At 37.1% G+C, this 70,585-nt stretch overlaps 8 protein-coding genes across 9 annotated transcripts; 5 read left to right on the top strand and 3 right to left on the bottom strand.

Annotated features, from left to right (window-relative positions):
* Window positions 1-2,831: 2,831 nt before the first annotated feature.
* On the top strand, window positions 2,832-19,320 carry LOC134818197 (nuclear pore complex protein Nup107-like). The gene is made up of 15 exons (XM_063827638.1): window positions 2,832-3,217; window positions 3,340-3,504; window positions 12,781-12,976; window positions 13,147-13,258; window positions 13,435-13,627; window positions 13,847-13,971; window positions 14,083-14,238; window positions 14,455-14,669; window positions 16,699-16,854; window positions 17,106-17,374; window positions 17,539-17,690; window positions 17,887-17,999; window positions 18,124-18,268; window positions 18,561-18,661; window positions 18,948-19,320. Exons 1-15 carry the CDS (start codon window positions 2,850-2,852, stop codon window positions 19,047-19,049), a joined length of 2,568 nt encoding a protein of 855 aa, XP_063683708.1. The 5' UTR covers window positions 2,832-2,849; the 3' UTR covers window positions 19,050-19,320.
* Window positions 8,766-11,818, top strand: LOC134817988 (metabotropic glutamate receptor 4-like). The gene is made up of 2 exons (XM_063827392.1): window positions 8,766-9,064; window positions 9,216-11,818. The coding sequence occupies exons 1-2, from the start codon at window positions 8,766-8,768 to the stop codon at window positions 11,491-11,493; spliced, it is 2,577 nt and encodes an 858-aa protein (XP_063683462.1). The 3' UTR covers window positions 11,494-11,818.
* Window positions 19,321-19,670: 350 nt separating the features above from the next.
* On the top strand, window positions 19,671-23,427 carry LOC134817895 (mRNA-capping enzyme-like). The gene is made up of 6 exons (XM_063827263.1): window positions 19,671-19,908; window positions 20,153-20,424; window positions 20,609-20,737; window positions 20,875-21,012; window positions 21,544-21,655; window positions 21,793-23,427. Exons 1-6 carry the CDS (start codon window positions 19,676-19,678, stop codon window positions 22,754-22,756), a joined length of 1,848 nt encoding a protein of 615 aa, XP_063683333.1. The 5' UTR covers window positions 19,671-19,675; the 3' UTR covers window positions 22,757-23,427.
* Window positions 23,428-23,992: 565 nt separating this feature from the next.
* LOC134818148 (histone-lysine N-methyltransferase SETMAR-like) lies at window positions 23,993-24,715 on the top strand. The gene has a single exon (XM_063827581.1). The coding sequence runs from the start codon at window positions 23,993-23,995 to the stop codon at window positions 24,713-24,715; it is 723 nt and encodes a 240-aa protein (XP_063683651.1).
* Window positions 24,608-31,319, top strand: LOC134817828 (116 kDa U5 small nuclear ribonucleoprotein component-like). The gene is made up of 14 exons (XM_063827167.1): window positions 24,608-25,258; window positions 25,366-25,473; window positions 25,686-25,830; window positions 26,193-26,353; window positions 26,714-26,852; window positions 27,019-27,175; window positions 27,299-27,958; window positions 28,065-28,558; window positions 28,785-28,939; window positions 29,240-29,350; window positions 29,459-29,593; window positions 29,784-29,960; window positions 30,174-30,315; window positions 30,702-31,319. Exons 1-14 carry the CDS (start codon window positions 25,061-25,063, stop codon window positions 30,794-30,796), a joined length of 2,877 nt encoding a protein of 958 aa, XP_063683237.1. The 5' UTR covers window positions 24,608-25,060; the 3' UTR covers window positions 30,797-31,319.
* A 24,016-nt stretch (window positions 31,320-55,335) lies between these two features.
* LOC134817792 (AP-3 complex subunit sigma-1-like) lies at window positions 55,336-59,155 on the bottom strand. 2 transcript variants are annotated; one of them, XM_063827118.1, is made up of 6 exons: window positions 59,002-59,155; window positions 58,714-58,832; window positions 58,412-58,501; window positions 58,109-58,202; window positions 57,962-57,982; window positions 55,427-56,407 (listed from the first exon to the last, which is right to left on the bottom strand). In XM_063827118.1, the coding sequence occupies exons 1-6, from the start codon at window positions 59,153-59,155 to the stop codon at window positions 56,289-56,291; spliced, it is 597 nt and encodes a 198-aa protein (XP_063683188.1). In that variant the 3' UTR covers window positions 55,427-56,288. The 2 variants fall into 2 exon arrangements, with proteins under 2 accessions (XP_063683189.1, XP_063683188.1); XM_063827119.1 differs by lacking the exon at window positions 57,962-57,982 and having other exon boundaries at window positions 55,336-56,407.
* A 195-nt stretch (window positions 59,156-59,350) lies between these two features.
* On the bottom strand, window positions 59,351-60,818 carry LOC134818527 (optic atrophy 3 protein homolog). Its single transcript, XM_063828138.1, has 5 exons — window positions 60,586-60,818; window positions 60,359-60,417; window positions 60,132-60,251; window positions 59,782-59,902; window positions 59,351-59,644 (listed from the first exon to the last, which is right to left on the bottom strand). Exons 1-4 carry the CDS (start codon window positions 60,719-60,721, stop codon window positions 59,822-59,824), a joined length of 396 nt encoding a protein of 131 aa, XP_063684208.1. The 5' UTR covers window positions 60,722-60,818; the 3' UTR covers window positions 59,351-59,644; window positions 59,782-59,821.
* Window positions 60,819-61,129: 311 nt separating this feature from the next.
* On the bottom strand, window positions 61,130-66,105 carry LOC134818150 (arginine--tRNA ligase, cytoplasmic-like). The gene is made up of 13 exons (XM_063827583.1): window positions 66,016-66,105; window positions 65,746-65,869; window positions 65,453-65,575; window positions 65,233-65,348; window positions 64,874-64,969; window positions 64,411-64,603; window positions 63,975-64,073; window positions 62,899-63,079; window positions 62,537-62,672; window positions 62,206-62,402; window positions 61,843-62,009; window positions 61,525-61,640; window positions 61,130-61,291 (listed from the first exon to the last, which is right to left on the bottom strand). The coding sequence occupies exons 1-13, from the start codon at window positions 66,036-66,038 to the stop codon at window positions 61,174-61,176; spliced, it is 1,689 nt and encodes a 562-aa protein (XP_063683653.1). The 5' UTR covers window positions 66,039-66,105; the 3' UTR covers window positions 61,130-61,173.
* Window positions 66,106-70,585: the final 4,480 nt, after the last annotated feature.

A 70,585-nucleotide genomic window follows, 5' to 3' on the forward strand; every position in this document is an offset into this window, starting at 1 on the left:
ATATTCAATTCCTCTGGTAACCAAACCCCTTCTGGCCTACTTCTGAACATATGAAGATTCGAAAACCAAGTCTACCTAAATCTGAACTTTCTGACTGCGTTGGAGAATGGAGAACAATCGAGAAATGATAACCAGTCCCAGGATATAATCAAAGTTCAATTTGGAATCTTTTTGTATTTCTTTATGCTGTGTGTAAGTTTGGTGTGAAGCATTATTTTCTTTTCTAAAGCTAACAGTGTTAAACTAAATTTATATCAGTTAAAGATGATATATTTTAACAGGTAAAATTAATATAATTGACGATTAAGTGATATAAGAATGTGTTCAGGACTCTGAAAGTGTCACACTCCTATAGTAATGGTATGAAAAGGTTAACTTTAGTCAAGGTCTCATGTCTCTACGACCTTCACTTTTGGCGCAGTGAATCCTGCGCTTCAGCGCAATGCGCAAACTCCTGCAGGAACTTCCCGACATTGTAGAGACCTGAGACCTCGACTAAAGTTAACCATTTTTTACTGTTTATATCAGAGGAGCACACATTCAGAACTCCTTCCATACTCCTTCATGACTAAATTGACGATTTAGACAATTTTACCTGTATAAGAAACGCTATAAAAATGGGCGTGGCATGTGCGGACCATATCCGGAACACTAGAGTCGAAAAAAATTTTTTGGTCGTTCCTGACCCTATAGAGCAACTAATAAGATATGATTTCTAATTATTTGAACAACTTTTGGTAAAATGAACCACTCTAATTTATATCTTTTAAAGAAATGAAAAAATAGATTAACAATTTTTGCAACTATTTAAAACCCATTTAATTCAGTACCTCTGGACAGTTCTAAACGACCATATAACATCTTCTGACAATTTAACAATTTACTTAAACTTTCACAATGATTAAAAGAACCAATTTTAAAGTTGCCATAGTAAAGCCTTTAGGTCCAAAAATATACCTATTATGCTCACTTAAAAACAACTCTAAATCAGTAGGCTGTCACTCTATTAATGCACCACACCGCTTCCTCCACTGCACTAAAAGTTATACAATAAATTCTACAATCCTAATTTTGTATCGTGATGGAGACCGGTGTCCATACAAAACATTTACTAGGTTGCCGTTTGGTGTGAGCAATAGCGAATAGCACGCACACTCCTTTGCCCCGTCAACATATATCTAATCTATTTAAAGAGTGACAACCATACTACACATTGAATTAGGATTCCTTTAAATATCAAATTGATTTATTGTAAACTTGTTTACTCTGTAATAAATGGCATAAAATTGAATTTTTGTTTAACTGAATTTTTGTTTCCCTGACTGACAATGATCAGACACACAAACTTTGATAACACAAACGAAATAATACTTTACTATCAAGACGAATTATGAATAACCTCAAGCAGTTTCACAATGCTAAACACCTCAGTACAATTTCGATCTTGATTAAAGATCTGTGCGCATTCCTGGCATTATTCTCACGAATTATATTTTTTTGTACTTTACAACCCCGTACAAATGCTGCAAATCCTTAATCAGTAATTATAATTTCTTGTTATAGATCACGATATTATATATTTTGATAATTGAAAGTTTTCGTTATCTTTAAAGTAACTAAATTATCTAAATATAAATTGATAAAAAGTGTAATTAATAAAATATGTTCAAGTGTGTTTATAATTATGGTACATTGTTATTTATTATATTTATATTTTAGGCTGTAACCTTATTAGTTCAATGGAATAAACCTAGCATACCTTGGTTGCAGTATCGCTTCACTTATAGGTGCATATAATAGGGCCCGATGTAATTGTTATAAAGCAATGAAAGGCATTAGTTTGGTCAAATCAAACAGAACATATGCTATCAGACTTTCAACTGACTAAGGCAGGGTTAAAACAGTTTCGACGCTAGCAACGATCCCCTTTTACATAGTTCCACTAAAATGATTATTTAAGATTAAACATGTATAGTGATAGGTAAATAAAGTCAAAAATGTAATAAAACGGTAGGGATAAAGTATACTGAAACTAAGTAAACGTAGTCGACACGTCATAAAACGAAATGTACCCAAATTAAACTGAAAGATCTTATGACCAGTTTACTGGTCAACTGGTGTTTCGGTGTGCCTAATTTTGTTTACACTCGGTCACTTGTCAAGGTATGTAAGGTCATTCGGCGAAATTCTCTTTGAAATAAAATGATGTATTTGTGTAACATTTTGAAAGTTTATTGATTAAAAAAATCAATTAAAAAATTATACATAATATAGCTGGTTGTGAATTCGAAAATTCTATTAACTAACTATACGACGCGATGGTCTCAATGACATCAGACAAGAAAATGTAAAGTCTCCCTCTGGCATTAAACGTGTATTCAATAAATATGCTGAAAAGATTGCTGAAATACAAGCTGTTAATAAAAAACTCATGTGTATTATATATGTCCGCTGCTGCCAACTAAATGTATTGATTTGAATAGGAGAGTTAATTTCTTTAATTATCTTCTTCAAACCCAACTTCTCCTTCAATAGTAAACAGCACACACACTCCTTTGCCCCATCAACCTATATCTAATCTATTCAAAGATTGACAACCATACTACACATTGAATTAGGATTCCTTTAAATTAAATATCAAATTGATTTATTGTAGACTTGTTTATTCTGTAATTTATTCACTAATAAATGGCATAAAATTGAAATTTTTGTTTAACTGAATTTTTTTGTTTAACTGAAACTATGTCTTCATCATATTATTTTAATTAGATCTTAATTGTGTTTAGCTGTGTCAATTTTAATTCTATCCTATAACTTTCCTCTACTTTATGTGCAGGTGTTGCAACAAAATGGCTGAATACTCCTGTACACCACTCCAAGAAAAACCTTCCCTCAAATATGCCGACAGATTGCATGACATAAAACGAGCAATTTGTACATTAGATGAGTCTCTTACTCCTTCTAAAAGGATTGGGAACAAATCAATAGGCCTGTCCCCAATGTTTGGTACACCATTAAAAAACAGACAAAGTTTTGACTCCATAGCTCTTCTTGATCATCAAAACGTTTTAACACCTTCACGATCAGCTTTGGGAACTACTGGTATGGAGCTTAGTCAGATATCAATTTCGGAATCTGTGCTCCAACATCCAGAAGTTGCTGCTACTGTTAATAAAATAACCTCTGCTAATTCATTAATAAAAGGATTCTCCAAAGTGTAAGTATTAGGTAGCTTTCACGAGTTACTTCATCTTAATTTCGGACATATTTGACCTCATCCATCACTTTTTGTCCCTTTCCAACCCCACTCAAACATAACCACCTTCCCTAACATTTCAGATACAAAGAAATTTCGACAGAAGATGTTTTGTCAGTTGTAAGCAGTTACACAGTCCAGTGCGAGGAGTTATACCAGCACTCTAAAAACATGTTACCCTCTGTAAAGCACTCCAAAAGATTATCTCAACAGCTCAAAGATGCTTGTTCAGAGATAGCTAACGAAAGGTTTGTTCTAATATACTGTATATGAGAGGCTGCAAGAAACCATCTAAAATTTCTTTGCTCAACTGTAACGTTAAAAATGTCCAAACTGAGTAGGAGGAACATCCTTTGGGTGGGTCCGCACTCCGCAGTGCACACCCACCCGCACCTACACGGTGGAGACATGCCTGCTGAGGCAGTTCAACCCAAAAAATAGTGTTGGATTTACGTTCCATTCGTTCCGTGGAACAATATTGGAATGAAGTCAATTTTTGGACCAGATCTTCTTAAAACTTTGCAGATAGTAAGATGGATAGGGGGGAATGCAACGTCAATTAATGTCAGTATTCCATAAAAACCCCAAACTGACATTGACATTAATTGACATTAATTGACATTAATTGACATTAATTGACATTAATTGACATTAATTGACATTAATATGTCTTGAAATTTGAGATTATCATTATTCGATAAATATTCAAGATATTCACGTCTATGTAAGTTAGACCGGTTCAAAATAACAAAATGTCCTTAAATAATTATGAGTATGTTCTTATCTGTTGATCCTTAGGTTCAAAGACCACCAAAAAAAATTTCAGCTTCCAACTCTTCCATCTTCGGTCCCCACCGGCCACGCCCATATTTTATTGGTTTCTTATACAGGTAAAATATCTAAAATCGGCTTTTTTTAGTATGAAGGAGTAATGTTAGCTGTTTAAGATTCGTTATTCAAATATAAATGTCATGAAGGCATTTCGTTTAATGTGGGTTTTAAGTTCTGATGATGTTGAGAACCACGCCCTTGGATGACCACGCCCATTTAAGAAAATTAAATTTCGGAAAACCGTATTATTTTAGTTTTATTGTTTAATGATCTGAATTTTTTTCACATTTCACATTTCCATATGTGATAGTAGTGAATAAGTTGATGATATAAACGTTCTAAAGTGCTAAAAATATGGTAGAACTACATAATCTCTGGTCAAAAAATATCGTGTTAATTAATGTCAGTATTCCAAAATTTTGCAAAACTGACATTGACATTAATTGACATTAATTGACATTAATTGACATTAATTGACATTAATTGACATTAATTGACGTTGCATTCCCCCCGATGGATATAAGACTGATGTCTATGTAAGTTAGGAAAATGTCTGTTATTTTACAATGTTGAGACTTGAGTTAATGACAATTTAATTTCGACAACCATGTGAAAACCATAATTTAGGGGAGATTGGATAGTAGCTGTAATTTATTAGTAATGAAGGTGAGACAAGAAAACGAGCATGTTCATTCAGAAGTTGTTATCTCAAAATATTATAGTTTTATTGAGTAATCATGCTGGTGCTGCTAGTTCTCTAGTTGGTCTTCGAAAACTGGTCGTGGTTGGTCTGGTCGTGGTCTTTCTTGGGATGGTCCTAGTAGTGCATTGAAGACTTCTCGCTCCTCCAACTGTGTCACCTTTTCGCTTGCCTCCTTCGCGTCGATCGCATTGACCAGTACCACAAATTTCTCGTTGCTGAAAAACAGTTCTGGTTACATGCAGGGAAGCAACAGTTAGTCATAACGATAGTGATCGGAATTAACTGTAAATAAGGCATGCTGACAATTATCATTCATCTAAAAATTTACCGGGCAGTTAGAAGAGTAGTACAGGAAACAAGAATAGTCAGACTTAGAATAGCAGTCAGCATATTGGTTCATGATCAACAAAACAAGAGAAGTTTTTTAAAGAGGAATTCAAAATGGTCGTATACGAACTGATATCTTGTTACAGAGACCATAAACTTAATACATAGCCAATAATACTGTCTAAACTACGTACCATATTGGGACCTTTCCAGCTCTATAATTATAGAGCGCCACCATCGAGTAGTTCTAAAACTTATAAAATGGGCAGTAAAAAGAAATCGGGGAATGGAGAAATCGTACAGACCTCATGGAAGATTGAATTGTGGAAAGTGCCCAATTGGATAAGAAACATCGTTCATGTTAATTAGAATAAACTGCACAGCACTTTACTCAAAGTGGAACAATTCTTCAACAAATATAGTCTATAATCAATAATGGAACAATAGTTCACCACTAAATGTTAATAACATTTAGTGCCATATGAATATTGTGTAATAACATTATGTTATTACACAATATGGCACAAAAATGGTACAGGAAATTGTTGTGCTGGTTTCATGTTAAGGAAACTGTAGGCTGTAGCTTTAGGTAGGACCCTAACTTAAACTTTTAACTTTTAACTTTCAAGGTTATGACAATATTCTGACTTATACAGCTCTAAAAAACCAAGTGTGCGATGTTTAATATTTTAGAACGTGAAGTTACGAGAATATTCTCACCTCTACTCCATCGTGTATCCCCTTATAACTATTGGTACTAGTGAATAACTCTTTATTAATATTAATAGGGTAACAAGACTGGGCCTGATGAACCGCATGAATTCATCTATTTCTAGCATTAATTCAAATTGTGCCCGACTGTCGGGCATTCTTATTAACATAAGCTAATTCCTGAGCGTATGTCTCTATTGAAAAATTCATGACATCGGTACGGGTGCTCATATTTATGACTTTATGAATTAGGGATTAGGGATCCTCTAAAGTTTGGCAAGTCCGATAGTTTCACTGTATCCTAATATCAATTTTAATAATCGAACCTGATGCTATGTGTAAAATATCATCATACGTTAAGGTCACTTCCAGTAACTGATTGATTTCTACCACCAACCTTTAATATCGTCCTAATTAACTCAATTCAAAATGCATCTCATTTGGTTGGGTCGATTAAGGGGTACCTCTATACCATTCGTTGTCGCTTCCTCTTTGTCTCATTCTTGTCTCATCCTAATAGACAACTTTGAAATTGATGTATAATCATAGCACAGCTTATACTGGACACGTAATTGCATTATGGGTCCCTGTATGGGTCCCTGTAACAGCTGCAACGGGCTACTAGTAATTATCAGTTTAACTATTCATTATTACTGATTGTTTCCTGCTTTAATATTGCTCCCCAGAATCTCCCCTTTTAAACTAGAATACAGCAGAATTGGGTGGACCTATTATTTGTTAATCCTAATTTATACCCTGAAATATTCTGCAGTTTCAGTTCAGTAACATTGACCGCGTCTAGGAATGTATTGATCAATTGAGATCTCCCTCGCGCATGGTGAATACTCAGAAATGTCTCCAAAATTACCCTAAAAGACTTTAAAAGGCAGATTGTCTGGTGCTATAAGTTTGAGCCATATGTGAAAAATAGACGGTATAAACCATTTCACGACTATTACCCATACGTTAGATTTTAAATGTTACCGAAAAATTAGCCATTACAGTTTGATTCGCTGTAAGTTACCTTTCTATAAACGACCCTTGTCCTGTATCACCCTACCCCTCTCTTATCTTATCCCTTGTTCCTTCCTATTTGTTTCATTTCTATCACACTCCTAATCTACTACTTTAACTTTATTCACAAAATTTTTAAGTATCTATAATTACATGCTGATACGTATACTTGTGATCATTTATCCCTGGAACTGTTGGTACCAACCATTGTCAGAACTGTAACTCGTTGTTATTATAATTAGGGCAGTAGGACTTGACCGGATGAATAATCAATATATTTAGTATAATTCCAGATGGGCGATTGTCGGGCATTTTTATAAAGCTAATTCCCGGAAACTCTATACAAGTGACATTGGCAATGGTTGTATAAGTGCTAATTTTATGAATGAGGGAGCATTTAATAATTTAATAATTTAATAATTTACATAATCAAACCTGATTGTAAGACCGTTTATCTGTTCTATTTGATACTTTACATGAGCAGTTCCCTCGGGCCTTCATAAGATTTGTCACAACACAATTGTCACATACGCCTCTCTCCATTCTCAGATGCAAGCTTTCGTCTGTAGTGAAATAGTTGATTCTGGTAATTGATAACGCTAATAGTACTTGACTAGTATTACAAAATACAACTGGTACTTTACTAGCTCAGTATTGATCGTATTCTTGGAAGTTGGAGTAGCCTCATCTTTATGAGGTTCGAGTGTTTAGAAGTATAACTCTGTGTTTCAAACGAAATCGTAGGCATAACTTAATTTAGATATTTCCTTGTTCCTACTTCATGCTATTCATATGATGTCGTAAGGACGTTTATGATGGTACATGCAAAGGTCATGCATGAATATTCATTGTTCATTGCTGAATGTCTCAAGTTGAGTAGTGGAGATAAGATCTCTAGTTTAAAGTGTGTGCTCACTTGAGGGACACAAGCCCAGGATGCATTGCCTAATTTTATCTTCTGAGGTGCCTGCTATCTCTATTATGATATCTGATAGGGTAATGTGTAAATTAGTTAACCTACTTTATTCCAATGAGGCTTGTTTAAATGGGCAGCTTCTTTGTCAAGGACGTGTTATCCCGTCATACAGACGCTAACCACCCATTAGCTGTTACTTTCCTGAGTGGTAAATAACGAGGAAGAACATGGTATCAGGTATGCCGGATGCCTGTATGGCTAACACAAACGATTGTCTTGGAGTTAGAGAGCCGATTTAGTGTAAGCAAGCAACATGTTGTTGCACACAAAGTATGGGGCTTTATTTTGCGTTGCCTCAGTGAGTGGGTACATGTAATAATCAGCTGTAGCCTGTACTTGGTCAGCTCTGGCGAGGGAGCCGAGCATTCATTATTCGATTAAAGATATACTTAAGTTCTAAACAATAGATAGCTAATAAATTCAATATATTATATACAAAGTTTCTGTGTAATCTTTCTCGTTAATTTTAAGTAAAACTGTTGTGATCTCAAATATCAATTGTCTCGACAATTTATTCTAAGCATAAACTGATCTAAGATCTTTACGTATATTGTATGCTGGACCACTATTCTGTAAATAACATAATGATCACCCGTTTGTTTGTCGCGGCCTAAGTTTTTCAGACTAGTATGTTCTAATTACAGTTTCTATCATTAGTTATAATTATATTAGTTATTGTAGGTTTGAATAAACTTCTTTCTTTCATTTTTGACCATCCATTTCATATTGTTTCATTATTAATTGTATCATTATACTATTACGAGGTTTTAATAACATTCTTTCATTTTTGGTATCCCTTTTATATTGGATAGGTTAAATCAAATAAACAATAAAATAAATTGTACACAACTGCTCCGTCCCTTTTTAAAAGTTTAATATTGATCAATTATTCCTCTGCTTTATCTCAATACCGCAAACACAATAAAAAATTCCCAGGAGGTTTTAGAATGTTGATGGACACCCTTAGAGCGTTCCTTCTTGTTTCATTTCACTTAACTGCTCTTTCGCAAGCATCAAGCATAACGTGCAATACTGATGATATCGATGCTCCCCTTGCTTTTCAAGATGGAGATTACCTGATGGCTGGAATCTTCAACATTGGTACTATGAAGGAACGTCAACAGATATCTCCAACAGGAGAGATTGTAAATGTAGAATATTGTTCCAGAGAAGGTTCTTCCTTGTATGGAATTCAAAAGGCTCTGATGCTTCGAGAAGTAGTGGAGAAACACTCCAAGAAGTTTAAGTAAGTTAGAGTAATTGTTGAAAGTTTTGCAAATTCGAATTGGTAGATTTATGTATTTTGCTCCGTGAAAATATGCTAAACTGCTGCGTTATTTTTATATTTGGTATCGTTAATCATGCTGAAGCCGTTGTAACATATCTTCGTTTTACAGAGAGTTGGGTTTTAAAGTTGGGTACATTGTCTACGACTCGTGCAGAAGTTTCGAAGTTACGACCAGGATATCTGTCCTGATATCAACCAATGAAAAGGTGATCGGAGTATCAGGCGTAGATAGCAAGGATTACATGAAACGGTCTGCCGATATAACTGCTTCAATGGGCATTCCTACCTTCATCTACATGTTTAACGATGCTAAGATGATGGACGAGGACCAATATAAGACTCTCTTTTCCATGATTGAGACAGAAGAGACTGAGGCAAAGATCACTATAAACTTCCTTAAAGAAATGGGATACAAGTATGTTGATATTTGGTATCACAAATTCTCCGAAGAAATGGCCTCATACATCTATGAAGACTATGTGCAGAAAGTTGGATGTGGCCATTTTGCTGAAGTCACGTCCACTACTGACATACCGAGAATCCAGGAGGCCTTTAACAAAACCGGTGGTAATCCCTCTGAAGTACAGCTGATCTTAGCAAATAGCATTGCCACCACACAGAAAATATTGACTCACATGATCTCGGAGCTAGGTTTTACTAAGAAGATATACGTTCTTGGTTTTTCCAACGGACGAAAGAAATATTTAGATGACTGGGTGCCGATCGTCCAATCTGACAAATACAGCTCCATTGTAGTACCCCTCGCTCCTCTCTTGAACATAGACTTGGGAATGAGAAGAATCCATCTAACTTCAAGTTGGACCAGGTCCAAGGATAAAATGGATGAACTGTACAAGAATGTCCAACTACGAGACTGCCCCGTGACAGAATCGAATGGTGTCAGTATATTAGCTTGTAAGTGGACTAGCTGGTTACAGTACGTTGTCGGTGGCACTGAAGCAATCCTCCAGTCACTTTATCGTACTTTATATGATGATCAAGATCCTAGCAATTGCCCAACCAAATTAAGAATGAAGGTGTTCAATTCCATTGTAGACGAAAACCAAACAATCGTGGTCACCATGAATGAAGATCTCGACTTAAACGTTACTTTCCAAAACAAGGCTGTCAATATAGACTACGACTTTGGGGTCTACCAAGCTGAAACAGAAAGTTATAATATAGTCGGTAAAATTCATGAGAACAAAATAGAGATAACAAATCCTGGAGCTCTAGAGAAACTTCATTATCAGCAGACTTGCTCCTCGAAATGCAATCCCGGACAGTTCAGACTATATACCGAAGGTATCGCCTACCTGCCTTGTTGTTGGTCATGCAAGCAATGTAGCAATCACTCTATAACTGTTGGATACAATGAGAACAGCTGCAGCAGTTGCGGTCCGGAGGAAACCTCTAACAATAATCGAACTGCATGCCTCACCACCATGCTCCATTACATCACTCCGTCATCTACCATATTTATTTGTGCAGCTCCTGTTATCTGCATGTGTGCACTCGCTGTTATAGTGATATTTATTGTCATTTTCAGGAATGAAGAGAGGCCCATCATAAAGGCTTCTGACCCTGGTTATCTGTACATGTTACTGTTTGGCCTACTCATGGGAATGGGCGCGAGTTTTCTTCCTCTGTTGAAACCAACTCTTTGGACCTGCTCGCTGGAATACATCCTCATCTTGATCTGCACCACCATTTTAACTACCAATCTTCTCTGGAAATGCATAAAAATCTACGGAATATTTGCAGCTGCCAATAGTTTTAGAAAGCCTGTGTGTGAGGGTTTCTTTAAAACGGCGGGGCAAACTTGGCTCAACATTGGAACCTTGGCTGTTGTAGCGGTACTGGTCTTGATTGATTTTCTAACCGGAAACGGTTTGGGCTGGAGATCCTACGAATCCCAAACAACGTATCACTCACAGCGTTACCTGGTATGTCAGGGAAGGAGTGATAAGTCCATGGTGTTTACCATGCTTCCTCTAGCTGTACCTACACTCTTCTTCGTTACCACCCTCGTTCTAGCCTTCAAGATGAGGCGATTCCCCCATAACTTCAGAGAAACCCTGAACATCTTTGGAGCTACCCTTATTGTCATGCTGTGCTGCATCATGTTCCTCAGCGGGTATAACCTTTCTCACCTCTACCTTCGTGCTTTCCTGCGATCCATCGTCGTCTTGGTAACCTGCTTTGCATTCCTCTTCTGCTTGTTTGTTCCTAAGATTATACTGCTTCTCAAAAAGGATCCCGACATTGAGGCTGAAAAAGATGAGATCAAGGCTTCTGTCCGTAAGTTCTCATGCAGAGAACCTCAGAAAACCCGCAGAAAATCAACAATCGATGCTCCACCACTCACACAAATTGATGAATTGTAAAGAGTGGTGCCGGCATGGTGAATACATGAATCACACATAAAGGATGAAGCTGAAAATACGACTAGGAAAGAATAAATCGATACATATACGAATAAGGGAACAGAGACTTTAACTTTTTAAGACTGCTATATTTTCTTTGCTATTAATTTCCGCGAAATTGGACCTTTTTTGTTGCTTATTTGCCGTTTTGTAAAAACTTCTCAACTTTTTCGATTAAAGGCAAATTCGCTGCAATTCTTACTACTTGGTGCAACGAAAATGCTATGGTACATTGGAGCTTTGCTTTCTAAAAGCATCTGGCGTACTGCATCATTCACAGCATTTTGTCATAACTTATACCTAGGTCTTTAAAAAATTTTAAAAAATTTTAAAAAATGCTTTATTTTATTTCATTTCATTTCATTTCTTTATATTATTAGTGTTAATATTTATCTACAAATTGCTGTATAAATTTACCTCTTAAAAAGAACAACGGACTATTATTTTGTCATATTACTTTGCTAATTGGATGTTTTAAGAACATCTTCAATCTTACGTAATATGTTAACGATCTCTGATGTACAGGGGTAAAATATAAAATACACCGCATAAATATAAAAATGACAGTACGAATCAAAATAAAAAATGTCGGAAAAAGTCTGGCAATTCTGATCTCGAATAATACCGTCTAGCTCTGATAGTGAGAAAAAGTAGTATGCTTTTCATGATGATGCCGTTAGGCCGCACAATTCGGTATTCATCTTCTCTTACAATTGGTCATTAATCTGAGCAAACATTTTCAATTTAATGTATCTTTGGGGGTAGCTAGCTACTTAGCTAGAGCGGGCTAGAGTGAGCTGTGTTGCAGTAATGTGGTTTAGTTATACATTAGTAATAACTAATGTGGTTTGTTAAATTAGCTACATGGATAGCCACAACGATTCTTTTCAAGGTGCACACTATAATATTAAGGGTATTATTGTCATGCCGACCACGCCTACAAACAGGGGGTGAATGTTGCGACATTTCCAAACTTCGCAAGAATACCTTCTCCTGTATACCGGCTCATGCCAAGGAGGCTGGAGGAGGCTGGAGGTGGTGTATATAACTCTGAATCTTAGATCTTTTGGGATGTTATATTACCCTAATAAACGCTATATTTTGTATCGAAATCCAGCAACCACTTAATTTGGAGTAAAGTTCGGTGTAAAAATGGACCAGGAATTCGATGTTTTCGCACATCATCAAAAAATCCAATTTTAAACTTTAAATTCGAAAACCATCTCAATTAATCCTTTATCTAAACAGGTATACCTGGAAACTACTCGGAGCCATCTACCAAAACAAACTGGACACATCACTAGACGACACTAATGACACGGACAGTCATCTGAGTACAATCAACAAACTCTACACTAGAGATGAGGAGATAAGACACTATCAAGTAGTGTTGGATTGGTTGGAGAGTAATGCGGCTGAGCTCCTCCCTGACCTGCCAACTAAGGTTCACTGACATGTTTATAAAGTTAATTTTGAATTTTGGTCTGGCAATTTGTCCTTCAGTTTCATAGATATTGTGAACTGTCCGAGTATTTTATTCCAGATCATGTCTGAACTAACCTCTTGTTTCGTCCGGTTTTTTTGAAATCATCAATGTAACTTGAACCTGTGCAGGTTGGTTACTTTTCTGGCAAAGTGTCATGGGAGAACACTTTCCACTCGCTCTGTAATCAGAAGTTAAAGAAAACAGTCACCTCGATGGATCCAGACGCCCCCATGAGAGAAGGTACTACTTATTTTCATGTCTCAATATTAGTGGAGATTATAATATCATTTCTCAATATTTGTGGGGATTCTACTATAATCTCTCCATTAAAAGCTGTCAATTGCTCCACAGCAAAATATTGTATTTTCAGAAATAATTTAAGTTTTGTTCTTTTAATAATTATCATACTCACCCAGGTGCGCCATTGAATGAGATAGATCTAGAAGATCAGGCCCGTCTGGTGAAACATCTCTTCTACTTGGTACGAGCTGGTCAATCTGACGAGGCCCAGAAACTGTGTATAGAGTCAGGGCAGTGTTGGCGCGCAGCGGTCATTGACGGTTGGAGACTCTACAATGATCCTAACTACTCTGACCTCTCTCAGCAACGGTTTTAAATCATACATGACCTATTTTTAGTGAGCCTGTTATATCTCAACAACGGTTTCTTTAATAATGACCCATTTATTAGTGACCCAGGACCGTGCTATATCCTTCTAAAACAAAACACGTATTATTACTTTTTTTACTCTATTAATACTCGTATTAACACTATTTTTCTATTCTATTTAATGATAATGTGTGCGCTTATATAAACATCTGATCACAGGGAGTCAGTGGAGGGTAACACAAACAGAGCACTGTGGAAGAACTGTTGCTGGGAGTTCTGCAACTCTTCAGGGATCTCCACTGAGGAGAGGGCTCTCTATGGAGTCCTCTCTGGTAACCTTCAAGGTAAATACATTTTTAGTGTTTACTTCTGTTTCAGTATTTAGAAAAGAAATAGATGATGTTGTACCAAAAAATGTTGAGTTTGGATGTTTCTACAAAATGTAATTATTTCAGCCGTGTTACCGGAATGCAACAGTTTCCACGATGTCCTCTGGGCACATTTTAAAACTCTGATAGACCAGCATGTTGAGAACGAGCTATGTGACTCCATGTTGCCCCAAACCTTTTGGAAGCAGACTCTGTCTCTTGAAACCATCCTGGACACTATGGGTAAAATATTAGTGTTTAAAATTGAGTGCCGGGGGGAGGGGGGGGGGGAAGACCGCATGCTTTTTCAATATTTTAATATAAAAGTTTAACTTGTAAATATCTACATGATATTGCTGGTTGAGGGTTTGAATCAAGAACGTAGTGAAGCTACATGAACAGTAATATAAAGCAGCTAATTGCATGAAAAGTCAGATTTCTGACGAAACCTCTTCACAGGGAAGATGAAACAGAGCAGTAACCTCTACAGCAGACTACAACTCCAGCTGATAGCCGGAGATCTAGCTGGAGTGCTGAAAACAGCATCAGACCACCTGGAGAGTGCGGGTGTGAGCGAGCGCAGGTTCCTGTCTCACCTCCTCCTGGTGCTGGAAGTGCTACATCCGGGCCAGGCGCCTGATGTGCTGTATGGCTCCCTCTCTAAATACATCCTGGTAATATATCTCTATAGCTTTATAGAGTGTTAACTTGCATCTTACTATATATAAAGCGAGACGATAGTTATCCGTGCCATTTTATTGACACCACGGCATCAACTTTAACGCGAATTTCCGCAAAAACCATAAAATATTTACAACTGAAACTTTTTTGACTGGGTCAAATGCTTTAATGAATTAATGGCCTTCAAATCAGCATAAAAAAATAAAAAATAGGCCAAGAAATAGGAGTTTTAGAGCCCAAAATTTGGTACCCCAAGTGGTGTCAAAAACGCGAATTAAATAGGTAATCATTATTTTAGTCTTTTGAGTCTTGACACCATTTTAGGGTTATACGGGTTCCTGCTAGGCTTAATCTTAACTTATTTTTGAAAATATAGTTGTGCACTAAATAAGAATACTGCTGCTCCACCTTACACATGGGTTACACATGGGTTACACATGAAATTTGATTTAAAAATCAAATTTCACCACTTTTGTAAATTACCAAGGTGTAAAATATTATACAAATATAACACCTTTCTTTTCTTGACAATAAATAGCCATCTGTCACTGTCTAATTTTACTGACATACAATTTTTAGACACCCTCTAAATATACATTTAAAGGAAAATAGGTCATTTCTTAGCTTTACAAATTGCACTCGATCCAACTCTTGCCAATATGAAACTTTTCGGTTGTCTGTTGACAATGATATTAGTTTACCCAACTCTTTTGAGTGAATTGAAGATTTTGAGCACTCCTGACGGTGACACCCATCCTGCACCCTGTGCCTTGACATGCTCTGGAGTTGCAAGATACAACGAATATGGTGACTTTGCATGGGAGAGTGCTGGTAAAAGGGCATACAAACGTACTGACATTGTTGGTTGCGGCTTTGTCAGTACACCAGTTGTTACTTTCACAGTAAGAACACCTAGCATTAGCATTCTATACAACTGTCCATCAATGCGCCCATACGGTAGTTACAGCACAAGATTTGGGGTGATCACAATGGGTCATGCAACACCCAGACAAATTATCAGTATGGAATGTGACTTATATTGGATCGCGACTGGATATAACTGTTGAAACAAGCGATGATTTATACCGACTTTTACTTGTAAATTGTCAGGATTTGAATTTCAGGTGCTAATTGTGTTTTATTTCTTATCTCTGCTTGAATAAGTAATCATTGGGAAAAATCATAACTTTCAAACTCACTTAAAATAAGAGTTGTTCAAAAAAATCTACTTTGAAAATTGTAAAGTAGTCTTCATCACGTAAGAGTAGGTCATCACCATGGTTCGATTACCAATCGCCCTTTATCTGAAAACCAAGCTTAAAACTTTAAAACATTAATCAACATTTGCGCCGTCCAGTAAGTAACTTGGCTCCCTCTCTAAATACATCCTGGTAATATATCTCAATAGCTTTATATAGAGTGTAAACTTGCAATAGATTGAAAGAATGTTTTATAATAATTACCCATATTGTAATATCAACTTACAATAGAATTTTTTTTCTTTTAATCTAGACACTTATTTTACTTCGGAGTATTCCAACAGCCATATTGTTACACAAGTGCAACCAGCCAATTACAGGAAGCCGAAGGATTTGTTTTTAGCCAGTGACGGTTAAGGTAGTGTGTACCATACTTTCTTCGCCCGAGACTTTGCTGCAATGTGCAGCTCCTCATTTAACCCTCACACCCGATTTCTCGAGTATTCGGCTGAGTAGACCGGGGGGCTGCATAGACCACTCACGATCCTTAGCTGAATGTCAACGACACTCACCCCACGACCAGGCAGGCAGTGGGATTTGAACCCGCAATCTCACGATTGCAAAGCTGGCTAACCAACTGCGCTACCTGGCCGTTAAAACTTACTTATACGAACTTCTAAAAATGTTTGTCCAAACGGTGTACACTACATTCTAACAGTAAAAATAAATTCAATCACAGCGTTGTCAAGGATTTTGTAAAGGTACTATTTTGTTGGGTAGGTTCTCCGTTCTCTAAGGTAACACTAACCGGTCACCTTGTCAGTCCCTGCGAGAGGAGGAGTGTCTGGAGGAGGCAGTTTATTACGCGTCCCTTCTCCCACCTGACCTACAAGTTGCGCTGCTCAGCGAGGTCCTGTCTGACGTGGAGGAGGTGCTCCGCGCGCAATGTGTTCAGCACGCCATTGAAAATAATGTTCCGGTATGTGTTTAATAGCCTGCTATCATATATTAACTTTTGTTTCAATAAATATATTAATTATTATGTAGACCAAATTATATATAACAATCACATTGTACATACGTATATGACACGATCAGTAATATTGCTAGAAAACTGTGATCTGAGTATAGTACTTTAACTAGCGCTTTTCAAATGGCTGCTGTCTATGACTTAATAAAATGATCATGATTCTACAATTTTGAATTTAATTAATAATTATTTTATTGCAGATAGAGGAAGTAACAATGCAGATTTACCAGAAAATAATATCCGAGAGCTCCCCCTCCAACAACGATGTGATCAGCGTAGCAAACATCTCGGACACCGACGCTAAGATTGTGTCAGCAGTCTCCTGGCTGCTGCTCACTGAAGGGCAGCGCAGTGCGGCGTTGCGCGAAGCCAACAGGCTTATCAGGCGGTTTTTGGGTGCTAGAAAACATGCGCCCGCTTGCGCAGTTTTTGAAATGCTACCTCCTGATACAATCGAGGTTATTCACAGGTAAAAACAGCCTGTGAAATATATTCTAGGTGGATAAAATCAACCATTTTAAGGTTAACCAAAGTTCAATTAGTGTTCTGCAAAAAGATAGCACATATAAAAAGCATCTCTTGCAGTGTTCATAAGTTGATTAATTAATTAGTTAGTTAATTAGTCTACCCCAGAGAGTGGAGCAAGGAGTACCAGAACACTTCCCTCCCCCCTGATGACACTAACGCAGTGCGAGAGTACTTGTGTTTACAAGCATACCTGGATACTCACCAGGCCTACAGTGATTGGTGCTCCCACTCGGCTAACCGACCCTCTACTCCTCACTGTTAGTTTGAAATTATCACACCTGCACTTAAACTTTATGTTAATCTTGTAGGTCTACTATTTAGTATGATGAAGTAGATGAAGTGACAGTGAAGTTTTTAAAAAGGCTGCACCAAGACGATCAGAGTCTTGGCCGTTTAGACTCCAAGGGTACGATAGGAGTTTTGCACCGCCTCCCCCCAACAGCAACATTTCAGGTAATCCGGACAGGACAATAACATTTAGTGAGCAAGTAGCGCAAGAGGAGAAGAAGAAATCATATGATATGTCTTTACAAAGATGGGAGCAGAACCTTACTGTGCAAACACAGGTAAGATCACAATCCACACTATATAAATAGTAATATTTTATATTATTAAAGAGGATCATACATTTCCAAAATTATATTTGTGATCTTGTATATTCATTATTCTGAACTGACACCCCTTCTCCAGTTGACGCGAGATAAGATGTTGAACGTGTTGCTGTTTATAGACGGGGGCTGGTTGATAGACGAAGTTGAAGGTACTGATAATACACGGATAGAGCAGTTAGAAGCTCTCAGAGGACAGTGCATACCCTCCACTACATTCCTTCTCGGTTAGTTTTGATTGTTTACATTATTTATGTTAAGCACACTTTGGGGGAAGGGAGTGGCCGCGGTAAATTGGGGTTTTACTCGACTACATTCCTTCTCGATAACTCACTAAGTAACATTCTTTAACTTAAATCTAACTTAACTCATACTTAACTTAACTCATACTTAACTTAACTCATACTTAACATAAGTCGTTTAATTAAGTTAGAGTTCTTCTTAGTTAGCTTTACAAATCCTCCGCAAATTCCTTCTCTCAACTATATTCCTTCTCGACACTATACTTAACTTTCTCAGTTAACGTGTTGCGAGAGTCAGGACAAGATCAAGCAGTGGTGGAGCTGTGTGAATATATTGCGAGTGAACAATACCAGCTCTACAAGCTCTTCAATCAGCAGGTATTGTTTGTGCTTAAGTCAATCAAATTCTTAAGTTAGGGTTTAATTGCGCAGGTTATAAAACGCTTGAACTGCTAATTGAATTATATGGAATTTAATGCATTTGTCCAAACACTATAGGCATTTTTAGCTACACGAATTGATAAATGCACTCATTGAACCATTAATATGTTACAAAATTCACCTTTAAATTAACACTTTTATCTTAAATCGGAGCTTTATAACTTTATAATCCTGTTGTCTCCAATTAGCCATAATTAGCCCTAATTAATCACCTCATCCTCAGCAACTAAAAGATCTGCTGGACAAGGTATACGACTCCTCTATCAGATGTGAATGTGATCCTCTCCAATACAACGCTCCTGCCATTGACGAGACTGCTTCTTAGAATGATGAGATAAAAGTTTGGATAAAGGCTCATTGATGTATATTGTATGAGAACAATGAATTTGGGTTGTTTTCCATGGTTTGCTAATTTGTTCGTTAGCGAAATAATAATTTCTAGGGACGTATAATGAATAATGACATAGCCTCCTCCATGATTTTCATGGCGTACGAGTGTTGACGCATGGAGAAAATGATGATTTTAAAATGTGTCTTTAACTAGTCTTTAACTAGTATATATTATAGTGTTCACGTTTAAAGTTACCATTAATGAAGTGGTCTTGTTCATTTTTGCTCGGCCTAAAACAGCAATTCAACATGTTATCGATATATAATACATATTTTTAATTGTATTAAAGTTTTTACGAATTTAATATAAATATTTGACATTCAAGTAAACGCGTTGTGTCTTGTTTCATTCTTGTCATTTTTAATCGACTCTTGATCTTGTATTAACCAAACTTTAAATAACCATTTTTTAGATTAAAGTTTTCTAAAACTTTAAAAAGTAAAACATGAATATAAAAATAATTCACATTATTTTAAAAATGCAATCAAATATATGACGTGTTGTTCATTATATTTCAAAGAAGACAACTGAAATTTAATTCACAATACAAACTTAAGCCAATGAATCTGGGAAAAAGAAAGTCAAGTGGCCAGAATGACCCCCCTCCCCGCTGGCTGCACTGTCCCCGGAAAGGAGCCGTCATGCCTCTCCCTGCCAAGTTCCTACCTCTCAAGACACCTCTAGACTCCACTTTTAATGACTCCGTACCTGAGGAATGCAGGTTCAGTCCTGGAATGTTAGTGGACGGGGTGGATAACTTGGGGTTAATCATAGATCTTACCAAGACGGACCGGTGAGGAATCTTAGATAACAAGATACACTCACAGAACTTCAATCAATCTCTTCAGTTCTACACTTCCATCATATCCATAAATTCATACCCATGAATTCATTTATTCGTTTCTTTTAATAATATAATCATACCTATGAATTCATTTATTTATTCATTTAATCAATCATTTCCACGAATTTATCCAGTATTCATTCCCGTGACTATTTTATCGACTTTCATTTTTAATGAAAAAATTGCTCCCCAGATTTTACGATAAGACTCTGTTTGAGGAGGAGGGAGTAGAACACGTAAAGATAAAATGTGCTGGGTTCGGGTCCGCGCCCAACAAGGAGCAAGTCAATAAGTTCGTCAGTATTTGCAAGATGTTTTGGACTAAAAACCCGCTCAAAGTAATCGGTGTTCACTGTACACATGGTTTCAACAGAACCGGATACATGATAATATCTTACCTGGTCCGAGAACAGAGTGTCAGTGTGGAAGCTGCTTTCCAACTCTTCAAAGCTTCCAGGGAACCTGGTAAGTTTACTTAATTATTTAATTACTTAATTATTTAGTTTACTAATAAACGTTTTGGAAAGTTCTCATGGTAATGGGTATATTAATTGGGTTTAACAGTGGTGTTACGGTGGTGTTCGGACCGCTTTACTAAACTTACTGATACACCTTAAAGTTATCTTTAACTAGCTCTTGATACTGTTAGGAATCTACAAACCAGACTACATTGACGAGTTGGCCACGAGTTTTGGGGAGGGAAGTGAGACCATGTTAACTCCTGATCTTCCTCCCTGGTGCTCTGAATCTGATGATACTGATCCAGATAACCCTGGAGGTACAGTCTTGACATCCGTACTTTTATATTTTAAATACATTCACACGATGAAATTAAGTTTGATTCAACACTTATTTTTAGACTCCCTTATTTAAGAAGTATGGTTGGTGGTGCCTGAATTAACTGTAATCCATCAGAAGGTTCAGATGACAGGAAGAGAAGGCGGTTTGATGACGGGACTGGAGTGAAATTTATGGCGGGAGTATCTGACTCCATTAAACCAGTTCCAGGTCACATCTTGAAGGAGCTTCAACAGAAGTGTTGCCATCTAGCAGGTAATAAAGTCAGACGGTTCATTCATCAGACAAATCTTTAAATTTGAATGTTTGCAGTGTGTTTGATGTTGGATAAAGTAGGATAAACTTAGATTGAAAATTGTTCTTTTATTCAAATTTCTGATTGTTTCTGAATAGACTCAGTGAAGACAGATTCTAATGGAAATAAATAGCTGAATAACGTATCGACATTTCTACGTCGTACTCATATTCTGAAATAGTGTTTTTTTTTTAACTATTTACGGTTGATAACTATTTTACAGTTATATATTTTGTTTGAAATAAATTTCGTCGTCAAATTTTTAATGTGAATATTGATCGTTATAATTGAATTAATACTATTTCAGAATATGAGTATGACGTAGAAATGTCGATACGTTATTCAGCTATTTATTTCCATTAGAATCTGTCTTCACTGAGTCTATTCAGAAACAATCAGAAATTTGAATAAAAGAACTATCAAATCATGAGACTCAAAAACACTACACGAATCCACCAAATTAGATTGAAAAGTAAAGGTAAACTATTTAGGTAAGAGAGGTTTGGGTTTTGCGGGATCACAGCCCGTGTCATTGGACCACCGGAACAGAACTCTTCTGCAGCACATGCCTTACAACGTTAGTTGGAAAGCAGACGGTTTCAGGTTTGTGAAAATAATTAAAACTTGATTCGAAGTATCCAGTGTCTAGTTTAAATAGGTTTGATTTGGAATGAATGAATGGCGAGAAAGAAGGATTTTAGATGGCATTTTAGTTTCATTTATAAATTCCATATTTTCAGGTATTTGATGTTAATATTAGGAGATAATCAGATCTACATGGTGGACAGAGATAACAACATTTTCAAAATACCTGCAATTAAATTCCTCTTCAATCGCGATCTCCACGCGCACATAGCAGACGGTTCCAAACCCCTGACCCACCTAACTGAGACACTTATAGACGGGGAAATGGTGCTGGACAAGGACGGAGCCCATACCATTCCTCGTTTTCTTATCTATGACATTGTCACGCTAAATGGTAAATATGTGGGAGATCAAAATCATGATGTGCGACTAAGAATGATTCAGAAGGAATTGGTAGAGCCGAGGAGGTTGGCTATTTCTAAGAATCTGATTGACAGAAATGCCGAACCGTTCGGTATAAGGAACAAAGACTTCTGGCCGCTGAATGCATCAAAACTGAAATGGCTGCTTGATAAGTTCATGCCCACTTTATCACATGGGAATGATGGAGTAATTTTAACTCCAGTTATGAAACCATACACTGTAGGAACCACTCACGAACTGTTAAAATGGAAACCGGGAAACCTCAACTCAGTCGATTTTTTGTTACATGTAGAGGAAAACAAGCCCAGACCTGGCGAACTGAAAGAAAAAGTTGGGAAACTCTTTGTAGGTGGGTTAGACCAGCCGTACGCGGTTGTGCGTGCCACCAAGAAAATCAGAGACTTACACCGGCGCATTGTGGAGTGCGTGTGGCGAAATAACACGTGGGATGTTATAAGGGTTAGAGAAGATAAATCCTATCCGAACAGTTACCAAACAGCTGTAAATGTAGTGGAGAGCATCAAACACCCCATCACTCAGGATGGTCTCCTCCACTTTATAGATAAGAGTGGGTGGAGGCTGCCTTCAGCTCCTCCTCCTAACATCCCGCCTCCTGTTCTTAATGGGGATCAGAAGTTAATGCCTCCTCCACCTGTGGGGATGCCGACGTTGAAGAAAAAACCGGCTAACATATAGAGGAGTACGGGGCATTGTTAAATCTTATAGTCTGAGTGGGGGTGCAGTTAGTCAGGGTTCTTGGTCTGTTTTGTCGCCCTTTGTCGCTTTGACACATCTTTCAACTCGACAGTAGAATTACTTTTTGAAATCAATTTTTACCCAAATTACTCATAGATGACAGCAAATTGTGCAGCGTTATTTTTAAGACTTACCAAGATTATCTAACATGCTCAATTAACACTGTCACCCAAAAACACTGTAAATTAAGTTGTTTAGACTAAAAATTATTTTTTGAAAATTTAATCTTTAATATCTATCTGGGCCCATTCGAATGCTTGGTAAACCTTGATTAGACTCATTAAGGAGCCACCTCTTTTTTAGTAAAGACAGTCTATTACCTCCTGTTAGATTGTGGAAATTTTGTAATCTGTTGATACACAGTTAAGGATTGTATCACTGAAACTACATAACATACCTCAATCTGTTCCTCCTTGCCCTTGAAGAAGTCCTGTTTGTAACTTTGCAACTTCTATAACTTGAACACAGGGTCAATTATCGAAACATGATGATTTTTCAATTTATGTCATGTGTTATTCATTCAATTTACATGAAGGTTTTATGAAATATGATATTGAATATCAATGCTATTGTATTGTACATTTATGAAATTATATAAGTTTAATGTCTTCTAGACTGTTTTTTCTTGCTTGTAAAGGCAGAAGAGTCAAAGCAAGTGTGATATTCCAGTTCGTATTTTCTGTGCATTTTACAAATACCAAATCATGTATTTTATCATTGTGAACTTTGGGCTTTGTTTTAAACCAGATGATGTTTAACCTTGTATGATTTAGGATTATAGGTTTTCCTAACATCGTTCAGATATGGCAATTCTATTTTACATTTATACTTTATACTAATGCGAATAACTTTCTATAGGTACTGATGATGTTCAGTAAAAGTGCCATACCTCCAAAGTTAAAGTAGTGATGTGAAGTACTGTGGATGTAACCAAGATACTGCGGTTTTTAACCCTGTTGTTGCTTTAGAAGCTTATTAACTACCCCTGACTTTGACGGGAAACCGCCTATTTTCAAAGTATCGAGGCAGTCACTATGTTAGGCGTAAGGCGTCATTGTCTGTAGCGCGCACAACTATTACTAAATCTAAAACATCACATTTTACCACTTGACCCGCGCACGCGCGGGTTTTACTACGAAGCGTGGATGTTGTAAACAATTTCTCTCCAGGACAAGCATGATAACATGGATAAGGACAGATTACGATGATACAACAAATAACAAGCCCCCATTTGAGTACCTTTCAACTTCAATAACGAGCGAACAATTGCACTCCAAGTCCAAGGATTGCAGTACAAGCCCGCCCGACAATCTAGAGTGTGCCCGTTGCGACTGTGAAGGGCTCTGTGGGGACATGTGCGGTCACACTATTGATATGGACGACGCTGACCCTATCTATCTGTGTAATAAGTATTGTTCGTGTTCTTCAGACTGTGCAAATAGGTTGTCAAGAACTGATGTTACGTCTGTTGTGTGTCACCATGGCGACAAGGGATGGTGCCTGAAATCTCGACATGACATCCCTCCTGCGACTTACATCGGCGACTATACCGGGCTTATTATTAGTTCAACTCAAGCGGCAGCTGTTCACTCGCAATCTCTAACCAATTATATCCTCACCATTCGAGAAGAGTCCTGTACAGGGAGCCTGACAACACACATAGACGCTACATCACATGGCTCCCAGCTCAGATTCATGAACCATAGTTGTGAGCCCAATGTGGGCGTGGTTCCTATGAGAGATAACACGGTGTCTCCACGTGCTACATGCTGGACTATTAGGGAGGTAAAGGGGGGAGAAGAGTTGTGTATCAGCTACGGAACAGGACCTCTTGGAGAGATCAAGTGTTTGTGTGAGACTGCCGCGTGTAGAGGCTTCTTACCTCTGGAGTCATTCTAGCCTAGTGTAGAGGCTTCTTACCTCTGCAGTCATTCTAGCCGTATAAGAAGAGTATTGGGAAGAAATTAATCGTATCCTCAGATTTCCAGGAGCAAACAAAGCTTTGTCCTTATCAATATAATATTAAAATGTGTTGAAGCAACCGAATGAATAATGAATCTATTAGCTTCTTTTTGCTTCTATGCCATATTTTTTGGTTAACTAATTTAAAGAATGTATCTTGTGCTGTAGAATATAAACTTGATATTTGGGTGCTATTTACTGTGTTTTACTGACTCCTACACAATTGTTCGTCCTCGCTTAAAATATCTTTATCTAATCTTTACACAATCTGTTTCAATAGATATGGATGGGGAGTTATACGATGAGTTTGGTAACTACATAGGACCTGAGATAGATTCTGAGAGTGATGAGAGCAGTGTGGAAGAGGAGAACCAGGACCAGGAGGAGGAACTAGAGGAAGAAGAGGAACAGAGTCAGGCCATAGTGCTGCATGAGGATAAGCAGTATTACCCCTCCGCTCTGCAAGTCTATGGAGAAGAGGTCAGTTAATAAAACTAACAGATTTACAATTGTAACGGATAAGTTCGCTGATGTGTTGCACCAAGGGTTTTATGTAGGAGTGTAGGTGACATTACATTTCCTGACAGGTAGAAACAATGGTGCAAGAGGAGGACACCCAGCCGCTCACCCAGCCCATAATAGAGCCTATCAAGGAGAAGAAGTTTGTACATTTCGAACAGGACCTCCCAGAAACAGTGAGTATTACCTGGGTTAATTCAGTTTTATTGGGTTCAGTCTTAAATCGGTGATATTCAGTTGTGAGTTACTAAAGTTTAAATTCAAATTGAGGTGGGGTAGGATATCCAGTTCTAATTTTTTATCTGTGTTATTTAAATACTTTATTCGCGTAGGAAGGGTTCTTAAAATCTTTAAGTTGAGATATCCTCATTATTCACCGCTCTTCCAGACATACAGTATAGAGTATCTAGCCGATCTGATGGACGTGCCGGAGTTGATTAGGAATGTGGCGTTTGTTGGACAGCTACATCACGGCAAAACCCTCTTCACTGACATGCTCCTGGAACAAACTCACCCCAACATTAAACCTCCTCGTGAGTCTGTCTGTCTGTCTGTCTGTCTGTCTGTCTGTCTGTCTGTCTGTCTGTCTGTCTGTCTGTCTGTCTGTCTGTCTGTCTGTCTGTCTGTCCTGTCTGTCTGTCGTCTGTCTGTCTGTCTGTCTGTCTGTCCTGTCTGTCCGTCTGTCCTGTCTGTCTGTCTGTCTGTCTGTCTGTCTGTCTACTGTATGTATGTATTATGTATGTATGTATGTATGTATGTATGTATGTATGTATGTATGTATGTATGTATGTATGTATGTATGTATGTAATATGTATGTATGTAATATGTATGTATGTATGTATGTATGTATGTATGATGTATGTATGTTCTATTACTCAACACTATACCTCGCAGCCGCTAAAGATCTCCGCTACACGGACACACTACACACGGAGCAAGAGCGTGGTGTCAGCACCAAGTCCTCACCGCTCACTTTGGCGCTCCCTGACGGCAGAAACAAGACATTCCTTGTTAACCTCCTCGATACTCCCGGTCACGTTAACTTTAGCGACGAGGTGAGAGCTAGTTGCCATAGTAACATTTTCAGTTACCATAGTAACATTTCCAGTTACCATAGTAACATTTCCAGTTACCATAGTAACATTTCCAGTTACCATAGTAACATTTCCAGTTACCATAGTAACATTTCCAGTTACCACTGCATCGGTTCACTTCTAGTAACCATCGTCACAATACTGCTGCTTAACATTCACAATGGTCTTTTGATCTTTCACCTTCCATGAAATGTGCAGGTATTTCGCATAGGGAGGGTCGAACACAGCATTTGTGGAACTACCCTTAAAAATAATATCCCTTCCTCTTTTTCCAAAAGGTTCCATGTCCTAGCTGTGATAGTTGAACCAGCATATTTCCAGGTGGTTGCAGGAATACAGATGTGTGATGGAATAGTACTCTTTGTGGACGCGGCTGAGGGTGTCATGCTCAACACTGAGAGAATACTTAAACACGCTCTACAGCAGAAGATGGCTATCACTGTAGTTATTAACAAGATAGGTAAGAATTAATATTGGGAGCATCATCCCTTCTGATCATTGTAGAAATTCTAAATCCGTTCTGGGGATAGTCAACAGGACATTTAAACATAATATCAAACTGACCGAAAATGAAACGGGACAGTGGCTGATAATGGAGTGTAATACTGTTAACTGTATTCTAACAGACAGGTTAATAATGGAGTTGAAGATCCCACCAGCAGACTGTTACCTAAAATTGAGACAGCTGGTAGACGAGCTCAACGCGCTAGTCACCATGTTCGGTAGCGACCTTGTTCTCTCCCCGCTCCTGGGAAATATTTGTTTCGCTTCCGCTCGATATAGGTACGTTTTTATTCAGCTATGTAAATTCCTCTGTAGAAATGTCAGTTTTTTGGCAAGCCACACTTTTTTTCAAGCGCTCATCAGTTTTAAATTCTACAAATCTGATAGCAAATGTATTTACAGGTTCTGTTTCACACTCCGCTCCTTTGCGGATCTGTATGCGGCTCATTACGGAGGATTCCCTGCTGCTCAGCTTGCAGCTAGACTGTGGGGCGATATCTACTTCAACCAAGAAAAGAGAACTTTCTCCAAAAAAGGAGCTCCAGGCGCAGACAGAACATTTGTAGAGTTTATTTTAGAGCCCCTCTATAAACTGATAGCTCAGACTGTTGGGGATGTGGACACTTCTCTAGCTGACACTTTATCAAACCTGGACATATTCATCAGTAAAACGGAACTGAAAGACAATATTCCGTCCCTTTTGCGGAACGTTTGCAGAAAGTTCTTTGGTCTAGCAACAGGTTTTGTGGACATGATCACGGAACACATTCCATCGCCGGCAGCTAACGGACTAAACAAGGCCAACACGCTGTACACTGGTGACAGGAAGTCTCCGGTGGTAGAGGACATGATCCAGTGTAACCCTGAGGGACCCCTTCTCTGCCAGGTCACCAAGATGTATCCTTCTCAGGATGCCACAGTCTTCCACGCTCTGACCAGGGTTTACAGTGGCACTCTGTACTCAGGCCAGGAGGTGAGAGTGTTGGGTGAGAGCTTCACGTTAGAAGACGAGGAAGACAGCAGAGTGCACACGGTCTCCCGGCTCTGGATACACAATTCTAGGTTATTTAAAACATTTCATCAGAAAGTTGTTAGATATTCTCTTAAGTTGCAGGTTTTAAATATTGAAATTATTGTTATTATTTATATTAAATATAAACGTTGCCAGGTACCAAGTAGAGATAAACCAAGCCTCAGCTGGATCGTGGGTATTAGTGGAGGGTATCGCTAGCAGCATCAGTAAAACTGCCACCCTAGTGAGCCCTGAAGCACAGGGAGTCTACATCCTCCGTCCTCTCAAGTTCAACACTAAAGCTGTGATAAAGATAGCTGTGGAACCCGTCAACCCATCTGAGCTACCAAAAATGCTGGAGGGTCTGAGGAAAGCGAACAAAAGTTATCCGCTACTGCAAACTAAAGTGGAGGAGTCCGGCGAACATGTGGTCCTGGGAACAGGAGAACTTTACATGGATTGTGTGATGCACGACCTGCGCTCCCTCTACAGTGAGATTGAGATAAAGGTGTCGGACCCCGTGGTGTCGTTTTGCGAGACTGTGGTGGAGACGTCATCACTGAAATGTTTTGCTGAGACTCCCAACAGACGCAACAAGATCACCATGATCAGTGAGCCTTTGGAGAAGGGCCTGGCAGAAGATATTGAAGGTAAGACTATCAACAATTATGGCAATGGTTAAGATAATGGGACACCATTATTAATAATCAAAGTTTAAAGTAAAATAAATAATCATGATGAGGTCCTCCTATTATCACGTGACTTGGTTACCATGATAACTATCATGTGACTTGGTATCACCATGGCTACTGTCTATCACCATGGCTTCTTACCAAGTAGAGTTATCAGATCCACACTAAAATGGCTACTGACCAGGTGGTGTGGTTAAGATGGGATGGAGTAAGAAGCGTATCGGAGAGTTCTTCCAGACGAAGTACGAGTGGGACGTATTAGCAGCTAGAAGTATCTGGGCCTTCGGTCCTGACGCTCGAGGACCTAACATTCTAGTGGATGATACGCTTCCTTCAGAGGTAAATTGTCATTATATTTAAGTTTCGGAGCTCCTGAATATATCATAAAGCAGCGATTCTCCAGTAATCTAATTTCGAGTATGTCAATTGTGTCTCATTTACGCAATCCATAATTAACTAACTAGTATCGTTAAGTGGAGAGAAATTCCTTCAAAACTGTGAACTGTGAAGTTTATGTTCAGAAAAATTTATGTTTGAAAATGTACTAGTACCGGTAGTACATTTTGGAGATTTTCCATTTTGCGATCGTTCTCCGGTATTTTGACTTCCAGTACCTCAATTGAAAGTTATAATTTACAGGTAGACAAGTCGCTGTTGGGAACGGTCAAGGACTCAATAGTACAAGGTTTCCAGTGGGGCAGCAGAGAGGGACCCCTTTGTGACGAGCCCATCAGAAACGTAAAGTTCAAGGTAAAACCCCCGACTTGAAACCCCTGTTTGTCCTCTGAAACTAATGTATACTCCCCAAACCCCTGAACCTCATCTGACCCCTATATAACCCCCTATTTACTACCTCAGATGCTGGACGCTGTGGTGGCCCCGGAGATGCAGCACAGAGGAGGTGGTCAGATCATCCCAACTGCTCGGAGAGTTGCGTACAGTGCTCTGCTCATGGCTACTCCCCGTCTCATGGAACCGTACAACTTCGTAGAGGTAAGTTATACCGTAGGAACAGGACGTTTGGGGTAGGTTTTACCGCATAGCAGGAAATGTTTAATTTATAGCCGGTCTTGAACATGTTCCTTCCTGATCTCCGCGCACCTTCAGTAAAACAGTATGAAATTTTTTTGTAAACTGAAAAATTATAATACCGCTACAAAAGTAAACCCGTCTGGTGTGCCAGGTAGTTGCACCAGGAGACTGCGTCTCAGCAGTGTACACTGTGTTGGGAAGAAGGCGTGGTCACGTGACTCAGGACGCCCCTCTCGCTGGAATGCCGCTCTACATCGTTAAAGCCTTTATCCCTGCTATTGATAGTTTCGGATTCGAAACTGATCTCCGGACACACACCCAGGGACAGGTATTTACATTATTACAAGATATATAATACGTAAACATTTCTTTGTACAGTTTGTTTGGTAATTTTCCGAATCCCTCAAGTTAAACTTACAGGCAAATTATCTGTTATTTTCCAAATGTAAAAAAGTAAAAGTTTGAACTTCGATTTTGTCTCCAATCATTCCCAGCTTCCTAAGTTGCCTTACGATTGTAACGATGTAAACCCCCTCTTCAGGCGTTCGCCCTGTCAGTATTTCACCATTGGCAAATCGTACCCGGGGATCCTCTTGACAGGAGCATCGTGATCAGACCCTTGGAGCCCCAGCCCGCTCCACATCTCGCTCGGGAATTCATGTTGAAAACTAGGAGGAGAAAAGGTAAGATATTACTGCTAGAGTACTGAGTGTCGCCCAGTTGAAGAATTTCTAACTTTAGGTTGTCCGTTATCTCTCCCTAATTGTGGTTATATTATATTAGCTCGTATTATTTGCCCATTTTTCTCCTTTTGCACTTGGGGCCCTATGTAATTGCTCGACTTTTCATAAGGTCTCTCGAGGCCTTTTGTTTGGTTATTTGAGTGTATTGGTGTCCCCTGATTGTTATCATCGCTGTACACTTGTCAAGGCATTTCTTGGTTTCTCTAGTCCATTTTTAGAAATTCTATTCAACATTGATATTGTAATAAATTCTGATGATAATAATTGAAAGATTTCAATAAAAAATATGTGCTATTATAATAAAGATTAACAAGTAACTTTTACAGGACTGAGTGAAGATGTGAACATTAACAAGTTCTTCGACGATCCTATGTTGTTGGAGTTAGCTCGACAAGATGTAATGTTCGATTATCCTATGTAGGCACAGCAACCAGACTTTTCTGATCGCCATGGTTACCTGGATACTATTATATGATGATATCATTTAAATATGTGAAGCTTTTAAGTCCAGGACCTTGCTTTTCTTCAGACGTAGAACTTCAGAACTGGGCCTAGAGTCCCTCACGCTCAGTCAATCAGTGCTCACCCTCTGTCAGCTATATATTAGCTGATGTAGCTTTATACAGCAAATAGAGGCTCTCTGCGTAAAGCTAATTAATTATTAATAATAAATACGCTTTATTATTTATAAAATAATTTTATCGGCTCTGCGAGACACCCATATAAATTCATTGGTGTGATCAAGAGATCTTTTTATTAGGATATATTTTCTATTTTTATAGAATATCCACTATCCAGGTTTTAATTGGAAGGGTTTCCTAAACTGGCCTCTATTTCTAGAACAGCCACGTGACCATTTGACTGCTAAATGTTAAGTTACATATTTTATTGTGCCTATAAATTCATTTTATTGTCCTGATGAATTTTATTTATTTTTAAATCAATTTGTATTCTTAGTTATCTTGTTTGGAGGGGGAATTACAGCATGACATAGCGAGTAGCGACCTTGCAACCCAAAATAATCTTACTATATATAAAGCGAGACGATATATATTTATCCGTGCCATTTTACTGACACCACGGCATCAACTTTAATGCGAATTTCCGCAAAAACTGTAAAAGATATACAACTGAAACTTTTTTGACGGGGTCAAATGCTTTAATGGCCTCCAAATCAGCATGAAAAAATAAAAAATAGGCCAAAAAATAGGAGTTTTAGAGCCCAAAATTTGGTACCCTAAGTGGTGTCAAAAAGGCGAATTAAATAGGTGATAATTATTTTAGTCTCTTGAGTCTTTACACAAGGTTATACGGGTTACTACTAGTACTACTAATTGTTACTAATTGCTAATACTACTAATTGCCATGCTAGGTATTTGCTAGTTTTTATAAATCACGGGGGGGATGCAACGTCAATTAATGTCAGTATTCCATAAAAACCCCAAACTGACATTGACATTAATTGACATTAATTGAAATTAATTGACATTAATTGACATTAATTTGTCTTGAAATTTGAGATTATCATTATTCGATAAATATTCAAGATATTCACGTCTATGTAAGTTAGACCGGTTCAAAAAAAAACAAAATGTCCTTGAATAATTATGAGTATGTTCTTATCTGTTGATCCTTAGGTTCAAAGACCACCAACAAAAATTTCAGCTTCAAACTCTTCCATCTTCGGTCCCCACCGGCCACGCCCATATTTTATTGGTTTCTTATACAGGTAAAATATCTAGAATCGGCTTTTTTAGTATGAAGGAGTAATGCTAGCTGTTTAAGATTCGTTATTCAAATATAAATGTCATGAAGGAATTTCGTTTAATGTGGGTTTTAAGTTCTGATGATGTTGAGAACCACGCCCTTGGATGGCCACGCCCATTTAAGAAAATTAAATTTCGGAAAACCGTATTATTTTAGTTTTATTGTTTAATGATCTCAGATCTGCATTTTTTCACATTTCACATTTCCATATGTGATAGTAGTGAATAAATTGATGATATAAACGTTCTAAAGTGCTAAAAATATGGTAGAACTACATAATCTCTGGTCGAAAAATATCGTGTCAATTAATGTCAGTATTCCAAAATTTTGCAAAACTGAAATTGACATTAATTGACATTAATTGACATTAATTGACATTAATTGACATTAATTGACATTAATTGACGTTGCATCCCCCCCCTAAATCACCGGACCGGCTTTGAGAGACAGAAGAATGACAGAATGTTCCAATTTTAGCTAATATGTCTATTTCTCTATCATCTATGAGGAACAACTCTTTTCTACGACAATTTTGTTGTAAAATTATTATTATTATATAATACAATAATTATAACAAAAATAAATCAGTTAATCATAATAATACAATAACAATCAGTTCATACTTAGTTCCTAAAATTTATAAGTTTAATTCGCTGTTAGTATTAGTAAATCTGTAAGATTAAGGACCCCCTTTACTTTTAATGGTTGTTGTTTCTATTCAACTTTTGACGGACAATTTTAGAGAAATCAGATTTAGCGTACAATTTGTATTTTATTAGAAACAAGAAAGGCGATGAACAACAAACAACGATGCTATTAAGTTAAAGTTTTAAAAGATGTCTGACTTAAAAGATAAGTCCTAATTCACGACTCTAAAGCTCTATTTCTGTAGTCCAAACATCAGCCTCCTCATCACACTGATCAACCATGAGGCCAGCCTCAAACATCACGTTCTCTACATCATCACAGCCACCCCATCCAAATTCATCAAAGCAGTCAGCAAACTTCATGTTCATCAAAAGTCCGCATTTAAACTTAAAGTACGATGAAACGTCATTATAGAGCCGACCACTGAACTGGTAAGAATTACTTGACGATGTCAATTCATCGCAGCTCGGCGAGGCCCAGTAGCGCCGCGCATCTCGCCGATCTACTCTACTTCTAGCGTCAGCAAAAAGCAAAATTGAGTGCGCGGCCGGCCCAGTAACGCATCGCGTTAACGGGTGATACTCGTAAAATATTTGTTCCAAATATTAGGACCGTCGACGAGTCCAACTCGGCGCGCGTCTTGTATCACATCGTGACCCCCAGGCCACGGTCGTTTCACTGTATAGTTTCAAGATCAACTTTCAACAATACAGGGGGAGCCGCGCACTCGTGCACGGCGGGTCATACAACGTATGACAACGCGCGTCCTGGTTGGTGATACTCGTAAAATATTTGTTCCAAATATTTCGTCTTACTCTTACTATGGTTGTATTACTACAATGCTAAACTTTATACTATTATGTTATATACTTGTCATTTACCTGAGGACCCCAGGCTATTATGTTCGTTAACATATAAAAATATGTTCCACCATATAAAGATATGTCCGCCATATAAAGATATGTTCCGCCGAATAAAGATTTGGCGGATTAATGACAGGCTGAGCGCGGCCCAGTAAACTTGTCATACGTTGTATGACTCGCCGCGCACGAGAAACCCGTAGAAACTCACTATAGTGAAGCGACAGTGGGGGTCACCGCGTGATACAAGTTATATACTATATAGTTTAGTACTCATTATATATATTACAACACTACACATTTATTAAATTACATTTTATATTGAGTATAAATAATATGTAACGCGATGGAAATATTTTAAGCGGGTAATATTTGTACCACGCGGTGACCCCCACTGTCGCTTCACTATAGAGTTTCTACGATACAGGGGGAGCCGCGCACTCGTGCGCGGCGGGTCATACAACGTATGACAAGGTAATATCCTGTCCAAAACCAGGATACATAACATGGTCATGAAGATTGAAGACGTTGTTGTAACTAGTTGTACGAACAGCATTAATACAATTTAATACTGTATTATTATATTATATTATATATTAAAAATTACATTACCTGAGGACCCTAGGCTATTATGTTCATTCCGAATAGAGATTAGGCGGAATGACAGGCTGAGCGCGGCCCAGTAAAAATTACAAAGCTGGGGGGGGGGGGGGGGGGGGGGGGGGGGGGGGGGGGGGGGGGGGGGGGGGCAACCATATTAAAGTATATTAAAGTATATCCCCGGGTCAAAATTGGAAAAAATCCTACATTTTAATATACTTTAATATACTATACCTACAATTAGAAGATTTATATTCTTCGTTATTAAGATTTACATGATGAACTATATTTTTCACTCAGATTCGCAAGATAAGCCTTTTTTAGGACTAGTACATGAATTTCCATCCAGATTGGTCAAAAATTGGCTGAGCTATGAGCTTAAAAAAATATGCCCATATTTGGGCATACGCTTTTGCCCAAATTCGCTTTTGCACAAATTCGATAAAATTTCAATATTTTTTAATGAGACTAACTCTATGTGAAAGATATAACTCAGTGTTTGTTGAATATAGTGGATACTAAGTAAAAAGACCTCCATGAACAAAATTGGGAAAATTGCACATAATATCTCGGTTCGGAATACTAGCTAAAATGACTTCATTAAAATTGAAATAACTCCATCAGTTTTCAATATTTTTTCAAGAACTTTTTGGAATCGATTAAGAATTGCATTTCAAGCTTATTTTGGGCAACAATTTTTGATGTAGGCCTCCAAGGAGATAGGGATATATTAAAGTATATTGTAGGTATATTAAAGTGGAAAAATCCTACATTTTAATACACTTTAATATGGTTGGCCCCCCCCCCCCCCCCCCAAGCTAAAGCCTCATCACACTTCTACTTCCAATCTTCTACTTTGTGTTTTATACTTTGTAGTTGTTTTATACTCTCATTGACATGTACTCTATTTCTGAACCAGAAATAGTAAAGAAAAAACTCTGGCTACCTAATTTTGTTTCCGTTTTATTTTAAAGTTTAAATTTTGAGTTTCCTTTCGGATAAGTTCAGAATTTATCGTTTTATGTAGACTGATTCTTCCTGTTCTAACGATAAACCGGATCAGACAATACTGTTGTCTGTTATTTCAAAGTGTTTACTACTCTGTTGATAACATTATTCAGACGATAACGCGATTATTCATTCTCATTGCACCTGCAGAATGTGCAAATTGCAATATTCGATTTCAGGTGTAATTGTATCTGTGATAACACTAAATATCACCAATCACTGCTCTGTCATGATCAGAAAACTTTAGTTATTTAGTTATTTTTAAATCTATGACATTATAGTTATACACAATCAGGATCTAAAAACGTTAAAAATATTCATAACGGCCTCAAGATAATGGAGATTAAAAATTTATAGTTAGATGATTTGTCGTGGTAATTACACACGGGGTGTTTTGATATATATTTTATGGTATATATGAAATATGATACCTAGCTTAACGAACACTTAAATTGATTTATATCACCATCTGGGACACAGGAATTTGTAATCGAGATCATGTATAAGAAAGAGATGTGGGATGTGAGCCAGTATAATAGTGTCTGGTTTAGTTTTTGGCCCAAAAATCGGATTATTGCGATTTTTAAAATATAAATTTATATATTTTATATATACTCTTATTTGGGCAATAGCCGGGCACTGTCCGAGGAAGTGTGAGACAGTCTCCTCTCCGTCGCCGCATTTAGGACAAGCACTTGTGTCTGGTTTGCGAATGGTGTGTAGGTGTTTGTTGAGGCCACAATGTCCCGTGATGAGGTGCACTGCAGTTCTGTAATTTTGTCTGTTGTTACTGAATGTAGTGTTGAGATTTTTGATGATGTTGATGTTTTTATGTCCAAGTGTCAGTTTAGTGTGTCTGGGACCATCAGTAATCCATGATTCTTGATTAAGTTTTGTGACTTTGTCGTTGATCAGGCGTTTGATGTAAGATTGTGGAATTGGGCAATTCAAAGTGGATTCACTGGTTGTGCCATTTTTGGCCAGCTCGTCTGCTTTTTCATTACCCCACAATCCGATGTGTGCAGCTATCCATCTGATCTCGAAGGTGTTAGTGGATCCGAGTGTATTGAGGGTGTCGTAACAGTCTCTAGTAGTAATGTTGAGAAATATGTTTCTCGCTGAAACAGCTTTTATCATTCGGCTGCAGTATATTATAATGAAGGTTTTTGTCGTGCTCAAATAAAAAGCCTTTGTCAACTCACAAAGTCTTGCTCACAAACTCACACCCATCTAGCTTAGTCTACCACATACACTTCTAGAACCTTCGGGAACCTCTTAGAATCTCCTGGAGTGCAACCGTTACAGATAATTCAGATTAAAATAGTAATGATATTGAGAGTTAGACTCAGCACACAAAATTGATCAGTGCGATTATTCGCTAAGTACTTTAACTTTAAGAATGATCTGAGGGCAAGATTTGTCGATACTATAATCGACTAGAAACCCGCTAGTCGAAAGCTTTGTTCGCGGAAATTTAAAAAATAAGTTTTGTTTTAATTTCTCTTCAGCTTCATCATCTAGCTCTGCAAACTGTAGAAAGCTTAGATTTTATTTGATAATGACGACAGTATTCCTTAATTGATACCTTTTACTGCATCAAAAATTATTAATAATTATAGCGTGAGTGTTAAATTTAATGTGAGCTCTTGGTTTCTGTGTGCTTTGAATATTACCTTCGTCCCTCTTGGTAACCTTAATGCTCCTTTTTAAAACACATAACCTGTAACTAAAAAAGTTATCAGTTACATAATATAATAATATTAAGGTTTGTTGTGTCAATGTTAGGTTGATAATTGTGATGTGTTGGAACTCTGAGATAGGTTAAATCTAATCCATTGTCCCGTTAGGGGGCTATTTATATGGAGAAGAAAGGTCTTCAGACTAAGCTCAAGATAATAATGTATGTGAGTTTATAGTTATCTGTGTGTGTGTGTGTGTGTGTGTGTGTGTGTGAGTGTGTGTGTGTGTGTGTGTGTGTGTGTGTGTGTGTGTGTGTGTGTGTGTGTGTGTGTGTGTGTGTGTGTGTGTGTGTGTGTGTGTGTGTGTGTGTGTGTGTGTGTGTGTGTGTGTGTGTGTGTGTGTGTGTGTGTGTGTGTGTGTGTGTGTGTGTGTGTGTGTGTGTGTGTGTGTGTGTGTGTGTGTGTGTGTGTGTGTGTGTGTGTGTGTGTGTGTGTGTGTGTGTGTGTGTGTGTGTGTGTGTGTGTGTGTGTGTGTGTGTGTGTGTGTGTGTGTGTGTGTGTGTGTGTGTGTGTGTGTGTGTGTGTGTGTGTGTGTGTGTGTGTGTGTGTGTGTGTGTGTGTGTGTGTGTGTGTGTGTGTGTGTGTGTGTGTGTTTAATATTTATATAGAGTAAGATTACAAATACATCAATCATTACTGATCCAGTGGGTTTTGAAAACAGTCACAATACCACATATTATGAGAGTACATACTACATATTCTATACTTAAAGCTCAAAGCGGTGAACCGCTATACCGTACTTGCCGAGACTCTATTGATTTGATGAGGTTGAGATCGAGACGACGAGACAATAGACTCATGGCTAAGCTTACACACGCTCACACACTCTACATCAAGGTCGTCAGTGTTTAATGCAGTGCAGTAGCATCATGTGATTAATAGAATCAGGAATCAGCTTCAAGCTTGTACAGTTTCCATAAATCTGTCATTGGTTTTTAAGGAGCCCGGTACCTACCAAGTACTGAAATTCAAATAAATTATTATTTTATTAAATTATATAATTATGTCTAGCACCCTTTTTTCTTAAATTGTTAGAGGTTTGTCAATAATCTGCTTGTTACATGACCAGATGTTGTAAATAAGTTCTGAGAGGGATCAATATTAGGCTGGTAATTATATCAGAACTTTAAAACGAATAATTAGCGGCGTAGTTCACGGCTTGTAGTTGCTTGTAGTTCACGGCTTGTAGCTGCTTGTAGTTCACGGCTTGTAGCTGCTCGTAGTTCACGGCTTGTAGCTGCTCGTAGTTCACGGCTTGTAGCTGCTCGTAGTTCACGGCTTGTAGCTGCTCGTAGTTCACGGCTTGTAGCTGCTTGTAGTTCACGGCTTGTAGCTGCTCGTAGTTCACGGCTTGTAGATGCTCGTAGTTCACGGCTTGTAGATGCTCGTAGTTCACGGCTTGTATTTCACGGCTTGTAGCTGGTAAAAGTGAGCGACCGATTTCATTCTCGGTATCATTTTGCATTTGAGAACGGTCAATCAAATTAATATCATTTCTTTTTGTTTGGGAAAGAGAGACACTGGCAGCGGTCCACTCTACCCATGATAATGGGTTTTGGTCAAATATAATAGGATAATTATAACAAAAATAAATCAGTTAATGATTATAATAAATAACAATCAGTTCATACTTTGTTCCTTAAATTTATAAGTTTAATTCGCTGTTAGTAAATCTGTAAGAACCCCCTTACTTTTATTTTTAATGGTTGTTGTTTCTATTCAACTTTTGACGGAAAATTTCAGAGAAATCAGATTTAGCATACAATTTGTATTTCATTAGAAAGGCGACGAACAACGATGCTATTTAAAAGTTTTAAAAGATTTCCGACTTAAAAGAATAGTCCTAATTCACGACTCTATATAGAGCTATATAGCTCTATTTCTGTAGTCCAAACATCAGCATCCTCATCACACTAATCAACCATGAGGCCAGCCTCAAACATCACGTCCTTCACATCACGCGGAGTGCACGATCGAGAGAGTTATACTTAATCTTATAGTTATACAACTGCCGTTTTCTGACAAAAGTGCTTAAGTAACATTTTGGAAATTTCGGGTTTTTTGGTCTAACTTTTGTTTTTGGGTCAAGAACTATCCCTGAGGACCATTGGATACATTCGCCGACCCCCCGAAACCCCCTCTTTGGAACCCCCTAAAATGCAAAAAATGGTAATTTTTCTTTTGGAAAACAGGTGCCGTTAATCTAAAAAATGGTGCAATTTCGGGAACTAAAAATGGTGGCATTGTTTTTTACGTCCAAAACTGGCCTAGTGACGCCGTCACTAGGCCAGTTTTGGACGGCAATTTGGTGATCGTGGGTCTTTTGGCCTGGACAAAAACAATTTATTGCACTTAATAAGCATTTTTGTGAAAACGAGCTTGTTTTCTCACAAAAGTGCTTAAGTGCCATTATACTTTTAATTAAATGTTTATTTTTACAATACTTGAGTAGGAACAGTGTGCCTCGTGGACCGTGGCGTGTAAAGCTGTAGGTACTTCGCACGACAATAGCTGGATAACGCAACATTGTTCACACACGTTACGTGTACCTTCTTAGCTTATCAATTACAGTGAATGGGATATTGACTTTGAGTTTGAGTAGGGAATGTTAGGACATGATTGGATCTTGTGATGTAAAGTAAGAATAGCTCATCGCATGTTATACTCAACAAGCTAGTAGTAGTATATTTTTACTACAAGCCTACAGGAAAAATATTTCATCCTTTTATTTTGTGCTCGATAGACTCGGCCTGGGTCAGCTGCCTTATAAAGCGAAACATATCTATTCATTTCTATAGCTCATCTTGATCTTATATACCTCATCTTCACGGTGTTATCAATCTACCTTTTTTTAGTAATACTAATTTGACCAAAACCCATAATCATGGGTAGAGTGGACCGCTGCCAGTGTCTCTCTTTCCCAAACAAAAGGAAATGATATTAATTTGATTGACCGTTCTCAAATGCAAAATGATACCGAGAATGAAATCGGTCGCTCGCTTTTCCCATTCATTCACGGCTTACGAATTGTAATAAGTTTCGATTGATTAGGTACATCAATCAGATGCTGTAAAAATCTCTTTGGGTTGCGTTCGGGTCGATACCTAGTATTTCGGGGTAAGGGTGGTAGTTATTACTTATTGAATTAGCTGAAGTTTATTGAATCTTTATTGCCGAGTACAGCTGCCTTTGGGGAGTTCTTCTTAATCTATTACAATTGTAAATGAATGGGAAAAGCGAGCGACCGATTTCATTCTCGGTATCATTTTGCATTTGAGAACGGTCAATCAAATTAATATCATTTCCTTTTGTTTGGGAAAGAGAGACACTGGCAGCGGTCCACTCTACCCATGATTATGGGTTTTGGTCAAATATCATCTCTTTTTGATTATAATGTCAGGGTACTTTATAAAGTCGAAATTTAAACTGATATCTTCATTAATAAGGAGGAAGTTTCAACAATTTCGAAATTTTTCCTTTAAAAACATTTCCTTGTGTTTAGGTAAGCATATCGGTCGATCACTGACTGAATATGCCACTTAATACTCATTCAAGTTGGCATTAAATTCATTTATAATGACATTAAACTGTCGTGGCAAAGCAGAATTTGTTGGAAATCACGAATGAGCAAAATTCTCACCTTTCGCACGTGCAAACTTTGAGCGGACGTTGCGTGCGCATCCAATATTGAATGGCCGTAAATTTTTGCATGTAATTCTATTATATATAGCTTGATATGCATGCAAAGTTTCAAAGTATTTCAAGAAGAACTGTAATCACAACGGCACTCGAAAGTTGACAGAAAATGACGAAAACAGCAATTTTCAGTGATTTTAGCAATTTTCTATCAATTTGGGCGTGTCCCCACGTGTGCAACTTTTCGATTTTTAACTTTAAAACTAGCCTAATGCACAATTTATACCTATAGGAAGCAGAACTGAGCTCCACAACCCAAGGCATGGCCCAACACCAGAGAATACTAAATCGCAAAATTGAAGTTTTTATAAAATAATTCTTCAAAAAAGCACAAACTTCAATGACGAATATCTTTATGAAGGAGCAAGCTAGAAAAACTTTCTGGTAGATTTTCAGAATGCTTGAACAATTATCTAACGTGAAAAATTCCTCAGATTTTGAATAAAATTACTCCTTAATGGTTTAAAATTAATTTTAAAAGTTATTACTTTGTCAAAAATCAAGTTTTAAAAACGGTTAAATTGATGACGTCATCAAGGGGTGTTTATGACATCAAATAATTTGTTTATACAATGTAAACTAAAGTGTAAACAATTATTTTCAAGACCTGTGGTCGGAAATGGCTGTATCTTTTATACTTTTGAATCTATGGACAATTAAATACAGGCTACAATTGACTGGCAAAGCGTCTATCCCTGAATATATGTATATATCACAGTGCTGGCAAGCACGACCGTTGCATTTATTGTGGGTATACTATGTACCCCATTTACTATTATACCCCCTTTACTAATACTATTATACCCCTTTTGGTACACGTTACAAGCCTCTTTCGTGCACGCGAAGCGTGCACTCCGGCCGGAGGCGGCGGCCGAAGGCCGCCGCCTCCGGCAGGAGTTTTTCAGGCATTAAGACTCATCGGAAGTCGTTCAGCAGATTTATTTTTAGTGCAAAACATTCTAATTTGATGTCAAAGATGACAGGAATAAAAAATAGTTATGTTGAGATTTTTAAGAAATTTGCATAAAATACTCGCCAGCACTGTTATACGAAATTCGGTAAAAAACCCAAAATCGCCATATTCCTAGGTGCTTTAAAAACCATGTTAAAATTGAGATAGAGATCTGAAATTTTTCAGGGCGTCTAGACGTTGACCAAATCGACTGCAAAAAAAGTTCCAGGTTTCAGGAGCATCGGGAAGTGGGTTTTCTAGAACCCCTGTTTTACGATAGATTGTCGTGATCACAGTGCTGGCAAGCACGACCGTTGCATTTATTGTGGGTATACTATGTTCCCCATTTACTATTATACTCCCTTTACTATTATACCCCCTTTACTATTATACCCCCTTTGGTACACGTTACAAGCCTCTTTTGTGCACGCGAAGCGTGCACTCCGGCAGGAGTTTTCCAGGCATTAAGACTCATCGGAAGTCGTTCAGCAGATTTATTTTTAGTTCAAAACATTCTAATTTGATGTCAAAAATGACAGGAATAAAAAATAGTTATGTTGAGATTTTTAAGAAATTTGCATAAAATACTCGCCAGCACTGTTATACGAAATTCGGTAAAAAACCCAAAATCGCCATATTCAGGTGCCTTAAAAACCATGTTAAAATTGAGTTAGAGATCTGAAATTTTTCAGGGCGTCTAGACGTTGACCAAATCGACTGCAAAAAAAAGTTTCAGGTTTCAGGAGCATCGGGAAATGGGTTTTCTAGAACCCCTGTTTTACGATAGATTGTCGTGATACATACATAATATATATTCAGGGATAGACGCTTTGCCAGTCAATTGTAGCCTGTATTTAAGTGTCCATAGATTCAAAAGTATAAAAGATACAGCCATTTCCGACCACAGGTCTTGCAAATATTTGTTTACACTTTAGTTTACATTGTATACAAAAATTATTTGACGTCATAAACACCCCTTGATGACGTCATCAAGTTAACCGTTTTTAAAACTTGATTTTTGACAAAGTAATAACTTTTAAAATTAATTTTAAACCATTAAGGAGTAATTTTATTCAAAATCTGAGGAATTTTTCACGTTAGATAATTGTTCAAGCATTCTGAAAATCTACCAGAAAGTTTTTCTAGCTTGCTCCTTCATAAAGATATTCGTCATTGAAGTTTGTGCTTTTTTGAAGAATTATTTTATAAAAACTTCAATTTTGCGATTTAGTATTCTCTGGTGTTGGGCCATGCCTTGGGTTGTGGAGCTCAGTTCTGCTTCCTATAGGTATAAATTGTGCATTAGGCTAGTTTTAAAGTTAAAAATCGAAAAGTTGCACACTTGGGGACACGCCTAAATTGATAGAAAATTGCTAAAATCACTGAAAATTGCTGTTTTCGTCATTTTCTGTCAACTTTAGAGTGCCGTTGTGATTACAGTTCTTCTTGAAATACTTTGAAACTTTGCATGCTTATCAAGCTATATATAAAACAATTACATGCACAAATTTACGGCGATTCAATATTGGATGCGCACGCAACGTCCGCTCAAAGTTTGCACGTGCGAAAGGTGAGAATTTTGCTCATTCGTGATTTCCAACAAATTCTGCTTTGCCACGACAGTTTAATGTCATTATATATAAATTTAATGCCAACTTGAATGAGTATTAAGTAGCATATTCAGTCAGTGATCGACCGATATGCTTCCCTAAACACAAGGAAATGTTTTTAAAGGAAAAATTTCGAAATTGTTGAAACTTCCTCCTTATTATTGAAGATATCACTATCAGTTTATATTTCGACTTTATAAAGTACCCTGACATTATAATCAAGAAGAGATGATATTTGACCAAAACCCATAATCATGGGTAGAGTGGACCGCTGCCAGTGTCTCTCTTTCCCAAACAAAAGGAAATGATATTAATTTGATTGACCGTTCTCAAATGCAAAATGATACCGAGAATGAAATCGGTCGCTCACTTTTCCCATTCATTTACAATTGTAATATATTAAAAAGAACTACCCAAAGGCAGCTGTACTCGGCAATGAAGATTCAATAAACTTCAGCTTGTTCAATAAGTAATAACTACCACCCTTGTCCCTTACCCCGAAATACTAGGTATCGACCCGAACGCAACCCAAAGAGATTTTTACGGCATCTGATTGATGTAATCAATCGAAACTTATTTATACAATTCGTAAGCCGTGAATGAATGGGAAAAGCGGGCGACCGATTTCATTCTCGGTATCATTTTGCATTTGAGAACGGTCAATAAAATTAATATCATTTCCTTTTGTTTGGGAAAGAGAGACACTGGCAGCGGTCCACTCTACCCATGATTATGGGTTTTGGTAAAATATATACGTACATATATATTCAGGGATAGACGCTTTGCCAGTCAATTGTAACCTGTATTTAATTGTCCATAGATTCTAAAGTATAAAAGATACAGCCATTTCCGACCACAGGTCTTGAAAATAATTGTTTACACTTTAGTTTACATTTATAAACAAATTATTTGACGTCATGAACACCCCTTGATGACGTCATCAAGTTAATCGTTTTTAAAACTTGATTTTTGACAAAGTAATAACTTTTTAAAATGATTTTACACCATTAAAAAGTAATTGTATTCAAAATCTGAGGAAATTTTTATCTTAGATAATTGTTCAAGCATTCTGAAAATCTACCGGAAAGTTTTTCTAGCTTGCTCCTTCATAAAGATATTCGTCATTGAAGTTTGTGCTTTTTTGAAGAATTATTTTATAAAAACGTCAATTTTGCGATTTAGTAGGTATTCTCTGGTGTTGGGCCATGCCTTGGGTTGTGGAGCTCAGTTCTGCTTCCTATAGGTATAAATTGTGCATTAGGCTAGTTTTAAAGTTAAAAATCGAAAAGTTGCACACGTGGGGACACGCCCAAATTGATAGAAAATTACTAAAATCACTGTAAATTGCTGTTTTCGTCATTTTCTGTCAACTTTAGAGTCCCGTTGTGATTACAATTCTTCTTGAAATACTTTGAAACTTTGCATGCTTATCAAGTTATATATAAAACAATTTGACCAAAACCCATAATCATGGGTAGAGTGGACCGCTGCCAGTGTCTCTCTTTCCCAAACAAAAGGAAATGATATTAATTTGATTGACCGTGCTCAAATGCAAAATGATACCGAGAATGAAATCGGTCGCTCGCTTTTCCCATGAATGAATATATGTATATAGATATCACGACAATCTGTCGTAAAACAGGGGTTCTAGAAAACCCACTTCCCGATGTTCCTGAAACCTGAAACTTTTTTTGCAGTCGATTTGGTCAACGTCTAGACGCCCTGAAAAATTTCAGATCTCTAACTTGATTTTAACATGGTTTTTAAGGCTCCTGAATATGGCGATTTTGGGTTTTTTACCGAATTTCGTATAACAGCAAACAGTGCTGGCGAGTATTTTATGCAAATTTCTTAAAAATCTCAACATAACTATTTTTTATTCCTGTCATCTTTGACATCAAATTAGAATGTTTTGAACTAAAAATAAATCTGCTGAACGACTTCCGATGAGTCTTAATGCCTGAAAAACTCCTGCCGGAGGCGGCGGCCTTCGGCCGCCTCCTCCGGCCGGAGTGCACGCTTCGCGTGCACGAAAGAGGCTTGTAACGTGTACCAAAGGGGGTATAATAGTAAAGGGGGTATAATAGTAAAGGGGGTACATAGTATACCCACAATAAATGCACCGGTCGTGCTTGCCAGCACTGTGATAGTATTGATTCGTGATCAAAGGGAAAGTTTTAATATTCCGTATCATTACAACCTGTTCCTGACCATACATTTTTCTTGACGATTTTAAAGTTTTATTCGAGTATGAGTGTTGTGCCTTATAACATGGTAAACATTACCTGAGGACCCCAGGCTTTAATGTTGGTAATAGAGATTAGGCGGAATGACAGGCTGAGCGCGGCCCAGTAAGGTAAACACTAAGTTATCTGCTTACCTAGCTCATAGGCTTCCTCAAACCTGTACATCCGCTAGCTGAACGCTTTATTCAAGGAAATTTAAAATCAGTTATGTTATACTTATAGTTTCTTGTTATCATCTATCTATCTACGATCTAGCTCCGTAATATAAATTGTATTGTATTACAATAAAACTGTATTTTATTGCCGATAACGATAAATGTTGCTGGCGAGTATTTTATGCAAATTTCTTAAAAATCTCAACATAAATATTTTTTATTCCTGTCATCTTTGACATCAAATTAGAATGTTTTGAACTAAAAATAAATCTGCTGAACGACTTCCGATGAGTCTTAATGCCTGAAAAACTCCTGCCGGAGGCGGCGGCCTTCGGCCGCCTCCTCCGGCCGGAGTGCACGCTTCGCGTGCACGAAAGAGGCTTGTAACGTGTACCAAAGGGGGTATAATAGTAAAGGGGGTATAATAGTAAAGGGGGTACATAGTATACCCACAATAAATGCACCGGTCGTGCTTGCCAGCACTGTGATAGTATTGATTCGTGATCAAAGGGAAAGTTTTAATATTCCGTATCATTACAACCTGTTCCTGACCATACATTTTTCTTGACGATTTTAAAGTTTTATTCGAGTATGAGTGTTGTGCCTTATAACATGGTAAACATTACCTGAGGACCCCAGGCTATAATGTTGGTAATAGAGATTAGGCGGAATGACAGGCTGAGCGCGGCCCAGTAAGGTAAACACTAAGTTATCTGCTTACCTAGCTCATAGGCTTCCTCAAACCTGTACATCCGCTAGCTGAACGCTTTATTCAAGGAAATTTAAAATCAGTTATGTTATACTTATAGTTTCTTGTTATCATCTATCTATCTACGATCTAGCTCCGTAATATAAATTGTATTGTATTACAATAAAACTGTATTTTATTGCCGATAACGATAAATGTTTTATTTAAGTATTCCCTAATCAATACTTTTACTGCATCAAAAAACATCAATCACAACCAAAGTTATGGATAGTCATAGCGTAAATTGTAATGTGAGCTAGTTAAGTAGTTATCATGACGTATCATAGAACATGACAACGCGCGTTGCTAATATGTTCTTGCTCGCGCACGTGCAATCTCTTGATGTTGCTAAGCAACGACGCTGTTTACCTTTTATTTGTTAAAATATTATTTATATTTATATTTATTTGTTAAAATAACGCCATTAATATTATTCTAACGTTTATTTTACCTTATATCACTTCAGACGTTAATTATAGAAAATCTAAAGCCTTAATCAAAATTATAAGAATGCTTTAGCCTATTCCTATCCTTTATTTACAACCCTGCTAAAAATGGCGAGGTTTCAACTCCATTTGCGAGCTGAAATTGGTCACGCCAGAGGGTCATTTTAAAGTCAATTTTCAGTTTTTTTCTTCTATGTCCCCGTTGCCGGGGGGAATTCGTCAATTTTAAAATATAATATAGATAATTCACAAAACCTTGGCCTTTATGAAGAAAGCCTCATCTGAGTTCTTAATTTAATTTCTAAAGAAAGAAATGTATTTATCATTATCCCGTACTATCACCAATCGACTCTTCGTCAAAACAAGCGTCGAAATGCTGGTAGAATTCTGATTCGAAAACAAAATTTTATAAGGAATCGCAACGTTTCAATTTTCATTCCCGCTCGTTGCCAATGCCACTATTTTGAATCCGCTGGGGAGAAGGGATTGTTTTGGTGTTCTTAAACCATCACCAATCAATTTGTCGTAAAATTTTAGATCAGAATGATCGCAGATAAAGTTTTTTTTAATATTGGTGCACTTAAGCACTTTTGTCAGAAAACGAAATTTTAAAATTTTTAATTTCAGCGTGTCCCAATATTACAACCAGTGTTTCATCACAACAGTTTAAGGCTAATTTCTCGTCTTATTTTCGATGACAAATGGTTTGAACGGGTCATTTTCATCAGAACATGGAGTTTTTGCCGATGTGGCTGTACTGAAGCACTTTTCTCAGAAATTAACGAAATCTCAAATTTTCTATTTCAGTGTGTCCCAATATTACAACCAATGTTTCATCACAACAGTTTAAGGCTAATTTTTCGTCTTATTTTCGATGACAAATGGTTTGAACGGGTCATTTTCATCAGAACATGGAGTTTTTGCCGATGTGGCTGTACTGAAGCACTTTTCTCAGAAATTAACGAAATCTCAAATTTTCTATTTCAGCGTGTCCCAATATTACAACCAATGTTTCATCACAACAGTAGGCTAATTTTTCGTCTTATTTTCGATGACAAATGGTTTGAACGGGTCATTTTCATCAGAACATGTAGTTTTTGCCGATGTGACTGTAAAGCACTTTTCTCAGAAATTAACGAAATCTCAAATTTTCTATTTCAGCGTGTCCCAATATTACAACCAATGTTTTATCACAACAGTTTAAGGCTAATTTTTCGTCTTATTTTCGATGACCAATGGTTTGAACGGGTCATTTTCATCAGAACATGTAGTTTTTGCCGATGTGACTGTACTTAAGGCTAAGCACTTTTCTAAGCAATTCAAACTATAATTTGTGATTTTGAGGCACTTTCCGAGAAGTTAGGATGATGAAACCTCGTCATAAGTCTCAAAAGTGGACAAAGTACCTTAGAAACAAAGTGGGTGCAGTTTAAATTTGTGATTTGACAGCAGCTAGCCCAGAACAATTACAGAATTGAAATCTTTAAAGTCAATTTGCACAAAACGAACCTTGTGTTTTGTCTTCTGCAGCATATGTCAGCAGTTTACTGGGCTCGATCTCCGCCAGCTATACATCTCAAGGACTTTTCGGTGAAACATATTCGTTTCTAATTTGATGGAATAGTCTGTAGAGCCTACCCACTTCAAAGACCGAGCAACTATCACTACCAACTACCCATGGGTAGTCACAGCATGCCGTTTCAAAATGCAATTTAAGCCATGATTACATCACTCATATCACGTGAATGATGAGGCCAGTAGCATAACAATTGCACCGACGGAAATTAGGTGAAAATTAATTTGAAGACAGAAGTGTTAATTTTCCTAAACTTCAGTGAGCATACTATGCACTATGCAGGAGTCTAACTCTAATAAAGTAGGGACTTACTACTTATTAGGGAGCCTTGTGTGATGTATACTGACATAAATTACAATTAGGTATGTTAATTGGGTATGTTAATTAGGTATGTTAATTAGGTATGTTAAAGAAGCCAGTTCAGTAGACGCATTCAAAGCTCGACTTCAATGTTATAAAAATGAACTGATAGCGAGTGGAGCATCGTCAAAGGGTCACTTCTGGGATCTCAGCGAAACCTTGATGTCAAAAATAAATACATGTGAGCATGATTCATATGCACATTTCATGTCTAATAACCCATTGATTGCTAAATACCGAGGAATCAATGTTTCTTGATTGTTAAATTCAGAACTACATGTTAACGTCCTAAAAATAATTAATCATTAAATGTTCCGGATAGGAACATTTTTCTTTTTGATAATATTGTGCGAACTGCAATAGCGTAGAGTGCAGTTGGGTTTCAAGTTTTGTCGAGATGGCCATGTGGCCATAATCCTATTATTATTATTATTATTATCAGTTTTTCATATTTTATTTCTTACTTTATCTTTAATACTTCTTCAGTTGTGATAGATATCTTTTGATGCGATAAAAACTGAATACCTTATGGCCAATAAATTTGGTTCACAATATATTTGGTTACCATAATTTTGGTTACCATAATTTTAGTCGCAAATTTCGCAAATTTTTAGTCTACAACAATTTTAGTCACAATTTTTGACTTTTCGAGACCATTTTCCATTCCATACGACGTAATTTATGTCGATATGATCCTTCAGCCGTTTCAACAGAGCATGCATAATGGGATGGATCGATTAAAAATGTAATGTCCAAGAGGAGCTCTAACACTTTAACTTTAAGTTTAAGTGCAATACCTTATCGGACCTTATTTGGACGGACATTACTTGAACGCTGGAGGCCCTAGCGTTCACCTTAATGTCCGTTCAAATAAAGTCCGTTCAATTAATGTCCGTCCAAGTTAAAGTCCGTTGAATTTTTTTGAAAATGTTTCCATTTCGAACTTTATGTCCAGAATATGACAACTTTTAATTTCATTCAATTTCAATAGCTATCATTAGACTAAACTATATCGTTGAATCAATGGAAACAAGTTATTATACAATTTTAAAGATCTAAATTGTAAATATCACATTATATGGCATGACCACTATCTTGATCTAAATTTTTTTGCCTATGCAGTTGATCTACGAGGGAAAAACAAAGCAATCACTACTTATTCCTAAATATACATTTCCGAAAGACTTTGAGGTTATTTTTAACGAGAAACATTGGGCAAATGAATCCACAACAATAAATTTTATCAAGAACATCATAGTGTCGTATCTTAACGACGAAAAGGTTCTCCTTGGTCTGCCGGAGGCACAGACAACTTTTTTAGTATATGATGTTTTCAAGGGTCACTTGACGGAAAAAGTCAACGAAATTATGGCACTCAACAACATTGTTCATAAGCTAGTCCCCGCCAACATGTCAAACTTGTTTCTCATTACATCCTCTAGATATTATGGTAAATCGTGTTACCAAGGATATTGTCCGACGTTGTTATAGTTCATATTACTCAGGAGGACAGGAGAGGTAATGAAACAGATAAGTGCTGGGAAAGCTCCAAGTGATGTTAAGGTTAACCTAAAGTTGTCTAAGATAAAAACCACTTCACGCCGAATGGGTGGTAAAAGTTTACACTGAAATGCAGGACCGAGGTAGTTTGATAAAAAAAGGTTTCCAAAAAGCGGTTATTACTGATGCTTTAAGCATGGAATATTTAATGCCCTAAAACCCATTTGATGAAGATGATATGTGATATTAGACAATAACCATGTTGATGTACACATATTTTAACATGTTTACTGATTAAAGGCTGCCTTTCTTACTTACTGTATGAAAAATATATTTAAAAATAATTTGCTAAAATTTAAAAAACGTAAAAAAAAGATGAAAAAAATTTGGATTTTTGATGGTTTTGATTGCCTTCTAGCGTTCATATTAATGTCCGTTCACAATTATGTCCGTTCAAGTAATGTCCGTCCAAATAAGGTCCGATAAGGTAGGACTTTGGTACGGTTTTGTGCAGTAGGAGCAGTGATGTCATTAATATTATGAAGCCCTATAAACAATGTAAGCTTAATAATATTCAATATTCATGCTATACTGAAATTTTGGTCTCCTTTAAAATTAGTCGCCGAAAAATTTAGTCTCATGAAATTTTGTTTACAACAATTTTAGTTTGACTAAATTTATGGTAGACTAAATTTGTCGTTCTTAAGGTACTATTAGCATGAGTCCTGGCATGCAGCTAGCAGGAGTTGCATTCGGTGGACATGGTGATAAGACCTCCCTCTTAAAGTAGGAGGCCAGACAGCGTTGACCTGAACAGAGATAGAGAGCATGAGTACCGAGAATGGGATCGAAAATTGGCGTGGTAAGGAATGTGAAGGATGCACTAAAAAGACGCTCAGCAAGAAATCACTCTCCTGCGCACAATCCGGATGTCCATCGTATTGTCACAAACAAAAGATTTGCAGCGGTTTTACTCCAGCAGAACTAAAGTCCGGTGGAATATGGAAATGCCATGTTCATTCAATCAAACCTGAACAACCTGAACAGAGAGAAAGCATGAGTACCGAGAATGGGATCGAAAATTGGCGTGGTAAGGAATGTGAAGGATGCACTAAAAAGACGCTCAGCAAGAAATCACTCTCCTGCGCACAATCCGGATGTCCATCGTATTGTCACAAACAAAAGATTTGCAGCGGTTTTACTCGAACAGAACTAAAGCGCGGTGGAATATGGAAATGCCATGTTCATTCAATCAAATGCCTCGAATGTGATGAAATTATAAAGCAAACATACAAAGAACTAGATAGAATCAGTTGTAACATATGCAAGGGAAAATTTCATAAAGCTTGCACGGGGCTAAAACGGCAACTCACACTTTACAATGACTTACATAAGAAAGATGCTTGGGAATGTGACGTTTGTTTTGAAGTACCTCTGCAAGAACCGGAAACCGACTTCACATTTCTACAATGGAACGCAAGAGGCATCAACACAAAATCTGTGGAACTCAGAAAGCTAATGGAGAATAAAAATGTAAATATAGTTCTTATCCAAGAAACCAAGCTTACTAAAAATTCTATAACTCCAGCAATACACGGATACTCTGCAGTCAGACAAGATAGACCGTCGAAGAAAGGTGCAGGAGGACTGCTGATCTACGTGAATAAACATTTAAATTTCAAAGAAAACGGAGGCAAAATAGTTGAAGGTGTAGAAACGCTTAGTATACGCATCAAGGAAAAGAAGGGGAATTGGCTTGATATAACAAATGTTTACTGGTCTCCAGCCGCTAAGCTTAATCCAAATAACATCAATCGCATAATCGATGCGTCCAACAACTGCGTGATTGCAGGTGATTTCAATGGACACCATACACAGTGGGACTCATATCAAAATGAAGACGAAAGGGGCAAGAAGATCGAACGATTTATGTTATCAAAAGATATAGTTTGCTGTAACAACAAAGAGTCACACACGAGAAAAAATCCTAGGTGCAAATACTAATATGATCGATTTATTTATTTTCATTTAAACAAAACCAGCACTTGCTGAAATGGGTTTGAGTAAATGATTAACGAAAATCGCTGCAAAGAGCTGTTGATTTTTAACTGAGCCTTCAATTTAACTTTTCCGCAGCAACGCACGAAGCACAAGAACCGGAGGTAAAAGTTCCCCAGATATAACGCTGGTGTCCAAAAACCTTAAAGACTCAACCAAGTGGCGTACTCATGATGATCAACTAGGTTCAGACCACCTACCTATCCTATTTGAAATCACAGGAGATGAACATGAAGTCGAACTTGCAGATAGGACCTTATTTGAGGTGCCAGTCGAAGAATAACGAGGTATTGTAGTATATACATGGCCGGTACAGAAACATCATTTGTTTGCAGCAAATGTTTGCAACTTAATACTTTTTATTCAAAAACCACAATAATATCACGGTAAATACTTATTAAAAAAACATTTTCAATACAATTGACAAATGTCTCTTAGTTTTAACCGATAAAAGGTTTCCTTTCGAGATCTTACTGACGAGATAAAATCACAACAATCAGCTTTTATTAATTTACCCAAAGATTTTTTCATTTAAATTATATCATTACTTTAAGTCATCATCATGATTATGCATGCGTAGACAATTTACAAATTTTTCAATCACTATTCATCGGATATTGTACAAACAGAATGAACACTTTTTATTCGATGATAAGAAAATATTACAATTATGATAAATTGATTCAGTTTTTCAAAAAAAACATTTTCAATACAATTGACAAATGTCTCTTAGTTTTAACCGATAAAAGGTTTCCTTTCGAGATCTTACTGACGAGATAAAATCACAACAATCAGCTCCTATTAATGCTCGCGTTCAAAAGGTTAAACTATTGCCTTATTACAAAAGGGTGAACGGAAAAAATATTTGCTCCGTTTAATTGAGCGAACAGAACATGAAAACGGCGATATCGTGGTATAAGCCAGCCTCGCCCATGTTCAGCCTCTTAACTGTTAACCATGTCCCTCCACCAGGCCCAGTGGTCCGCACTGTCCAGCAGAACTGCGGCTGTTCCTTCGTCACCGTCAGTCATTACTTTTGCTACATCCTCCAGTATCTAAAAATGGGTTTGTTTTTATAGGAAAAGAAGGTGATTTGCAGACGTTCAATTTGGGACGTCTTTTAAATGTTCCCTGACACACTGTTGTGAATTATAAAGCTTGCACTAAAAACGACTCAGCTGCCAGATTGAAAATTGTCGGCTTTTTGTTTGACAACCTTTCGCCACCAATCGATTAAATTGGACTTATGAAATTACGGCAGTTTGCAAATCAATCAATTTAATGATTCGATAGTTAAATGAATCAATTAATTAAATCGTCTGTTACCTCCAAATCACTGAGGTCGAAGTCCAGTTTATGGAAATCTGGGCGAGGAGTCCTCAGATAATAATATATTGGAATTACCCCAGCAAAAATCGTAGTACTCGTAGTCATACTCTTCATCTATGCTTCGTTTAGCTCTTCCCTCTCAATCTCTGAACAAATCTGGGAGTTTTAGTTCAGTATAGACACCAAATATTAATGTTCCATCCTACAGCGTACAGGATCGACTGCAGTGCTGCACGCCGCTGTTTTTTCCCAAAAAGACGGCGGCGTGGTCAACATCGTCGGCGGCGTAATCGGCGTAAGGTCACGTACGATTTCGCGGATTAAATTTTCCTCTAGAATAATGCCATGTGGTGAGCAATTTTTAACAGTTTTGAATTCTGACAAGAAGTTCGTAATATGAGGAAAAATATCGACATTAGCGATGCCTGCTACAGTATCCTGGCCTGATCCACTCGTGTAGAAATTATAAATATATAGAAAATAATATGTAATATGGTCTGAAATTTGTAGCGCGATGCACTACTGGGTCGCGCGCGCATCAAATAATGCTTCTCGCAACCGGTAGATCGGCGAGATGCACCACTGTGCCTCACCGAGCTGCGAAGGATTGACATCGTGAATCAAGTCTGAAATGTTAGATTTCGTTCAAAAAATTCTTAATCTCACCAAAAATACGAAACGGTGCATTTGGCGTATAAGTATAACTATAAACAGGTTCACGCCATGTACGTCGTTTGAAAACGGCGGCGGCGGCCGGAAAATCATCGGCGGCGGCGTGCAGCACTGACAAAGGGGAAATGGACATGACACAAGGACGGATGACATAAAGGCGGATGACACTTTTCTTGACCATTGTTAATGGTCTGGCCTGGCGCGCGCTACTTCGAAGCACGTGCCATCGAGAATTACCTGAGGACCCCAGGCTTTAATGTTGGTAAATCATCTAATAGAGATTAGGCGGAATGACAGGCTGAGCGCGGCCCAGTAACATCGAGAAGAAAGCGGCGCGCGCTACTTCGAAGAAATTTAGATGAGTACAGAGTAACATCCGTCAACACTTTCCTAAAAAGGGTGGACACGAGGGCGGATCACATTCACATGATCTCAGATCTGGCTATAAATATAAACCATAAACTACCGCACTCGTTGTCATACGTTGTATGACCCGCCGCGCACGAGTGCGCGGCTCCCCCTGTATCGTAGAAACTCTACCATAGTGAAACGACCGTGGGGTCACAACGTGATACAACGCACTCGTAGTCGTGTCCTCTGGCTCTACCCCAGTGAATAATGAACATAATTAGTTTAATAATAATCGAATAAGACGAGAACTTAAGAACTAGCAAACTGGTTCTTTAAAAAATGTCCAAGGTTTTCTATTTTCTCCATAGAAATTTATGCCATTTTGGAATTTAAAATTCAGAAAAACTAATCTTTTACAAAGTTTTAGCCATATTGCATATGAACTGAATTCAATGTTCAGACCAAAATCCATGGCATTAAAATGGCATAACATGTCAATTTACTCAAAGGTTTTTCCATTAATTTCTCCATCAACATTTATGCAATTTTAGGTCATCCCCATCACTCCATAGCGGCCTTGTTAACCAAAATTACCTTTGATACCAACTATCAGGTCTTTAAAAATGAAACTCAAGTTTTACATCTTGTACATCCAGTGTACTTACACTATAATATTGTATGAATAATTTATCAATCATATTGAACAAAATATATAGGAGGGGGGGGGGGGGGGGGGGCGGGGGGTCTCAAATAGGAAACAAACATTTTGTAATACTGAATATAGGTGCGTATGCTTAATAAATAGTTATTGTTAGTACCTGGCCAAATCTTAAGGAACCCTAGGCCTAGCTAGGTCGCAGAGAGTAATATCTAATAGTTAATTTCCACTTTCCAGTATATCAATGGGAATAATCTTTTTGAGATTTTTTCTAACTCTAACTCTAAGTTAACTTATATTTCCTATAGACTTGACTTATTCATTTGGCTCTTAGAAAGTTAATAAAAGATTTATGAAATACATAAAATATTCACACAACAGTTTCCATCAACTTGAAATAGATTAATTTGAAACCACAAAAGTTAAAAAATATTCTTACATTTACTTCGCATGTGTCATAAACAAGAACTAATATTATTCAATCGAGATAAAATTTTCAATTATGGTTCAATCACGTATTATGCAAGCCAGCCTTGGGGGAGGGGTTTGGAAACGATTTATGATTTCTGTATACTGTATAGTAGCTTACATGGTGGGGGTCTAAGAATTTAAGAAGGTCAACATCTGGCTTACATAATATGTGAATGGTACCTCATCAACATCAGCTAAAGATTTGTAGCGCGATGCGTTACTGTGCCGCGCCGCGCACTCAATGAGGCTTCTCACAGCTAGATCGGCGAGATGCGCTACTGTGCCGCGCCGAGCTGCCATGAATTGACATCGTCAATTAACTAAAGATTAGAATCATATCCACAAAATCAATCACACCGACTAGAATAGACCGTCATATTTCATTAATACTAACAGTTTAACATAATTCTAAACGAAACAAGTTCATCTTTTAAGAACATTAGCCCTTTTAGCGTGACTAAACCTAGAGTTTTTTAAATGAAGGAAGTGAGATATTCTGTAAGTCAGCTAGTTTGGGCAGGTTAACGTTTGGAGCCATGCTCTTAGCAGCAGAGAGAGCTCGAGCTGGGGCCCCGCCCATTCCTGAAAGAGATTCCAAGTAGAGCAGAGTGAATATGGTAGCTAAGACATCGTGCTAGCTAGTTTTTTCGTAGTAGTCAGTAGTAGAAGTCAGTAAAGTATCAGTCCATTGTCGATGTAAAATTGCAAATTTGGACCCAGGTCTCTACGTCACATGAGTCAAATGTAGTGGTCAGTGCTCTTCAGTAGAGGTCAGTAGAGACAGAAATATAATCATTACCATCCTGATTTGCGGTAAAAAGATGTTAATGACAATGTCTTATTAATACGTACAAAATACAAAACGTCATCATTTACAAAAAGACAGTGCTCACAATAGTTGAAGCATTACATTGCCAATCGCTGCACTATAAGTGTAACGACAAATCGTTTTCATCATTTTAAAATCGAAAAGTGGTCAATATACATTCTACAGGCAAACAATGAGTTTCTATTGTACAAACAAACAAGCTACAATATATACAGGGTGAGTTGAAAATAGTGTGTGGAAAGTAAAAATCGATAATTTTTTTTATGAAGGAGCAAATTTTGAAAGGTGAATTGCTATCAGTTCATAAACTTTACATATTTCATTCTTGCCTCTCATTTGATTCTAACTCATAATTTGGTTGATTTTTGGCAGTTTTCCAAAAAATCTTAAATTCGTCCTAATGGGGTTCTCAAATCGTGTGCCCTGAAAATCGAGTCTAAAAATCTATATTCTCCTACATTTTTCAAGCAATCACCCTGAAACTTTCAGGATATGTTCTAGGGATCATTTAAAAGAGATGAGCCAGACAAAATTTTGAGATAGGCCTTTTAAAAATTTTTATTGGATTTTGAAAATCGTGGACCTCAAAAAATCATCAAAAAACGAGGTCCAAGATTTTCAAAATCGAATACAAATTTTTTAAAGGCCTATCTCAAAATTTTGTCTGGCTCATCTCTTCTAAATGATCCTTAGAACATATACTGAAAGTTTCAGGGTGATTGCTCAAAAAATGCAGGAGAAAATAGATTTTTAGACTCGATTTTCAGGGCACGCGATCAAAAATCGCTCGCGCAATACAATTACCACACACGCGCTGACCTTTGACCGGCAATAATTTCGGCTAGGAACGATATTTTTCCACGGCATCAAAAGCATCTGATAGATATTACTCCCCTCTATCAGAAACAACTAACTAAAAAGTCTATTTTGAGAAAATTTCCATGAAGACCCCCCTGCCCCCATAATACAGTCAAGTCGGCTATAGACAATTGTCTTACACGTTATCAATATGTCCTAGCTAATAAAGGACGATGGGTTGAGCAAATTATTAATTATTAAGTATTTTAATTGTATTATTATAAAAAGTATCTATTTTCATTACCTAAATATGCAAAAATTAAGTGGAAATTTCATTTGTCAAAAAAATTAGAGCCATTTACTTTCCACACACTATTTTCAACTCACCCTGTAGTCCAAAAGTTCTTATTTGACATCAATCGAAAAGTAATCGATTAAAAATCAATTACAATTTACAGACAAAATGTACAACATTTGACAATTACTCAGGCATAAATCACCAAACTTACTTGCACCCTGTTTAAAAATTCCTGCAGTTTGTTTTGGTGAATCTATCATTTAACAATTAAACTGACGTTGATTAAAAATAAATTATATCTGAATAAAGCATGCGCCCAGAAATGAAGCTCACAACTTTAAATTAAACATAATCGGACCTGCTTCCTGTTTCTCTATCCTCTGTTGGGCCTCAATGTGAGTTAGTATCTCAGTCTGATTAGTCTCTACAACCATTCCCCCCATTACTATCTCCTGGAATTAATTTTACATTTTACAACATGAGCTCCTAAAACTCATTCTATTTTTATCACTACTGGTGGTTAATGATTTACTGGTTTTGTAATCTTTGAGGATCTCATTAACACAATTCAAGATAGGCACGTTATTATGGAGATTGTCGCCATCAACTTATAAAATTATTATTTTATATCAATCCAGCTGAGAGCTCCGATAAGATGTACCTGCAATATATAGTGCACTTTGTCCATGTGGAAGATCAGATCCAACTCGCAGACATTCTCAAAACAACGGTCTAGTGTTTCCACAAATACCTGCAAGAAAAAACTGTTAAAAAGGTAAAATATATTAGTATCAAAAATTCGTCTAAAAGGTAAAAAGTATTCACGGTAAAAGGTAAAACGTAGTCGACAGTCGTGGTAGAAAGTGGAAAACCACATATTTTTTGTCGAAATCACAAAACTGTGGAAGTTTACTACATCATTAACCAAATTGCCAATTAGCTATTTAAATTCTAATAACCCACCTGAATGAGATCGAGTATTCCCAGTTCGCTCTCACTGCTATCCACACAGAACACAAAGTACAGAGTAGCGTAGTGTCGGTACACTAGCCGGAAATCGCTGCCCCCAATTAGGGTACCACCTACAGGGTTAATAACCATCAACCAAACAGTATTAGTTAATTAATTCACTTGTTTGTTAAATTTCAGTACTATCAACCAAATATAAGAATGCTACTGAGTGCGCGGACTGCTTTCAAAGGCGCATTTAAAGAATAAAGAATAAAGAATATAGTGTAAATATGAACCTACCCTCGAGAAAGTTACAGACTGAATCTTCTCTCTTAGACAAGAGAAGGAACGTTTCTCTTATTATCTGTTGCTGCATTTCTTCAGTGTAATATGTGAAAAACTTTGAGAGTCGAGGTTTCCCATGATTATTGAATATTAATGCTGCTTTTATCATAGCTAAGGCAATTATGGATCAGTACAGAATAGGCAGGGGTGGTCAGAAATATTCAATCAATATTCGTCAACCGACGTTGTAAGATAGATGTAATCAAAAGGTTAACCATCCTAACGAAAGTGGCGAAATTTAAAAGTTCAGGAACTTTAAATATTGACGGATATCTCAAAGTTACCAAGCAGAGTTTACACTTCATAATAAGCACGACACAAAATGTTATCATAGTAATAAATTACAGAATAAGTTAAACTTAAAGAATCTACATATAAAACCTGTAAATTTGTGTAAATATCAATAGATCATATAAATCAAAATTAGCTGTTTTCTCATGAAACTATGAACTAAATCACACAAAGCTCAAATATCAATCAAAATAAACAATGATGTGGGAACTGGGACGGCTGGAGGAGATGTTAGGATGGGTCCGGGGTTTGTTCCTTTAGTGCCTCTATCTGAGTGTGAAGATTTCCCACTTGTCTTTGTAATGATCTGGAAAATGTTGGTGTTGCAAGTGGCAGTTTGTTCTGGAAAATTCTCGAGACTTAATTTTAAAGTTGCATTCGTAAACTTAGATTTAAGAATTCATTTAGAGGAATTGCAAATTTCAAAAAGGGTTAATTAAAAACCTGATTTCAGCTCCTTGCTCCTCGATTATAAACACTGATTCTAACGAATCATTCTTAGTTTCAATAGCTCGTCCTCGATCCGTTCTGTATTCTTTTTTATCTGTCTCTCTTTTCGTTCTTCCTAAAGAAAAGATCACATGTTAATGAATAATGATTCATGGTAAACGAGGAATTAACTGTAATATTTACATATTACGTATTGAAGGGAGGAGGGGTTTCTAAATGATAACGTTAGTGAAATTTTAACACAATAGCTATCAGCTATGTGTAAATCTGATTACGGAGGGGGGAGGATTTAAGAAATTGGGCAAAAATTGATTACGTGATATGTGAAAGATGGGATGGCTTACTTTATTAGCACTTCTATTATATTCATAAAGAAGAATCGCACTCCCAAAAGCGTAGAGAAAGAACTCCGAGATGAATTCAGCTCCGTACTCCACCGCCAACTTCTCGTTTAGTTTGTATACCTGGACAATCGTAGATCAAAGAGATGACAATTTAAGTGAGAGGTACGCGTTTATTGGTTTTAAAACTAACTCGATGGTAAATCTATCTGAAGAGCCGGGAGATCTACCTTAGCGTTGGCAGCACCCATTAATCTAGTCTTGACTTTAACATCGACCCAATGTACACCTGTGAAATTACATTTGGTTAATCGCATTTGATATTATCATATGGTATAGTAGTCCGAAAATGATTCAGTACATTTTAACTCTATATATAATACATTTTAAAACTCTAATAATAAGTATAATTTATGACTAAAGTTACTAATTTATGACTGAACAACCGACCGGTTACCTTGAGCGACTGGCAGTATGACGTAGTTTTTTAAGATACTCGAGTTCTTGGCTCCATTTTTCAGACCCTTTGAGATAGGTTTAGCGACCTGTTTGACAGTTAGAATAGCTAACTTTCCGAGAGGTAGTGCAGGCATAGTGTCGCGAAGTAACAGGGTTTATAGAAGCTTGATAGAAGATTTATAGCATATTCGGCGTCTTTAGATCATCCACATATTTCAGACATGACTTTCTGCAGTAGTTAAATGTTATCTATGTTCAAAAATTAATAGATGTGGATTCTGTTGACTCATGACAGCAATTAACCAATTAACCAATTAACCAATTAACCGATCCAATCACAGAATAAAGTGTCAAACAATATGCCTCATCTCCCCACCAGAATCCACATCTATAATGCAATGTCCACATACACAATTACACATGGTGCTTCAGGTGTAAGTCGTCAGAAATATATGATCAAGTAAATATCGAAAACAGTATTTAATTTACATGATTTTCACTTTTCAGTTTCTATTTGAAATAAGCAATTAAACATATCTGCGTATAAATTAAGAATAGATAAAAGAAACCTAAAACTAGAACTAAATCACATCCTAGAGACAGTCTTTATACCCAACAAGTTGAAGCATTTCTCCATTACTCGGGCAGTTGCTTCACAAAGTAGCAATCTATCCATGTGGATTTTTATTATCTCTCCCGTCTCCCTGAAAGATAAGTTAATTAAATAAGTTCTAACTAATTAAATAACTAACTAATTAAAAAACTAACTAATTAAAAAACTAACTAACTAAAAATAACTAACTAAATAATTAATTAAATAAATAAATAAATAAATAAATAAATAAATAAATAAATAAATAAATAAATAAATAAATAAATAAATAAATAAATAAATAAATAAATAAATAAATAAATTAAATAACTAGGCTAACATTACCTGTCCTTTTGAATACAGTAACAGTTATCGTAGAAGTAAGTAAAGGCGGTAGATATTTCGTACAAGTAATTACACAAGGTATGCGGTTGTAACGTTCCTGTTATCTCTTCTATCACCTAAAAATGGCAGAAATGTTGTAGAAATACTAAAGAAAAGCATGTTTTATTGTAGCATTTTCTATTCAGCAATTTTTAGTTAATCTGTTTTTGGTTAATCTGTTTTCTCAAATTCTGTTGACAAAATTAAATGATGAATAATTTATATCTTCATGAAAAATACACAGTTTGTGTCACAAGTAATTGTACAAATTAAGCTAACCTCAGCGAAACGAAGGAGCATCTTAGCGAGCCTTAACTCTGCTTCGTGTTCTAAGTTGAGAGGATTCTCTTGTGCGTGTTTGAGAAGTTCTTCCCGCGACTTTCCCGCATTGCGTGCTATTGATCTGATCCTGGTCAGAGCGTACAGAAGGTACACTGCAGTCTTTCCTGAGACACCACAAATTCAATGAATTGGAACACAAATGTGTTATCAAATTCTAGGTTTAGCTTTTGATGGTTGTGATTGTAAAACTATAATACACCTGTCAAAGTCTATTTAAATTAACATTATATTACGTTTAAATCATATGATATACTTTTATTATATCATCAACAGCATATAAAATATACACATTATACATACCCTTATCATCAAGCATCTTATCAAAAGAGAACACATAATCGTTAGTTCTAGTGCAAGTAAGATCAGCGAACTTGATGCACCCATACGTGACAGCGTCTCTACAAGATATGATCTCCTCCTCGGATAACAAACCCGCACCGCCCTTCTCCTTCTTTATCTCTTCCTTTTCTCTTATCTTCTTATCTGCCCTCTGTAATCTGACCATAGAGAATATATTAATAAACAGATATAGTTCCAGATTCCAGAAGCGCATTGTTTGGGATAAAATTATACCTCTTAAATAAACGACCAAAGCATGTATCATTTTAAAACATATAATTTCATATCGTACCCTTCGTCAAGAAGATCTTTGAGTTTGACTGTATCTCCAGATCTAGTCTTAAACTTCTTCCTGTCTTCTCCCAACACTACACCGAATCCCACGTGACTTAACTTCTGTTCAGGTTTAATAAGTCCTATCTTTTTAGCTGAAGTAACGTTATTTTAGGGAAAACTAGCGTGAATGGAGACATTTAATTTGTTTAAGACGGTGCCAACAAATTTTATAATATAATCTTGATTCGGAGAAAAGCATGTTTTCCTAAATTTCCGGGAAAATGACATATATTGATAATAATGATAATAAATTCTTGCAAGAATCATCATTTTACTAGATCGAAATCCTAACATCAAATTTCCACGAAACTAAATTACCTGCAGAGAAAAGTAGCTTAAAGTGAAGTCCCTGACCACTGTCTACAACATAAATACCCCAGTCAGCCTCATTTGTTACCATTCTGTACTTAATTGCTGCGAGGTCAGAGGTGTCATAAGTGAAACCACCGTCACTTTTTACTATCATCATGGGTACTTCTTCTTCTTCCGTGAATATCAACTGAGGATGTGAATAATGAGTTGCTACTCCAAGGGTAAGTAACCAGCTTCGGAACATGAGTGTTGACAAAAAAGGAAGAAGGAAAACTCTCTATGCTCATTATTGTTAGACGCTCAGAGTACAGAGTACGTGCGTGCAGACTATGCGCGCGCGCAGTAATATTACTGTTAATACTGGTATATTTTGGGTGACATACAAAAATGACATTGCGCCTGACGTCTTCAGTAACCCAATAATGTGACCGGCAGAAGGACTTTCGACAAATCTGTTCCAAATGAAAAGTTCGAAAATAGAGTGTTTTAGTGAATAACTTAGAATATATTTTTGATTTTCTCAAGATCTGACAAATAGATTTTCTTTAAACTTTCCAGATAGTTACATGGCTATATGACGGATAATGTGTGAGAGTTTGGGAGAATTTTTATATGTTAAACTTGAGATATGACTTCAAACACAAGAAAATATCTCCAAATTGGCGGTTTCTAGCGGAATGCAGGCACATATTTCGAGATCCTACTGATAAATTTTCTTTAAACTTTCCAGATAGTTGTATAACTATGAGACGGATATTCTGTGCGATTTTGGGCAACCTTATATGTGCCAAACCTGAGATATGACTTCGAACACAAGAAAATATCTCCAAATTGGCGGTTTCTAGCGGAATGCAGGCACATATTTCGAGATCCTACTGATACATTTTCTTTAAACTTTCTAGATAGTTGTATGGCTATGAGACGGATAATCTGTGTGATTTTGGTCGAGTTTCTATGTGCCGAACTTGAGATATGACTTCAAACACAAGAAAATATCTCCGAATTGGCGGTTTTTAGCGGAACAAAGGCATATATTTGGAGATCTAAATGATAGAATTTTTTAAAACTTTCCAGATAGTTACATGGCTATAGGAGGAGGAGGAGGAGGAGGAGGACTGAGGAGGGGGAGGAGGACTGAACATACCAAACTGTGTGCCCCAATCTCCCAGGTGATTTACCCTCTGTAATTAGATAATTAATTAAGTGATTGATTGAAAGCTCGACGGTGCCAGGCGGTTCTAATGACAATTAAAACATATAAATTAATATAATAAAGGGAAATAATTATCCCTCTGTTTCAGGGCACTGCACATTCTTGTTTAGTATGATTCTCACTCCAACACTTCATTAGCCTAGCAAGCTGAAGAGACAACAAAATTACAAACGAATGCAATTTGTGTGTGGCGTGAACTGATGAAGTGATGACAAAGTGATTAGATTATTGAAATCAACGAATTAGTGAGGAGATGAATATCAGACTATTTCCAATCTGAACGAGAGATACAAATCTAAACTCACATGAACGTCATGCCCAACAAACTCTAGCAGTCTACACACAGTATCACCTATAATAGTGGACCGCAAATGACCGACGTGCATTTCTTTAGCAATGTTGGGTGAGGAGAAGTCAACAAATACTTTCTCCAGCTTCTTGCAGGGCGGAGGCTTGATACCGTTTACTAGCAGGTCTTGTATTTGGGAACTAACGAAACTGAAATATCCAGGATTAGTTGTCGGGGAATACACATGATCGGGGGCGCTTTACAAACATTTTTAATTTTACTCGCTGAACTGTATTCGCTGAAGGCTAGAATGAATCTTCATGTAATGGGGTTTTATCGCCAAATCGTATTAAAATGCAAAAATTTTATTATTTATTTATTAATGAATCGAGGCGATCGTTTTGCGATTATCATAAGAAGAATCGCAGCGTTCAGTATGGCAATATCACAGTCTATTTCTATAGTGTCACTCAACTCACTTTGGTTTCAAGTAAAGGTTTAGGAACCCGGGTCCTGTAACTTCTATCTTCTCCAAACACGAAACATTCTCAAAGTTTTGAGACAAATTGTTTGCGATCTGGAAAAATATTGAAATTATGGAACATTGTCTAAGCTTATTGCCCAAAATTACACAGTAACAGAGCTTTTCAAAGAAAGCTTTGATAAACACCAAAATCATCAGAAGTACTTAAAAAGAGTGTTGGAGTTTTTTGAAGAGGAGCTTTTCTGCCGTCCCCTGACCGAAATTTCCGCGGTTTTGAGCGAAAATTTTGATCAGTTTGTGACCAATCTGTGAGGTCGGGTGTTGAGAGTGACACAAGTCGCCATATGCTAGACTATCTCTTTAGGATTGGATTTCTGGCCCATTTTACCCATCTCTTTGGCGATTAAAAAAGAGCAGCTGCATTGGTAATCCCCATTCTTACCTTTCGTATTATTCGGCCCAACCTCTATCTGCAACAGAAACGGAAATTTAATAAATAAATACTGGTGAGATTTTACAAAATGTAACAAATTAGTCGACATAACGATTTTAGGTAAAGTGTTGTTTTCCTTACCTTAGCAGAAACACCAGGGTACAATTTGGACACGACAGTTCCTATCTTCTCACTAAAGAATGTTGGGAATGCTATCATCCTCTTACTCTTTTCCTTTTCTATAGCTTGTTGTAGGTGAGATATCTGGACAGGGGGAATAATGAATATGTTAGATCGGATACAATAATAAATCGTAATCTGGGTGTTAACTTATCATAACTTAATATCGTTGTCCTGAATCTAAGATCGGATATGTCAGTGTTATCTCAAATCAGATAAAAGGGTTATCAAGGTGACCTGTTTTTTAGTTATACCTGATATTTGAGCTTATTGTTTTGAGTTTCGAGCTTGGAAATTTCAGGATCGATCTTCACAGATTGTTCCAAATCCTCTATCTCACGACGGAGTTTCAGTATTTCCTTTTCCACACTCTCCGTACTGAAATAAAACACCTGTTGACTGAGCGATTGAAACAAACTATTAAAATTATAATCGGTTTTCTATGGGATTATAATTCAATTTGATTATGCAATTTATAAGATTTACGCGTGATTTCGTAGTTCTGATTAATTAATTTAACTTACTGTGCCAACATTTTAGCCTGCATGTTGTAAGAGGCTAGATGCGGGATGAAATAGCTAGATCGCTTCACAAGTCTGGCGAGAATGATTCACCCTTCTATTAAGAATTAAAACAATATTATACTGGAACATGTAACAAGTTTGAGAGTTATTCATTACTTTTTGTATGATCAAGTAAACGCCAAACGGAAATGACTTTGCTATGTACCATGACTGGAATTTTTCAATTGGAGATTAAGATGAAATCGATTGTAACAGGAAAAAATTTCGTTTTCAAAAATATCAATAACAATTATAACTATAAGTAAAACAGTCTTTTTACACACATAACAATACTTACTTGTTTCAGGAAATTACAAATACAAAATTCAATAAATATAAAAAATAAGCGAATTCGGAATGTAACACGCATGATAACAAATCTATGATAAAGAGAGAACTTATTTAATGTAAATCATTTTAATTTGAACTTGAATTAGAATAAACTTTAACTCTAAATATTTACAAAAACTGCTGTATTTCACTTTTTAGTTATTTGAAACTGCTTAAAATCTTTAGAAATGTAATTGAATTTCATTGGTTAGAATTATGGCTGTAAATATTTTCAATAATGCACACACTAAGCTTCAGCAATTTCCCCCCCCCCCCCCCCCAGGTGATCGGGTATTACATTTGTCAGCATGAAAAACAGCAATAACCCACTAAGATCATCATCAACTATGAAAACTGCAACACAAATCACTGCTATTGACATTAATAATTGACTACAGTCCGATCGATGAACGGTGTCTTTGCCAAAATCACCCAATATTTGATGCTGCCTCAAATAGACCATTTCAAGAATTGATGAGGCACCGTCTACTTTGAGTGATGGACTGTTTGGCTATGATTAGTGGATGGTTTCTTTCAAATAAGTTCTGGACAAAATAGAGCAAAATGTCGATTATGTCAAGGGGCAGTAAGAAGTTCAGGTCATAATTTACTGTCTGCAATATTTCTAACTCTGCCATGATCACATCCCTTTTGGTGATACGTCGCTGTCTGTTGCCATTGATATGATTCAAGTGATTCATAATGCTGCGTTGAGGGATTGCTTTGTAATGACTTGACATTTTGCTAGATATCTGGATACAAACTAAAATGTAAAGAGTGCTTTTAGAGCAATAAGCGAGCATCTTTTCCTTCTGTTGAAAACTGTTGCACATATCTCTTGGTAAATCCTTGGAATAGTTCAACAGCAAAGAAACTGGCCTCTGGTGCAAGTTTAAATGATTCACAAAAATAGAACATAACCTCTGGTAGCCTTTTATCAAGAACAAATTGACAATTTTTATTTGACACCTTGCTGTTCTTCGAACATATTGTTTCAAACACGTCATCAAGTAGTGAAGCACAATCTAGGTCCGATATCTTCACAATGTAGTCGACCATAACACTACTTGGATAAACTGTTATTTACTTTTGCTCAATATTTACTGGATATATTTCGATTTTCTTAACATAAACATATAAATCTAGAAGTGCGACTGAGTAAAATAACGAATCTGGCAAAATATGTCAAAGACACCTGTGAAATTGTAGAACTAGGTAATATTTCAAAGGAGTATGACGATAGTGATCATGTATGGTCAGAGGCGTATCGTTGCATGTTGGCGCCCCCCTGCCGAAAAAAGCGCACCCCCTGGTTGGCGCCCCTCCCCTTTTGGTGCCCCTCCCTAAAAATTGAACAAATAGGTGATTTTAAAGAATTACGCGTAAATCTCTAAAAAAGTGTGTATCTAGACTCTAGAGCAAAAACGCCGCTGTTTTGCTAGTACTTTAGTTAAGTTTTCGAAATTGTCCGCCACATTCAACGACAGATTTTGGGGCGCCCCCTAAGACGGCGCCCCCTTGCACAGCGGGGTCAGCATGGCCTTTCGTTACGCCCTGGTCAGGATTCCTTATTGTAGATACGAAGAAATGAACAGTGATAAGAAAGCTGGGAGCTGATAATCTTACAACTTTAATGGATAGTGTTATATACATCAAGCACAGTTATAAGGAGTTGTATTAAGACGGCATATGCATGTGCGTCTTTATTCTTTCCTGCGCTGTAACATACCCTTTTCTGGTTGGGAAGCAACACTTACATGGAATAAGGATGGAATAAGGATGGAATAAAGATGGAATAAGGATGAAATAAGGATGGAATAAGGATGGAATAAGGATGGAATAAAAATTAAAAGGGATGAAGAGTGGTGGTCCACAGGGGTCCGAAAAAGCCGTACAGGCACTTGGGTCCTTATCCTTGTCACTAATCTCAATTGGATTCGGTTTACACAGAACATGAACATTTAGACGTACACATTGACACGACATTTACTAGAAAGCAATTGTCAAACATGTCAATCTTACAAATGTCAACAATCCTAAAATAATTTGAACCTGAACGTGATCCTTTGAGATTATATGTCCCAAAAGTCAAATTGACTGTACTCAAGTATAAAATCGAATAATTTACTCCAATAACCACGGTTACTAGCAAGTTCTCTCAATGAAGAATTTCATCTCTTCGATCCGACAGCAAGATGAAAACGCTTCCAGTGGTCAACCTTCAGGTGGTGCTAGGAGGTGACGTCTGGTGAGCCCGAGTCTACCAACTTCACTACACCATCTCGACAGCAAAGCACAGAGCAGGCTTGAGCTGGTGATCTTATGCTCTTCAGGTATGTGTCCTAGCATCTTCCAACTAGATAACTAGCACGCTCGTGAATAGGGGTAGAGTTACTTCTGTTTGTAGAGGGTATCTTTGGCATAATTACTTGCGTGGCCAGCTGACATAGAAAGCAAAAAAAGTATAAAATACTAACGTGGCGTGCACGGCTTGAGCAGCCGCCGCACAAGAACGGATGCGTGCAGGGGCTGGAGTACGCTTGTATGTAGATTATAAAAATGTTGCATTGTAAATATTTAGAATATTGACGATCTATTTTGATCAAATAGTAACATTTTACAAATGGCTTTGGATTTTGGTAAGATTTAATTTATTTAAAAAAAATCACGGTAGTTTTTAAATGTATTTCTACTTGGTGGAAATCATAACAATTTAATTCTGTTTTCAGAATGCGCGCTTTGGCGGCCAGTTATTGACTTTTCATTAAATTGTATTTTAAATAGAAATGTGAATATTATTAAGTTTAAATATTATTATTTTTGATTGTAAATAAAGGATAAAATTTTAAATTTGTTTCACTAAAATTTGTTTCACTGAACTCAAAGTGAGCTTGATGACCTTGATTTGATTTTAAGATTTACTATACAAAAGTCTATGATTGTGGCCATCTGCTCCAGTACAGTACATGAAGTCAGCTTTTTTTAAATTGTATTCCTTATTAATTATAATATAGCAACAATTTGATATCGAAAACATAACGGGGTAAAGATTCTTTGTAGAAGGGATAAAGAATACAAACACAGTTGGTGCATAAAACGATCCGCAGACAAGAAGCATCTGCGTAGCGCTCAATTTTTTAAATTAACTATGGGACAGAAATTTAAAAAGCTTTATGCGCGGCGTCATGAATCAATTTATTCGCGACGCGCAGAATTAGGCCCATATCAATTTAGTTACTAGTACGTTTTATAAACTTCGAAAACATAACAAATTTGATAAAATCACACACGAAGCTATGCGCCGATGGTAATTCAGCCCAGAATTTAATAAACAAAAACTGACGGGGTTAATGGAAAATCTTGTTAAATTTATAATTTTTAATAATATTATCGCTTGTTATAATTTTGATTGTATACCTCGAATTGATTTTAATATTCTAACGATACAAATTTTTTTGTCGCAGTGATCTTTTCAGAAGCTTTATCAAATTTAAAGGAATCCGAACAAATAAAACAAAATTATTAAATTAAAAGAATTAGCATTCACAATTCAAAAATAATTAAATATTGATCTTGGTGATTTAAATTTCTTATCATGTCGGGACCTTTCAAAAGTTTTGGTAGACACGTATTTTAAGATTGCATTGCTTCGCGTAATTTTAATTTTGGCGCCGCGCAGTATCATGCTGCCTTTCTTGAGTTCACAAACCAGGGTCTAAGCGTATGCGTGATCGCGCTTGTTTCACAACAATTAGCGGCTTCGTAGAGTGGCGGTTTTTTTCGATTTTTTTTCGAGGAAAATTACAGTTGTAATGCTTATTTCGAGCGATAAATATGGATGGCGGGGAGTTTTTTTCGAAAATGACTTGACCCAGCAACAAAAATCGGTTAATAAACAAACTAACAATTATACAAACTAATCCAGAGTGTGTTTGGGAGCTTGCTACGACTGTTTACTATTGATCTTCACAAGCCTTAGGGGAACCCCGTTGTTCAGGTGATACATGTATGAAAAATTGTACGACTACCGAAGCGGGAAGCCCCGTACTAAATCGGGCCGGACTAATTGTCATTTTCGATTTAATGAGGTTTTCCGAGTGCTATCTTGAGAGATAAATGGTCGGGTTTTCTACTAGTTAGTAATCTGACACTCACACTTTCTGTTATATCATATAATTATAAGTATAATAACTACACATTA

The sequence above is a fragment of the Bolinopsis microptera genome, chromosome 7, assembly GCF_026151205.1.
Source record: "Bolinopsis microptera isolate Bmic1 chromosome 7, MBARI_Bmic_1.0, whole genome shotgun sequence".
Lineage (NCBI taxonomy): Eukaryota > Metazoa > Ctenophora > Tentaculata > Lobata > Bolinopsidae > Bolinopsis > Bolinopsis microptera.

Coding starts and splice junctions, on each gene's coding strand:
- LOC134818148 (XM_063827581.1), top strand. CDS start 23,993: ATGATAACATGGATAAGGACAGATTACGATGATACAACAAATAACAAG.
- LOC134818197 (XM_063827638.1), top strand. CDS start 2,850: ATGGCTGAATACTCCTGTACACCACTCCAAGAAAAACCTTCCCTCAAA. Junction 13,259..13,434: donor AGACGCCCCCATGAGAGAAG/GTACTACTTATT, acceptor ATACTCACCCAG/GTGCGCCATTGAATGAGATA. Junction 17,691..17,886: donor CCGACCCTCTACTCCTCACT/GTTAGTTTGAAA, acceptor GCAACATTTCAG/GTAATCCGGACAGGACAATA.
- LOC134817988 (XM_063827392.1), top strand. CDS start 8,766: ATGTTGATGGACACCCTTAGAGCGTTCCTTCTTGTTTCATTTCACTTA. Junction 9,065..9,215: donor AAACACTCCAAGAAGTTTAA/GTAAGTTAGAGT, acceptor TTCGTTTTACAG/AGAGTTGGGTTTTAAAGTTG.
- LOC134818527 (XM_063828138.1), bottom strand. CDS start 60,721: ATGCCTGCACTACCTCTCGGAAAGTTAGCTATTCTAACTGTCAAACAG. Junction 60,418..60,585: donor CATACTGCCAGTCGCTCAAG/GTAACCGGTCGG, acceptor GTAATTTCACAG/GTGTACATTGGGTCGATGTT. Junction 59,903..60,131: donor ATAATAGAAGTGCTAATAAA/GTAAGCCATCCC, acceptor TCTTTTCTTTAG/GAAGAACGAAAAGAGAGACA.
- LOC134817828 (XM_063827167.1), top strand. CDS start 25,061: ATGGATGGGGAGTTATACGATGAGTTTGGTAACTACATAGGACCTGAG. Junction 27,959..28,064: donor CTCTGGATACACAATTCTAG/GTTATTTAAAAC, acceptor AAACGTTGCCAG/GTACCAAGTAGAGATAAACC. Junction 28,559..28,784: donor CCTGGCAGAAGATATTGAAG/GTAAGACTATCA, acceptor GCTACTGACCAG/GTGGTGTGGTTAAGATGGGA.
- LOC134817895 (XM_063827263.1), top strand. CDS start 19,676: ATGAATCTGGGAAAAAGAAAGTCAAGTGGCCAGAATGACCCCCCTCCC. Junction 20,738..20,874: donor TGATCCAGATAACCCTGGAG/GTACAGTCTTGA, acceptor GTAATCCATCAG/AAGGTTCAGATGACAGGAAG. Junction 21,656..21,792: donor TGGAAAGCAGACGGTTTCAG/GTTTGTGAAAAT, acceptor CCATATTTTCAG/GTATTTGATGTTAATATTAG.
- LOC134817792 (XM_063827118.1), bottom strand. CDS start 59,155: ATGATAAAAGCAGCATTAATATTCAATAATCATGGGAAACCTCGACTC. Junction 58,203..58,411: donor AAGTGCACTATATATTGCAG/GTACATCTTATC, acceptor AATTAATTCCAG/GAGATAGTAATGGGGGGAAT. Junction 57,983..58,108: donor GATAGAGAAACAGGAAGCAG/GTCCGATTATGT, acceptor AACAAACTGCAG/GAATTTTTAAACAGGGTGCA.
- LOC134818150 (XM_063827583.1), bottom strand. CDS start 66,038: ATGCAGGCTAAAATGTTGGCACA. Junction 65,349..65,452: donor ACCCTGGTGTTTCTGCTAAG/GTAAGGAAAACA, acceptor TTTCTGTTGCAG/ATAGAGGTTGGGCCGAATAA. Junction 62,673..62,898: donor TAAGCTACTTTTCTCTGCAG/GTAATTTAGTTT, acceptor ACGTTACTTCAG/CTAAAAAGATAGGACTTATT.